Source organism: Triturus cristatus, chromosome 7 (assembly GCF_964204655.1).
Source record: "Triturus cristatus chromosome 7, aTriCri1.1, whole genome shotgun sequence".
Taxonomy (NCBI): domain Eukaryota; kingdom Metazoa; phylum Chordata; class Amphibia; order Caudata; family Salamandridae; genus Triturus; species Triturus cristatus.
The window spans coordinates 93,555,311-93,627,399 of NC_140590.1; positions in this window are offsets into that span (position 1 = coordinate 93,555,311).

Genomic DNA, 72,089 nt, shown 5'->3' on the forward strand with positions numbered 1-72,089 from the left:
TCCTGGGGCCACCATGTCTTCCAGCCCGGATCAGGGGCACAGCCGAAAAAGAGCAGCTCAGATTTGTCTGAGTTGCATTTCAGGCTGTGCTGCTGAAACCACGCAAAGACTGCGCTCAGACAGTCCTTGATTCTGCTACCGTTAAAGGCCTCTCCTTCCTGCAGGTGAACAAGAGCTGGGTGTCATCAGCGTATGAGATGACCCGGGCCCCAAACGCCTCCGCTACCTCCGCTAGAGGGGCCATGTATATGTTGAAGATGGTGGGACTCAGGATGGAACCTTGAGGCACCCCCACCTCCAGCGAAAGCATTTCGGCCGAGAACGGCGGAGCCCAGATCACCTGTCGGCGGTCGGCAAGAAAGGATTGAAACCAGTCCAGCACCGTCCCTCGCAGACCAATCTCCCTGAGTCTTGAGAGGAGACCTGCGTGTGAGACGGTGTCGAACGCCGCCGATAGGTCCAACATGACTAGCATAGCCTTTCCCCCATGATCGAGCGTCTCCCTGATGGCGTCGGTAACCTCTACCAGAGCCGTCTCCGTGCTGTAATTCGCACGAAAGCCGGACTGGGAGTCATGCAGCAGTTTGTTGTTCTCAATAAAGGTGGTCAGAGTATGCTGAACATGTTTCTCCAACACCTTCGCCAGAGCAGGGAGGAGGGAGATTGGTCTATAGTTAGAGCATTGCAGGGGGTCGAGCAGAGGCTTCTTAACCAGCGGCAGAATGAGTGCGTGTTTCCATTGTCGTGGAACCACCCCTGAACTCAATGATAGATTAAGCAGGGGGTTCAGCAAGCTGTTCAACGCTGAGGCCACCTTGCCCAAGCATTTCGCCGGACAAGCATCCAGAGGCGAGCCAGATTGCAGCCGGGATAACAGCTCAAGCGATGTCTCACAGGACAGCTGGGGAAAGACAGATAGTAAAGGCCCAGATTCAGCCTGTGAGGGAGCTAAATAGGTCGACTTATCCCCTAACACAGCGTCAGCCGTTCGTGAATCCACAGATGGAAAAGTGTCCTGAATCTTTAAGATTTTAGTCACAAAAAAGTCGGCGAACTGTTTGATCCATTCTTCCGTGTGTGAATGGACCGGGGTCCCTACTACAGGGTTGACAAACTCCTTCACAATCCTAAAGAGTTCCCGGCTCGTATTATCGGCTTTGTCAATTCTCTGCTCAAGATAGTTCTTTTTGGCTGCGGCAATCTGTTTATAGTAAGACTTTATCGCGTCGCGGTATTTCGTTAGCTCCACAAGATCGTACTTGCGCCGCCACCGCCTTTCCAACTTTTTGCAGTCTTGTCGCATTGTACGTAAAGTGGAAGAGAACCAAGGAGCAGAATTAAGATGAGGTGCTGTTCTAGCAGGCTTCAATGGGGCCAGCTCCTCGAATCTTGCCTGCATCCAGTTCTGGACCAGGATTAGGTCGGTTTCCAGAACCCCTGTCAGTTGACACGGGTATTGGCAGAGAGCATCGGAGAGCATATCTGCTGTCACTAGGTGGTAGGCTCTAGATTGCCGGGACCCTTCCTTCCGAGCCCTTTGGCTAAGCTTAGATTCAAACACTAAGGCAAAGTTTATCAGATAATGATCTGACCAGAGGACCGGGAGTGGAGGGGACACCTCAATAGGCTTGGAGGAAAAGATCACATCTAATGTGTGGCCTTTCACGTGAGTGGGGCTGTGGATAATAGGGGCTAGCCCTAACATCGCCGTGATATCACGGAGTTTGGTAGCTTCAGCATCGGTTAGACAGTCCATGTGCAAATTTAAGTCGCCTAATAACAAGCAGTGCGCAGAACGCATGCAAGGTACTGATAAGGCCGACTGTAGGTCCTCGAAAAAGGACCCGATGGGTCCAGGGGGTCTATAGAGGAGAATTCCGGTACAGGTCTGGGACACCGATAGATGGAGTGTAAAACCTAAGGCTTCACATCCGGCAATGTTGTCCACCGCAAAGGAGGAGCAATCAAAGACCTTGTCCACTATCAGAGCCACCCCACCGCCTCTTCCCTCAGTTCTATCCCTCCGTAAGATGGAATAGTTAGGCGGGACAGCACAGGCAATGTCGGGTTCAGAGCCCACTCCCAGCCAAGTCTCAGTTAGAAATAAGCAAGAGATCTTGGAGTGCGCGAGAAGATCCCATATATCCGAGGTATGACGAGGAAGGGACCTAGTGTTAAGCAACGCGCAGTGACAGTACTGAGGAGGGGTAGATGGACCATGAGTAGATGATAATGTGGGGAGCCAGTTACACATGGGGCAACCCTTGCCTAAACGGCGACCGCCGGGGAAAAGAGACAGACAGGCCGAGCGAGGGGGGCGCAAAGCAAACAAGGAAGCAGCGCTATACGTAATCATCCTAGAGCTGCGGGTAGTCAACCTCTAACCCGGCAGACAACAGGAGCCGAGGACCAGAGTCCGACCTCGTCCGCCTCCGAGACGCGGACGAGCGCAGACGGGCAGGACTCTGGCACGACTCAGGCGCAGGGAAAGGCGCTCCGCTGCGCGTTACCGCTGCGCGAGACCAGCGAGCATTAAATAGCGTCGTCTCGGCGTCCCAGGTGACCTGGACGCTCAAAGATGGCGCTCGCGCTTCCTCCCAAAGCAAGCTGGCGCTGAAACCCACAGAAACCCACAACCTCCCGGTAACCCGGACCCGCCAAACAGCGGTGGTGATTCCTGAATTACAGTGCAAGGTAGGGGCCAGGAGCGCTAGCACATTGACTAATGTATGACCTGATCTCAGTGTGGTTTCCACAAATATGTAAGGCATGGTGTTATTATATCAAACAAGTGTGAGTAGGCCATGCTATGCATCTCTGCAGCAGATGACATAAAGATTGAGGCCTTTTTGAATTGTGCTTGCTCATTGTGCCACTGTTAGGTCCCAGCCATGGTGTTCATCGTTAGTAAATGTATCCCATGGGCCGCCAATTACAGCTATGCTAATGGTCTCCTGTCACACTGGCCTGTCACATGATTGTGTGGAAGGTTCCATTAACTCCATTCACAGGAGTCTGATGTGTGTCCTGACTGTTGACTGTCTAATTTCTGGACAAATGTTATCTGTGTGACATGACCCATGCAATGAGTATATAAGGTTTAAGTTGGACAAGAATGTAATTTTACCTGTGGCAATGGAGCTAATGTTCCCCAATTTGTTGACTAGGGAGTGCAGAATGGATAGCATGTCTCACTTAAATTGTGTGAATCCTATTCCCATTGTCAGCTCTATACTCCCTTGCAGGAGAGGAGACAGGTATGTCTGGTCACAAGACCGTCAGGTGCCCAAAAATAAAAACATCACCTGCTACATAGTTAAGTATTTGCTAAGGTGGTTGTGTCAATTGATGTCGATGAAACCAATGTTGCGGATTACCACATGTTTGAGGGAGCAATGGTTAACTTGCAGGTTGACAAGTGCCATTTATGTAAATATATGTCAAGTTGATAGGACAAATGAGAATGATGTAGTTGGTTGAATTGTGAGGTTTCCCAAAGTTACCTATGTGTCAAGTACACACAGATTTCTTATGTTATGTTATGTTATGTTATGTTATGTTACCTTCGGTTTATATAGCGCCAACTCACCTACAGGTCTCTAGGCGCTTTGAACCTCTAGCCAACAACTATAGTTCAAGCATAAAAAGCGAGAAAGGTACCCTGCAAGAAACTATTTAAGTAGGCCAAAAGCCTCTTTAAAAAGGAGCGTTTCTAGCTGCTTCCTAAAACATAAGAGGTTTCCTTCTCTCCGGAGTGATTCAGGTAGTCTGTTCCATAATTGTGGGACCAGCACCGAGAAGGATCTGCCTCCTTTAGTTGACAGCTTGTATCGAGGACAGACCAACAACTGAGAATTCCCAGATCTGAGAGCTCGTTTAGGCCTGTAGAGCTCCAAACGTTCCTTGATATATACAGGAGCCTGTCCATAAATCGCCTTATGAGCCGTGCAAAGGCTCTTAAACTCCACTCTCTGCACGATGGGAGGCCAATGTAATTTGTGCAATAAGGATGAGGCTTGAGTTCTTCTAGGGAGTCTAAAGATCAGTCGTGCAGCATCGTTCAACACAACCGGCAGTCTGTTGGTCAAAGACTTTGGTAGGCCTAAATAAAGGGCGTTCCCATAATCCAGCCTTGATATTATTGTAGCAGAGACAACTGTACAAAGCATAGAAAAAGAAAAGAAAGGGACAAGTTTGCGCAGCTGTCTAATCATGCCAGTGCAAGTCCCTACAACAGCGGAGATCTGACTGGCCATTGACAGCTCATTGTCAATCTTAATCCCAAGGCTTTTTACTTTGTTGCTTGGTGTCGGCGTAGGACCCAAATCCTGGGGCCAATATAGATCACACCAAGGTGAGGCTGTGGTCGAGACCACCAATATCTCTGTCTTATCTGGGTTTATTTTCAACTGATTTGCCGTCATCCAACTGACCGTGTGTCTGAGAATATTTTGGGCATTGGATTGTGCTGTCGCCGTATTATCAATACTTAATTGTAACTGGGTGTCATCGGCGTAGTTAAACACATGAAAACCCATGTTAGCTAAGGAATTAATCAGAGGTTGCAAGTAAAGATTAATTAGTAATGGAGAGAGGGCTGAGCCCTGCGGAACACCGCACTCCAACCTCCGAAACACAGTCCCCCAATTGGATCCTCTGTGTCCTTCCTTTCAAAAAAGACTGTAACCATTTATAGGCCAGGTCTTTTATCCCAAAACAGGCCAATCTGTCCAGTAGCAGGGAGTGGCTGACAGTATCAAACGCCGCTGATAGATCTAAAAGTATCAGGGCGCTTGGTTTCTTACTGTCAGCCATACCTCTGAGCTCATCCAGCACAGCAAGCATCACCAACTGGGTGCTGTGATGTGCACGAAAGCCTGCCTGACGCTCCTGGAGTATATGGTGTCACTCCAGGAATAAGGAAAGAGACTTCAGCACATGTTGCTCCAAAACCTTGGACAAGAAAGGCAGTTGAGAGATCGGCCTATAGTTTTTCAGAATGGTCGCATCGGCTCCAGGCTTCTTTAACAGTGGTCTAACTCGGGCTTCCTTAAAACTTGATGGTAAAAGGCCGGTCTCCAACGAGCTATTGAGGAGGGGGATAATATGATCTCCTAAAATGGGGCATGCCAAACGAAAGACCCTAGGGGGACATGGGTCCGCCGGGGATCCAGACTTAATTCTATTCATAAGCTGTTCAAGGCTTTGATAATCTATTTCCGGAAACCTTGAAAGAGAAACTTCCAGGGGAGTTTGAGCTTCCTGTGGTGGAGGTGGGCTATTCAAAATACCATTCTTAATCTCCAAGAGAATGGTCCCCACCTTCTCCAGGAAGAAGCATTGAAACGTTTCCACATTTATTGTAGTTTCCAACGTTTCTGATTTTTTACTCAGCTCTGTCAGGATGTTAAATGTTTCCTTCTGGGTATTTTCAGCCTGATTGATACGAGTTTCATAAAAGGCTACTTTTGTAGCCATAATCAACTTTTTGTATCTATTAAGAGAGATTTTATATCGTTCCCTATCAGTGCCATCCTTTATTCTCCTCCAATTCCTTTCTAGAGAACAAAGCTTTTTTTTTATGGTCCCTCAAAGCCGAGGTAAACCACTGGGCCCCCTTTCCTGCTCTTTTTTTTTTTTTTGATTATCCAAATTCTTAATATTTTTCTTTTTCATTACAAGTATATCCAGGGCATTTCATACAAGAAAGGAAGGTGCACCAGAAAAAGTCTATAGGCGTCAAATCAATTCAAAATTATATCCTCCACTGCTCCGCAGCAGAGAACCACCACCAGCCAACGCGCCCCGCACACAAAGAACCCCGCCAGGGCCCAAACGCTCAAACAAATCCAGTTGACACATGCGTACAAACCAACACACTCCAATCAACAAACGACACAGGTTGAGAACACAGCCCCTCCCCGACACCCAAAGAAGGCAAACTACCATCATACAGTGTTTAAACACTTTGGACGAGGGATTCTGCTTGTCGATATCGCTATTTTTCAGGTTCACTGACATTCATATTGACTTTGTATGCTGGGCAAAGTTGCGAGGGACTGTATGATGATAACTTGACCTCCCCCAACATCGAAGAGAAACTGTGCTCCCAACCTACACCACCTGGTAACCGGAACACATTGATCCATATGCACATGTCAACCGGATCCACCCGAACACCCGAGCCCCGACGAAGCCCCCCGCGAACGAAACGCGCTGGCAGACGACGACCCTCCACGACAGAGCAACAAAGGACACAATTATTATATATTTTTTTTTTTTTGTAAAAACCTTTATTTTTCAAGTCAGGGACACAGCTATTCAGCCGACAACCCGGAGGTACGGCAGCTTTAAAACACAACACAGGCAAGCGTCCACATTTCACTGATAGGAGAATCAAAAGTATCTGTTTTAAATAAACACAAACCCAAACCTAAACACAAGCAAGGCGATAAGTACTGAAAGCACAAAAAGGGTTCCCAGCAGGGGGAGCGAGCCCCATTTCGTCCATCAGACACAGGTCTATAGTAAGGGAAGGAGGGGAAGGCAGAGACTCAAGAAAGCAAACACATACCAGCAAAGAATATAAAGCCGGAGAGAATGCTAAGGGGAGAGCTGCTCCTCAGGCGGGTCCGGGTCTGGGGGCAGGCATATGCCCCCTCTGTACTGGTTCCATCGCCCCCATACGGTGTACCATTTCCGGGGGCGCCCTCGAGCACAATACACTGTCTTCTCCCTAAACATGCTCTAATCCATGTTTTCCATCCACGCTGCCAATGTAGGAGGCCTAGTAGAGCCCCACAGGCGAGCGATGTCGCGCTTAGCTACCATGTTCCCTAGGGTCACCCACTGAGTCTGTGCCGCGTCGTGGTCGGTAGGACCCCAAACATTCAGGAGACAACACCGCTCCTCCGGCTGCATGGCGATGCCCGTCACCTCCCCCATCACATTGTGGATACGCTTCCATAACTCCATGATCGCACCGCATTCCCAAATAATATGTAGGAAGGTGCCCATCATACCACAGCCTCTCTTACATAAGCCCTCCTCAGAGAAACCCATATGAACCAGCCTAGGCCCTGTCACGTAAACTCTATGGAGTATTTTAAGCTGCACCAGCCGCAGGCGCGCAGGGATCGCAACCTCTTTGGGCGAAGAAACTGCAGACTGCCAATCCTCATCATCTAATTCGAGGCCATCCCTAGTCCATTGATCGCGCAACCCTAGAAGAAGATCTGCCCGTACATTAATTAGTTTCTTATAAATGAGAGAGATCGTACTCTCTGGCATATGGCCATCCAGGATCCGGTCCTCCAACGGAGAGGACTCAGGCACCGTCTCCCCCTCTACAAGGACTGACCGCAAGGCGTGACACACTTGAGCGTAGCGGAAGAACTCCGTGCCCCCTAGCTCATATTCCTTCTGCAGCTCCTCGAATGACTTCACCCTACCCTTAATCAAAAGGTCTCCAACCCTGGATATACCGATCAGGTCCCATTTCTCAAACCCTTTTGTATGCCAAAGCTTCCCCAGAATATCGGAGTCAAACAACGGGGTGGCAAGGGTAAGCTTACCCCTCCAGCCCAGTGAATCGGTCGCCACCTTCCACACGTGCACGGCCACCCTGGTGGGCCCCGTAAGGGTTAAGTCCAACGACTTCGAGTACAACGCTCTATGGTAATTACCCCCGCGCAGCAACCACCGGTCCATGGCGTAGCCGGGGCTCAGCGCCGGACCATAGACACCATGGTTACTCGCGCTCAACTGAGTGGCCCAATAATAACGTCGAATGTCTGGAAGCGCGATACCCCCGTCATACCACGGAAGCGTCAACTTAGCGAGCGCTATGCGCGGTCGCCCATCCCACAATAGCGCACGCTGGAGGCTTTCGACCTCTCTGAAATAACTGGCCGGGACCAATTCAAGGGTATTCTGCAAGGCATAAAGGAAACGGGGAAGAGACATCATTTTAAACAGGGCGGCGCGGCCAAGGAGGGAAAGCGGCAACCGCCACCAGCTCGCCACGTCCCGCCGCAAACGTGCCAAGGGAGGGAGCAAGTTTTTCTCGTATCGTAAAGTGGGGTCAGTGGAAATATAGATCCCTAAATACAAAAAGCCCTGCCGGGCGATCTGGATCGAGCAGTTTCGCGGGATAGGCGGGACATCACCACACAGGACATACAAATATGACTTTCCCCAATTAATAACAAGACCAGAGTTCCTACCGAAAGAGGTCAAGACGTCACAAACCACTATGAGAGATTTCTTAGGCGAGGTATAACAGAATATCGTCGGCGTAAAGCGAGATACGGTCCTCGTGGTCAGGCGACCAACGAATCCCACGTATATCCGGGTGCCATCGTATCCACGCCGCCAGCGGTTCAAGAGCAAGGGCAAACAACAACGGCGACAGGGGACAGCCCTGCCGGGTGCCCCTCCCGAGCTCGAACGGTGCCGACGCCCGCCCGTTCACCACGACGCTAGCAAGGGGCTCCTCATAAAGCAACCTCACCCAGCCTACAAAGCCAGGCCCGAAGCCGAACTTGGCTAGCACAGCCCACAGGTATGCCCACTCCACCGTATCGAAAGCCATCGTGGCATCGAGGGCCGCCACTATGGCCGGCTCTCGCATCGTGCCCGTCCTAGCAATCACTCCATGAAGGCGTCTAAGATTCAGTGCAGTGTTACGGTGCGGGATAAAGCCCGACTGGTCCAGGTGGATCAAATCTCCAAGCACCCGGACCAGGCGGTTAGCAAGGATCTTGGCAAGGATTTTCGGCTCGGCGTTGAGAAGTGATATCAGCCGATAGGAACCACACTTATCCCGGGGCTTACCGTCTTTGTGTATTACCACAATCGTCGCCAGTCGTTGATCAAGCGGAAGAAACCCATTCACCCGCGCCTCCACGAACATGGCGCGCAGGTGAGGAGCCAACTTATCCGGACGAAGCTTATACAACTCAATCGGCAAACCATTTGGGCCCGAGGCCTTACCCGAGCGCAACGCACGGATAGCACACGCCACTTCGTCATCAGTTATATCTCCATCAAGGTCATCCCTATCTATGACAGAAAGGCAGGGCAGAGCAATATCACGCAAAAGGTTGCACGAGTCCTCAGTCGGCCTGTCCGAAACCGAGGTGTATACCGTACGAAAATAGTCCGAGAAACACTGGACTATACCGTCGGGGTCAGTGACAACCTCTCCCCCATCCATCGACAACTCCGGCACCACTCGATTAACACGCTCTTTTTTATCCAACCACGCCAACAGCTTCCCGGCCTTATCACCGACATCGTACAATCAACCCTGCTGCTCCCTATTGAGGGTCTTGGCAGCGTTCGTCACCAGATCCCTGTATTCCAATTGTTTCAAGCTCAAATTATGCAGTGTGGCCGCTGCAACCTCCTCCTCCAAGGCCACGTCTAAAGCCGCAATCTCGTCCTCAACTTGTGTCACCTCGGCGTCTCTCCGCCGCTTGGCTGCCACTACCAAGGAAAGGGCCTCCCCTCTCAATACGGTCTTGAACGCTTCCCACAAGGACACCGCAGATTCAACTGAACCCTGATTATCCTGAAAATAGTGATCAACTGCCTTCAGCAACGCACTGCGCAGCTTAGGGTCACGAAAGTACCAGGGGTTAATGGGAGCCACCCTGCCCCCCACTACTCGGCCAATATCCAGACGAGCCCACACCGGCGAGTGATCGGATATACCCCGCGCCATGTGCCTGGCCTCAGATACCAATGAGGCGTGCGCAGCCAGAGTGAGCAAGTAATCAATCCGAGAGAGACTACCGTGGGCCCCAGAGTGAAAGGTATATTGTCTCTGAGTGGGGTGTCGTAGCCTCCAACAATCTACCAGGCCAAAAGTATCGAGAAAGTCAGGAAGCCACTTCTGAGCCCCCCCGGTGTCCCTGGGCGGGCACCTGTCGAGCAATCCAGATCCAACCGCATTGAAATCTCCTCCCACCACCAGCATCCCTTCAGGGAGTTCCAACAAGGCCTTGCCCAGATCAGCAAACGTGGAGGCCTGCAGGGCAGGAGGGACATAAACAGAAACCAATACCAACGTTCTGCCCTCCCACCGCCCCACCACAGCCACAAAGCGCCCCCTATCATCAGCAATGGTGGAGTCAACCTCAAATGGTAGGGAAGCTCTAACAAGTATGCCCGCACCCCTGGAGCCTGAGGAGAACCCCGAGTGAGCAATGAATTTATAACCCTTTCTATTAAGTGCATAACACGTATTCCCTATAAGGTGGGTCTCCTGCAAGAGGACCACATCTGGTGAGGTCCATTTCAAGAATTGTAGGACTATCCCCCGTTTAATACGATCCCCTAAGCCATTAACATTCCAGCTAATTATGTTTAAGCCCCTACCCCCCATCCCCAAACACAAAGAGACCTCCACCCCCCCCGGGGAACCACAATCGGACAATACTGACAACAATTACTACGCCTTGCAAGAAAAAAAAACCCCAACAACAACCCCAACATCCCAAATCCCCCCCCCCCTCCCTGCACCCCTGCGTCAGCTTGCAAAGCCCCCCCAACTTGCAGTGTGCCTGTCGCCCTATCAAAAACAAATCTACAAAAAGTACCCCAAGGGAGGAAAGAGCTCCTGTCTTCCCCCCGCCGCCCTCCCATTACTGCAGTATGGTGCTAGTCACTGTCCGGGTCTGAGTCAAATCAGACCGACACCGGAGGTATCACTCCTGTCCATCCCGGTCGCCTTCCGCTCCAACCACGTGGTCCCCGCCGGGCTGTCGCCGAGGGAGCGCATCCAACCAGTCCCTTGCCATGTCCGGCGATTCAAAGAAGAAAGTCCGATCCTCATACACCACACGTAGCCTGGCGGGGAAAAGCATGGCATATTTCAGGTCCATCTCCCTAAGCCGCCTCTTCACCCCCAGGAAGCTCTGCCTTTGCTTCTGCACCATCTGGGTGAAGTCAGGATAAAAGCTCACAGAGGCATTCTGAAAAGGCACCGGACCTGTCACCCTCGATGCTTGCAGGATAGCGTCTCGGTCTCGAAAATTAAAGATCCGGGCGACAATCGGTCTCGGGGGGGCTCCCACCTTAGGCCTTCCGCCAGGCACTCGGTGAGCCCGCTCAACCATAAAAAACCTGCTGAGGCCCTTAGGCCCAAGATGGTTCACCACCAAGTCCTCAACGAGTAAATCCACGGAGAGCTCCTCCGAAGTTTCCGGGACCCCAATAAGGCGCACATTGTTGTGCCGGGCCCGACCTTCAAAATCCTCGAGCCGGCGGGCGGAGAGGTCATTCGCGGTCCGTAACTTGCGAACCTCAACCTGGAGTTCCGAGACATCATCCGCGAGGCCAGTGGTCTTGAGATCCAGGGACTTGACCCGCTCATTGGTTTTGCCCAGGCCCGCGCGAATCAAGTTGACATCAACCAATATCATGTCCACCTTGTGCGCCAGGGTCTCGAACTGTCGCCCAATCGATGATTGCATCCCCTTAATCGCCCCCTTGATATCCTGCAATGATAACTCCGAGGCTGGGGATGGATTGGCCTTCTGTGCTTCCAGCGACTGTCCCAATCCACCAGGCGACCCCTTCTGCTGGGCATAGCGATCCATATTGTTGGACTGGGTATAGCCTCCCCGCCTGGTAGCCTTAGACTTCGGCTTGTCTACCTCCGATTTGGCCGACATCTCGAACAGCAGGGCGGTCACTTACAAAAAGACGTCCCTCGCTCAGCCAGAGGAAACAGGGCCAACCAGAACTTCAACAGCCAGCCCGGGTCGAGTGCAGGTCTTCCAGATATCAGGGGATCGGCATGAAGCACTCCCGGGCCAGAGCAAGCAAAGGGCGAGAAAGCGAAAGTGAAAGTGCAGCGGCACCCGTCCGCCAGTTCACACCTCCCAAGGCCGCTGTTATTCAATTAGTGGCCGGGCATCCTGCCAGCGCGAGCCCCTGGCATCCTTCGGAGGTAGGCCGCAATCTTCCGCCATGCACAACTTCGGTTCCCGGTGGGCGATCTTAGCCCGGACAACGTCAATCGCCCCAGCTGTGACTCATCTGCAGGATTCCGTGCATGAAAAACAGGATTTAGGACAGGATAATTGCAGGAGGGCGCGAGGGTCGCGGGAGCTCAAGGCTCACGCGGCCATCTTGATCAAGCGCTAGGCTCCTCCCTTTCCTGCTCTTTTTACTTTTTGTGATTTCTCAGGTGGTATCTGATCTATCGCCAGACTCAAATTCCGAGTTATGTTCTTGTAGTCTTGGTCTAGATCTCCGCTAGATGCCAGTAGTTGAGCGAACCCAGGAAGGGTATTGGTCAGTGATTGTGAATCAACTCTTTTCCACTGACGAACTACTTTCGTTTTTAGAGGTTTTTGAACTGGGTACCCTATAATGGGGATCTCACAGTTCACCATATAATGGTCTGACCAGATACATGGAGAAATATCCACAACATGTACCTCGGGGTCTGAGGTCCAAATAAGATCAAGGATATTCCCCTTAATATGCGTGGGGGCATTTACAAGCTGTCTAATACCAAAAAAGGACATGATGTTCTCTAAATGGCGAGGTGCCGGGTCGTTATGACTTTTATCCCAGTGCATATTAAAGTCCCCGGTTACCACAATTTTTTGGTATCTTGTACAAAGGTCAGATATCAAGAAGGCAAATAAGTCATTAAACACTGACGTCGAATTAGGAGGACGATAAACAGTAAAAATCGCAAGACATGAATTATTCAAAATAATCTTCACTCCCAAGACGTCAGATATGTCCAATGTTTCAGCCGCTATTTTGACAACCTTTAGATGTTTTTTGTACAGGATTGCTACCCCCCCCCCTAGTATTATGGGCACGATTATGCCAAACCGCATCGTATCCAAGGGGGAGGGCGGCTATGATATCAGGTAGGGAGTCATCACCCAACCATGTCTCCGTGAGGGTTAGGACATCGATATCCTCATCCTGCAGGAGTGTAAAGATTTCTAAATGGTGCTTATGGAGCGACCTAGTATTCAAACACGTTAGCTTTAAAGTAGGTGATTTGGCCCCAGACCTCCCGCTAGGGACTCGAAGTAGGTTCATGTCCCCAAGCCTAGCCACAGTGGTAGGATCTAGCCTCTGCATACCGCTGTCTAGGTGACGTAAATCACTGACAGAATATACATAGCGGAAAGTAATAGTCTGCTGACCTGAGCCCGGTCGAGCGCGGACGGGCGCAGACCGGCTGAACTCAGGCGTAACTCCGGCAGAAATCCGGCGAACCCGCTGCGCGTGCCCGCTACGCGTCAGCATGGCCGCCTTAAGTACAGTTCTAGCGTCCTTGTGACGACTAGAGCATAAACAAAGATGGCACCGCCAGGCGTCCTTCTCACCCACCCAATATGTCCCCCAAGTAGTGGAGTGTAATCAAGGACCCGCTAAAATAGCGGTGAATATTACCGATTATAGTGCGAGTATGAGGCCTGCCGATTAAAACCAGGGGAAAACAAAGCAATATCAAATTAAATAGCAAACCGGGAAATATTTTTTAAAAAGATTCTTACAGGCGCACTGACGCCGCTTCCAGCGAGACGCGCAATGCACTGCTAGTGTCCGTTCAAGGTCCAGAGCCCCAGTAGGATTTTCCCGCCTTAAGTACAGTTCTAGCGTCCTTGTGACGACTAGAGCATAAACAAAGATGGCGCCGCCAGGCGTCCTTCTCACCCACCCAATATGTCCCCCAAGTAGTGGAGTGTAATCAAGGACCCGCTAAAAGAGCGGTGAATATTACCGATTATAGTGCGAGTATGAGGCCTGCCGATTAAAACCAGGGGAAAACAAAGCAAAATCAAATTAAATAGCAAACCGGGAAATATTTTTTAAAAAGATTCTTACAGGCGCACTGACACTGCTTCCAGCGGGACGCGCAATGCGCTGCTAGTGTCCGTTCAAGGTGAATCTTTTGCAGCGGCCAGTGGAGGAGAGCAAGTCATTGGTGTAAAGGAAGCAGTTCACCAGTCCGCAAACAGTGCCGACTCGGACGGGGAGGATGAGGAGCGCCAACAAAGAGTGAGAGCACCAAGCACCTACCAAGCAGATCCCCCTCTTCTCACAAGACAAAACCCACTCTACCAACACATACTTCCCCAGTCCACACCAGTACCTTCCATACCAAGAAACACCCTACCAAAGAGTCAGAATCAATCCCCATCCCTGTTTATTGGATCCACCAGTACACCATCCCCAAGAAGCTCAAGCTCAGCCACACCTACCCTCCATTGAGCACTCCCACTACAACTGCTCCCCTCAGTCTGTTACTAACACCCCTCCAACTGTTCCATCCACTGCAGTGGACCCAACAACCCCTCAATCTGGCCAATCCACTGCAAGTGGACCCAACAATCCATCCATCTTACCCATCCACTGCAGTGAACCCAACAACCCCCCCTGATCACATCCCTCCCAAATCCCAAACCAATACTCCATAGTTGTGTCCCTTTGGTGCCTGGCATGCCCCCTATATGCCCCCTCCCAGGAGAGGTGACCCCTTGCGGTCACAGTGCAGGCAAGAGTTGATGGGTATGTTTTTTAACCCCATCAAAATTTGAACTTTTATGGACAGGCCATTGGCCTTGCGTTTGTTCTAATGAAATTGGTTAATACAGTCCAAATAAAGCATGTTTTAAGTTTTTGAATGCTGATTTATGTGTCCCACAAATTGATCATAAGTCAACTGTCATTCAGGTTCAATTATTGGTGTGAGTGCACAACGATGTTGGTATGTCATGGATTGCATGTGGTCCATGGGTATCTGAGCTTTTACAGTATGTATTCCAGGTTTACTTGTCTACATTTGCTGGATGTTATCACACATATCAACTTTGGCTATGAGGGTGACATGCATTCACCATCCTTTCATTTGTATTCACAATTGCACATAGGTCATGCTACCATATGTCAACATAGTGCAAGAGTTGCAAAGTGCTACACGCTGAATATATTTGTGATGTGCAGAGAGTCACCTGTCTCATCAGTACATCTGGGTACATATGGAGTTCGACTACATGGTGGTGACTTTGGACACACCAATGTACACAAGGGGAGGGTGCAATACTTGTATGTGACTTGATAGTGGTTGAACCTTGTCTGTGTCCCCTTTTGGTCTGGTAGACCAGTGACAATGACAAGCTTGACACAGGTGGCATTACACTGTAAGCAATTTCTAATCGTGGCTGTGGGTTCATCGGATACATTTCCTGAGCCCATGGTGCGTGTCAGCTGAGCTGTATTTTCACTGTATTCACACCCTGCTGCCTCCAAAGAGTTAAGTCTCTGCAGATGGTCCTGTTTGGCAAAAAACTCTACAGAACCGTAAAACAACCTACTATTCATCTAAAGTCCTCAACTCTACCAACAAGTCAAAAGAAATTTTCAGGATTGTGAACGACCTTTGCAACGACGATAGAACTTCCCCCCCGGTAGTTCCCTCACAAGCGTTATGCAACTCCCTGAACGACTTTTTCCGTGATAAGATCTTAACGATTAAGCAGAACATCTCCACACTCCCATCATCCGCCCCAGTGGATGACATCTATTTCAATCCCTCAACTTTACATTCCTATCCCCTTATTGATTTGAAAACTTTCTTGACATTATTGTCTAGAGTCAAATCAGGATCCCCTATGGATGTCTGCCCCCCCCATATCATGAAAAAAATTGGTCGAGCTATGCCCAACAGCATGATATCCCTACTCAACGACTCTCTCACGTCAGGGACAGTACCTAGCAGCTTCAAACAGGCCTTACTGATTCCCCTCACCAAGAAGCCTGGCATCGACCCGCTCGACCTTACGAACTATCGGCCCATATCTTTGCTACCTTTTCTATCGAAAATGCTGGAGGCGCACGTCACCAACTGCCTCTCTAACTTCGTGGAGGAAACAGAATATCTCCTACCCAACCAAGCAGGCTTTCGACCTGGTCACTCCACTGAGGCAGTAATATTGGCAGTCCAGAACACCTTGAGGTCCAACGCTGATAACAACCTTCATCAAGCCTTAGTACTTCTCGACTTGTCCGCGGCATTCGACACGGTTGACTATTCCATTCTGGTCAACCGTGTCGAACAGGCGGGTCTCAGAGACTCTGCCCTAGCCTGGTTAAAATCGTTCATCTCCGAACGCACCCAATCGGTTCGCTTAGGCTCCTTTTCTGCCGCCAAGGTCAAGTCTTTCTGTGGGGTGCCCCAGGGCTCCTCACTATCCCCCTTGTTGTTCAACCTGTACATGCGGCCCCTCCTCTTTGCCCTGAGTAAGCACAAAGTCACTGTATATAACTATGCAGATGACTTACAGCTTATCTTTGTTCTCAATTCCCCTAACGCGGTGGAGGACTTCCAAGCCACCATGACCCTAATCCAGAGCTGGATGTCCTCAAATCACCTCAAGTTAAACCCAGGGAAAACTGAGTTGATTCTGCCCGGCAAGAGCGAAATCAGTTGGAGCCCTAACTTCTGGCCGTCGGACATGGGTCTTCCCCCTAAGAAATCTTCCACTGTAAAAAGCCTGGGGATAACCATCAACGGGGACCTCTCGCTAAAATCCCAAATTGGTACCGTGGTCTCCTCTGGATTTTTCCAACTAAGGAAAATCAGGAAAATCGCCCATTTCCTCACTCCCTCCGCCTTAATCCAGGTAGTCATGGCCTTAGTCCTCTCCCACATTGACTTTTCTAATAGCCTATACCTAGGCCTACCCGCAGGACAACTCAAAAGACTACAGTACCTGCAGAATCAGGCCGCTAGGCTGATCTGCAAAGTACCCAAATGGGAACCTATCAAACCAGGCCTGGAGAGTTTGCACTGGCTACCCGTGGCTCAAAGAGCCGAATTCAAAGCCGGGTGCATTATCTTTAAGGCTCTGCAAGGCAAGGGACCCCTATTTATCAGACAGCTGATCGGTAGATATGTCCCCTCACGGAACCTAAGATCTGCCCACAAAGACCTTTTAGAAGTTCCTCGTTTCAAGAAAAAACGACAAGGCGGCAGCAGCTTCCACTTCCTGGCAGCCACCCTATGGAACTCTTTACCACTAGCCCTCAGACAGAGTACAGACCTCCTTGCCTTTAGAAAGGCTTTTAAAACTCTCCTCTTCACAAAAGCTTACCCGAAATAACTCTTCCGGCAGACTCACCTCTTGTTATGTTTTTTATCTTACCAGCGCCAAGAAGCCCTTGGGCGTACGCGCGCTTTATAAACTTTTAATAAAAAAAAAAAAAAAAAAAAAAAGGTGTCTGTGGTCTTAAAAGTCCATGGATTTCTAATTCTCATGCGTGTCGTGCCAGCCTGTTTCTGTCTCGCTACATCATGTTGATGTTGTGTTTGGTCTGTCCAAGATGGAATTTCATGTTTACAGCCACACATCATTCATAGTTGAGCATAAGATTCGTGGTGTGTAGGTAATCATTTATGCATGACTGGTAATAAGGTCCTTTTGAGCTATGAGTGATGCTGTGTCAGGTCACACAGAGCTGACCTAAGTGTGCTGTGATGTCTGTTGGATTGCCCTTTGCAACAAGTGGTAAGATGAGTGGAAAGTGGGTGCACAGAAGTGTGGTGTGTCTGTCTGCCGAGCAGATGCCACTGGAGCCAGTGTCACATCCATGCTCTTAGTTGCCACACAGTGCAGTAAGTGTATTTTTGATTGTGAGGCCTAACTGCAGGTGTGTTTAGCAAGATTAATACTGCATGTGAAGAGATAGCACACACAAGGGTAGAGGTGAGAGAGACTGGTGTTTCAAACTTTGTTACGTAGTGGAGACTTTTGCGCGATGGGGGCTGAACAAATATGGAGGATTTCTGAGAGTGTGAGGTATGACTTTGGTTCATAGGCACTTCTTGCGTATGAGACATGGAGTGTCCACATTGTCCAATGTGAGTGCTTTAAATGCACGGGTAATTTAGAGTATGCAAGCTTGTTAAACTGCTGTATATAAGTGTATGTGAAGGTATTTACACTACTTGTGTAATTTAGAGTGCTGAATGGTGAAGTGTAAGGTGTTGTATAGTTAATGTTGTGTTTGGATCTGTGGATGCATCTTTTTATGAGTGACAAGCTGTAGAACTTGAGCTGAGTTGGGTGGGAGTATGGTGATGTGTGAATGACTAAGTACATATACATTGAGCTATGTAAGAGTCTTGTTGTGAGATGTGGTGATGTGTTCAGTGTGCATATTAGAGTGGGCTGTGATGATGAGTACAGTACATTGTGTGTATGTCTTGTATGTGAGAGCTGTTGTGCACATAGTGATAAATAGTGGTGCTGCAAGTGTAGGTGCAGATGTGGTAAGGGCAGCGCAAAAGTGATTTATTATGACTCAGCTTAATAAAGTTTGAGAACATGTCTGGAGCTTGTGGGGCAGAAGTGAATTTCTGTCTATCTGCACCAGAGTGATATTCTTAGGTGCTTGTGTATATGGTAGTTTTGAGAGATGAGCATGTACTTTGAAGTGTATGTGCGAGGCGTCTTACCTGCACAAGTTGAGTTCATGCAGACCTTGTAGTTATGTTGAAATGTACATATATGTGGATTATGTGTATGTGAGTATGCAGAAACATTAGCCAGAGTGAATATGTAGATGTGTGATGTATTTGCTGCATCTTGCTGTCTGCCAATGTATCTTTTCGATTGATTGTTGTGATAACCACTTGTGGTACCCTGGCATGTGCAAAACCTATTGACATCACAGGACAGGTGACCTCCACCTAGACTTGCCTTGTCAGAATTGTGTCTCTGCATAATTGGTGAGTTGCCCTTCATAGGTACTTGTGGTCACTTATTGTTCATTATTGCCCTTGAATGAAGCACTGGAATTGAGGTGGTGGTTGCTTCTGATGTTATGTCATTGATGCAGGAACGTTGGATAGAAGTCCATTGCTTAGGGGGCTATTGCCCACTCTAGTGAATAGTCATGGATGTGTGTTGTTGTGTCACCTGGCGGCAGACAACTCCAGAAACGCATCACCACACTTCCCAGTAGACTACACACGCATGTGTATACATGCCATTCTAACTTTGAATGGCTAAGGTGTGGGGGCACCAGGGGAGTGGACTCATTGTGATGATTTTTCTGGTTGTGCTGCGGCTAACACTTTGCACTGTGAGCAAACTCACATGTGACACTGGAACTGTACACCCAGTTCCATAGGTGTTGGCAATTTCAATATTTGGGAAGGGGCTGTGTGTACCCACTTGATGATGACATTCCCTCATTTGTCATACACGCCATGCCATGGACACATGTTTGGATTGGGATCACAATGATGCATCGGCACTCTGAACGTAATTGCCACACAATACGTGATCCTCGGTTTCATAGTAGCCTCTGCGATTTCACCTAATGACGCACATTGCTGCTGATCAAGGGCCGGGGGCGTATTTTGAAATGGCCAAATGTGACTTGCCTCCCTGCAATGACCCTACATCCAATGCAAACTCACTGCAACTGCCATACCCAGATACTCATAGGTGGGTGGGGAAGATGACACTGGTTCTTGCAAAGAACGCAGGGCGCCAAGGTGAGTACGCTCCAAAGCCTGGCCCTCATCCTGAATTTGCAGCACAGCAGGTCAGCGGTCAAAATACTAGCACCATATTGCTGTGGCCTGGTGGGGACTGGGGAAGTGAGTCATGATATTGACGTGGTTTACAAAGTCCCCAAAACAGTGACCTACAGGTGTCTCTGGTGCACCAGCCCATCAAACCATGCCAAATTGCCAGCAGGGCCAATCCACGGATATGCTGCACACTTTCGGATTGGATTTAACACCCAGAGGGCTTTATGGCCTTTGTCTGCCCATCATGTGTGCCAGCCCAGACTGAGACAGCTTTAACGCACACACATACAGTCCTTGAGCTGCTGTAGGTGGCTGATCTGTCTTGTTTGCACACCACACCCACAGTATTTCACAGGTTTTTAAGGGACTAATTATAAGATGATGAGACTTTTTTTGTTTGTTATAAGTTCCTATAGCACTTGCATCTACGCACAGTCCATCCCTCAAATTGCCCTGTTAAATTTGCTGCAAAAGTATGGGAATGCATATAATGGTAAATTACGTTTGTGTTTGTTCATTTACACATTCCTGCAGCATGTACTCTATATGCGGGTATTAGTGCACTTTGCATGTGCCCAAGTCACATTGTTCATGTACACATTGCTGGGGGTATTTCTTCCCCCAAACCTCATATTTGCAATAACTTTTAAGGGGATATTTGCCCCTCAAACCCCAGATATGCATCTACTTGTAAGGGGTTATTTGCACCCACACCCCAGATTTGCATCTACTTTTAAGGGGGTATTTGCCCCCAAACCCCAGGTTATCTGAACATATCTGTGACTATTTTCCCCACAATATATATATTGCCTATGCAGTGCTGGGGGTATTTGTCCCCCAACCCCCAGATTGACACATATTGCCTCTACTTTGCTGGGGGTATTTGGCCCCCAAGCCCCAGATTGGCTGAACATCTCTGTGACTATTTGCCCCACAACACACATATTGCCTATGCATTGCTGGGGGTACTTGCCCCAACCCCCAGATTGACACATATGGCCTATGCATTGCTGGGGGTTTTTGCCCCCCAATCCCAAGATTGGCTGAGCATATCATTAACTATTTGCCCCACAACCCACATATTGCCTATGCATTGCTGGGGATATTTGCCGCCAACCCCCAGATTAGCTGAACATATCTGTGACTATTTGCCCCACAACACACATGTTGCCTATGCATTACTGGGGATATTTGCCCCCCAACCCCCAAATTGGCTGAACATATCTATAACTATTTGCCCCCCAACCCACAAATTGCCTATGCATTGCTGGGCGTATTTGCCCCCTAGGTACCCCTTTGTGTCTGATTTGCTGTGACTAATGCCCCCACCGCCCCTTGCCCCCACCCCCCAACCCCATATGTAACTGTAGTTTCACCCCTGCTTTTTTTTATGCTGGCTTTTGCGGTGTCGTGTTTTTTTGTGTGGGGGTTGGTGCCGGACTTATATTCTGCCGCGACCGCATCGGTTGGGGTTATAGTAGTGTTCGTAGAAGTAGAGTATAGCCAGCTCTAAGGTGGTGAGATCAGTGCCACCGCACGGGGCGCTGACTCAGGGGTGCGCTGTGTTTTCAAGTACAGAATGGTTGTAAAAGCAACTACTACAACGTTCCATGCCTCCAGTAATTTTCAGGCAACCATCAAAATGTCAAGACAACTCTGGTGATTAAGGGGTCTGCTGCAGAGAGGTGGAAGTTTTTACTCATCATAAAGTAGCGCAGGAGGTTAAAATGCTTGATGGAAAGCATGTGTACCAGGAAGATCTCAAAATGCATATATTGTAAATAGGTCAGTGAGTTACTGCTTCTGTCAGAGAGACATTTTTGTTACTTCCAGTTTATAAGTTTAAAATCCTAATATAGAACAATGAACTATTAACTATCATCAAAGAGCTGCATGCAAACGGCAAGGTACAGATAGAGCATTTTGTTTTTTCTCCTATACTCTCATTATCCTAATGTTGCAAAAAGGGTTTTCTTGGGTAGAAATCACATTTTATCAGTAAAGCCAACTCCCTGTTATGTTTTAAATTCTGAGTTTGTGCTTCTCTAGACCAAGCACTCTTAAATTATACTGCCTGCCAGTATTCAAGATTTGTGACTCCTACACCTTGTAGTCCTCTGTCTGATGAAACATTTCCTATACACTGATTTACACACTTACGATTCATTGTCTCTGTGTAATGTGTGTGTGAAGTAAAGTGTTCTGATACCTAACACTGGCATGAGTGGTGCTATAAAATAAAAGAAAATTGCATGAAAGAGAGGTTGTGGATACTTGAGCGGCACTGTTAAAGGGTTGTAGTGGGGGAATCCGTGGTGGAGGTTTTTTGGGGGGCAACAACAAACCGGCCCTATCTGCACCGTCTCGTTCACAGGAATAGTGTTGTAGCGCGATTCAAATTCTCCCCTTCCTGATGCTCGGATGCGTTGGTTTTGGCGGCCGACTCGGCGCACAGGAAGTACGCACGGTACTTGGACGTTCTGAATCAGACTTGGAAGTGTCTACGGATGACTCCATTCTGTGTTTCCAGACACGTCTTGTTTGGGAAATGCGGACGGATTCTTAGCGAATGAGTTGTTCAGTAAGTAAAGGGATTTTGGCATCGTACTTCACCGTTTGTAGGAGCCGGCTCCCAATACGAGTTGGTTGGAAGGTCCGACTCGGGACGGTTCTAGGAAGGGCTTCCTGATGACATCGGAATCGGGCCCTAAATTGGAGACCTACGAGCCTTAACTTTTGATTTAGGTATTTACGGGATTTAGAAACACAATAGCAAATAACAGTTGCCCCCTATGAAAATAGTATGTTTTGCTGAGCTAGCAATTTACAATAATAACGAATGCTGTCTGTCGAGCAAGCCTTGCATCACTGTGTTTCAAGCTTGTTGATTTGAACATAACAAGGTTATCAAAGTTCATAAATCTTCTTTGTGCAGACCCCGAATGAATTGCATAGGCCTCATCCTTCATTGAGCATCACAAAACTTGAGCAAGACAAGATGAATGCCATACATGACAGAAAAACACAAGTCCACATTAGCACCACTGCAGTGTTACATAGCACTCAACACAATCACTGCCTTTCCATGGGGCTGGAGAAAAATTCAGTTTTTAGATATTTAGATACGGGGGCTGAAGGGGGCAACAACTAAAGAGGCAATACCCTGGCGCCGTAATAATAGAGGAACCGTCTCTATCACGACTCACCTGATGTTTCCGCAGGGGCGAGAGGAAGGAGACAGTGGCACAGTTCCCACAGTCCCACTACCACCAAGCCTACCTAATCAATAGCAAAGGCGCAGCTGGTGTATAGGGGGGAAACAAAGGGATGAGATAAGAAACAGTCGACCCTCGACTCAATCAGGATAGCCTGACCACTGGAAGGAACCCCTTGGCACGACCTGGACAGATGTCACCAGAGACGTCTCTCTTCTGTTAAACAGAGAATAAACCAATGAACTACATGTACAATAACATATGACCAACACTATCCTAGTGCTGTATCAGTCTATGAATCTTGGCTTCCCCTCTTCCACTGGAATCCAGTAAGAATAAACCAAAGTATATTGCTGAAGCACCTCCTAAAATGAGCAAAGAAGCATTCACAGAAACATAACCAATACATATATAATGGAGGGATGAAAAGGCAGCTTACCAATGTTGGTGTGTACTCTGAATGCAAAGAATAGCCCAAAATCAAAGATCACTGAGAAGAAAAGTAAAATAAGAAATATGCAAAAAAATGGTGCGGGCTAACTTGTCTCGTACCCGTAGTGTCCTCTAATGGGAGGAGACTCATAGATATGCCATCGGACTGGTAGCTATTGTGATACAAAAATACCCCCCTATACTTTAGGAGAGCTTCTTTATGAATGAAGGAAGGAATTCTTTATGTGTGTGGTTAATAAAAACCAATACAAAAACAACCAATATATAAATATAATAAAGAATTAAAATGGATAAATATATGTTCACGACATATTCATAAAACCTCCTTTGCTATTATTAATTTAAAACAATGGAAATAATACCAGTATTTTAGGTGCAACACGGAGGATTGCCACGGACAACCAATATAGACTTATCCAAGAGAGCTGTGCGGGTGTGATAAATAAACTTAGCAAAATTGGCCATGTGCTTCGCAGTGTCCAATAAATATAACTGTTGGACTGCCTCGTTTGCTGTGCCCGTGCCCGGTTGAAGGAGAATGGGCGTTAGGTGGATTCGGCAAACAACCGAAAGGCGGGACAGCAAAGTAGGATGTGAGCCAGCGACTCTCGTTTACAATTGCAGAGGCGACACTCCGTGATCACCGTTCTTCCTTTTATCATTGGGTACAGCTATTTTAGGGGGAGGGGATGCAATCTGACTGCAAGAATCCTATGTAGGGCTTGTCTCCCCACTGGCTGTGTAAGGTATAGTTTAAGGCTAGGTGATGTGTGGGGGGAACTTTGCGTATCATGAAAGCCTCTGGCTGCCAGAGCTTCAATATCCAACATACGAGAGCATGACCGTACTTGCTTCTTTATTGCTATTTTGATGGTAGTATACTTAAATATGTTGGAGTCCCAATTCTCTGTGGCTAATTTCAAGAGATCTTTGACTGAGGCGAGGCCAGTTGACCAGGGATTGCCAGGTTGCTGTAATATATAATTTATAACAGCCTTCATTGAGTGCTCTGGTGCAGCAGTTGTTAAATAAAAGTATTTCACTAGGGCCGCTAATTTTTCCAAATTTTGTTGGTTGAGATTGAATCCCAGACAAATGTAATTATTCCTGGTGCAGGCTGGTAGACAAAATAACTTTTTGCAAGCTGCACAATCTATCTTTTCCAGGTCCAGTGCGAATTTACCTGGAAATGCCTGTAGCGCATAGTTGAGGGAAGGTAGTAGTTTTGCCCTCAAGACTCTTTGAATAGCTGTTGTTGATGGGCTTTCTAAGACAGCATAGAGTTTGCAGATGGCATAGGTAACCATTTCCCCTTTCTGCTGGAACTTGTGGTGGTAAACCTGTGAGCGGCCAGTTTCACTGATCCAGACCCCAAGATAGTTATACAATTGTGCACAATTCAGGATTATTGGGCCCAGACTCCACTTTGCCACCTTTTTTTTCGGATAGTGGCCAAATATCACTATCTTGGAATTAGTTGGATTGGCGACCAGCTTGTTTTTGGCATTGTACTCCGAGAGTGCTGTCAATGCTTTTTGGAGACCAATCTTGGTATGATCCAAAAGGACCAGGTCATCAGCATATTGCATCATCTGGATCTTAATTTGCCCGATCCTGGGGGTCGTTAGAGTGGCTCCGTGCAGAGCACTGCCCATATCCACTATGTATAAATTAAAGAGTAACGGGGTAAGGACGCAACCCTGCTTTAGTCCGTGATCCGTGGTGATTTTTTCTGTAGCGGAGTCACATGAGAGTTTAGCTCTCACCCAGATTTGCGAATACAGGGATCTAATGGCTTGTAGCAGCGATGGGCTGATGTTCCAATGTGCCAATTTCTGCCATAGGATGTTGCGGTCTACCCCATCGAATGCTGCTGTATAATCAATGAAACAGGCAAAAAGCGTCAGGGTGCCGTGAGCCACCGCTTGGTGTACTAGGTATGATAGGGCAATGACATTATCTATGGTGGAACCTCCTGATCAGAACCTGGTCTGATAGAAGGGGAGGTGACCTTCCACGGTGACCAAATCCTCTAGTTCCACTATATGAGTGCTGGCATAAGCCTTGCCCGCAATGTCCAATAAGGCAATAATACGATAATTCCTGGGGTCAGTGCTTGGCCCTTTTTTGTATATTGGATGCAGCAGTGACCCCCTCCAGGAGTCTGGTATGTCCTCCAGAAACCTGCACTCGGCATACAGCTGAGCCAAATAGTTTGAATAACTTGTTTGTCTGGGAGGTAGAATTAGCCAGAGGTTCCGTAGGATTTGTTGCGACGTTATCAGATTTCCCCCCTAGTATTGTGGTTCTATCTGATGGATTTACATTCGGGACATCGGTATAAAGGGTTTTTACGTGAGCTATCCAGGTGCTTGCGTCTAGTGGGTTCTCTATATTAGAGGTCCCATTAATTACCTTGTTTAGCTATTGCCAAAATTCTTGGTGCCAGTAGCTTGAAATTCTTCAGCCATTTTGCCTCTGTAAGTTCACGTTTTGTCTGCCAAACCAGTAATGAGTGGCTCTTGGCCGCTAGTTTGAGTTCCTTTTTGGCAGACTTGGTCCTGGTTGCCCGATGGGCCCTACGTTTGGAGTTTAGTTTTTTGGAGCATTCCTTAATTGCTGGTTGATATCCCACTGTGTGTGCGGGGTTTACGTTGGTTCTGTGTATAGTGCTCCCTGGAGCAGATATGCTAAAGCAAGTGTACCACATTCCCCTATGAGGCTCTTGTTGTTGAGACTGGTCTGCCAGCCTTTCCATGTTAATTTCCATGAAACAAATTTATGACTTGGGAGCGGCCCCCATTCGATTCTTCTAAGGAGTCTGTGAACTTCTTACCCCTTTGTTGCCCCGACGCAGCGAAGAGTGTAGCGGATTTTCCCTGTGATGGATAATTGCAGGGTTAGGGCGGCATGTTCACTTTCATTCCATGGTTGAACTGCATAATTTGACATATGTTTTTGTAGTCACTCACTCAGTAAGATATAGTCTGTTGTGGTCAGGTTGTTGTAAGTGGGTGCTATGAATGCCCAACTTAACTTTTAAGGTTAGAGAGTGTGCTGTTGCCAGATTATAGGCCCGCATAAGGGCATGTAAACTTCCAGTGCTCCCATTGGGGTGTCTTTCAAAAACGTTCTGCCCTATGTTGTGAGTGTTAATGTCCCCAAGGATGATGGAGTCCATTCCTGCAAAGTGCAACAGCAGGATTTTGATCTTGTTTATTTACTGAATAAGTTTGTTCTTCGGACCCGCCCCATGGGGGTTATAATAAACATTGATTAAAAGTATTGATATTGGTCCGTCTGTCTTATTCAAACCTATCAGAGTGCCAGCCAAAAACATATCTGAGGGCTTCTTTATCACTGTGAAAATACTTTCAGAGCATGTTTGATGTATATAGAGATACCCCCCGAGGGTCTTCCGAAAATATTGCATTTTATTGCGGGTTTGAAATATTACGCGTATTGGTGTAGATGAAGTTGCCCATGTTTCTTGGGCACAGATTATATCTGTGTCTGCAAGGAGTGTAATTGCAGATGGACTTTGCAGAACCTTGTTAATCCCTGCGACGTTCCAAGTCATGATGTTGATCGTTTGGTTGTTATCTGAGGGGCTTCTATGCTGGATGAGGCCATTGTTTGAAACGGATCTAACCTTTGGCGTCATTGACTGATTGCTTGATGAGGGCCTGATGTTAGGAGCTAGAATTTAAGGCCAGTGGGAGCCAGGACCAATCTTTAATAGTGTTCCCCTTAGTTGAACAGGAGCGGTTGCCCCCTTCTACGCGTGCGATGATTTTGATTGGACTATTACTCCAAGAAATTCATTTTGGGCCGCCTATGGAGCCATGTAAAATAGCTTCAGTAGCTGGTTGGGTTGAATGTTTGCTGTTCATCCTTTTCTGGCCAATCAATTCTTGTGCTACCTGCTTTGCACTTAACACGTTATTTTTCAGGATCATTGGATATTTAGTAGCGAGCGGGGGCTTGATTTTTATGCCCCGATTGTCCAGTTGCATTTTGTATCCTCTCAGGGCGTCCGCCATGGCCGTGTTGGAGAAAGTTATCTCTGTTGTTTTGTTTACTTCATTTGGCCCTGCGCCATAGAAAGCCACTGTCTCGATATCAGTTGTTTTTATGTTTTCTAAACCCGGGATGTTTTAAGCTTCAGAAGGTTTCCTCTGTTGAGGATGTCCCAATTCCCCTGCAAGGCATATTCGGGGTATAGCAATACTTTGAGATTTTCTAGATCTATGGCGTGGTCTTTGATGGGCTGAATGTGTTTAAAAATTGCCTTTGGTGCATCCAAGGGCTCTGTAGGGTTCCAAGTTGAATTCCACTGGGGACAGAGCCTTCCCCGGTCAAGTTTGTACTTGGGGTACGTAGTTGCGAGTCACTCCTGGGGGTGGGTAGGCGAACAAGGGGGGGGGGGTAGATGGTCATTGGTGCTCGCTTGAATAGTTTTCGTCTCCCTTTGATTGTTAGCTCTGTTTGCAAATTGGGGCTCCTTTTGGACTATTGACTGGGCAAGGCCTGATTTATTTGTATTATGAGGGTTGGGTGTTCCTTATTGGGTGCTGCTGGTGATGGCGTTATCTACTTTAATTGCTTGGGACCGCACTGTTTTAAGGTTCAGGTGATCCTTTTGTTCTTGGCGCGGCTCTTCAGTCTGTGGGCCTTGTGTACTGATTTGCTAGATCTATGGCGTGGTCTTTGATGGGCTGAATGTGTTTAAAAATTGCCTTTGGTGCATCCAAGGGCTCTGTAGGGTTCCAAGTTGAATTCGCACAGGGGACAGAGCCTTCCTCAGGCCAGTTTGTACTTGAAGCCCGTAGTTGCGAGTCACTCCTGGGGGTAGGTGTGCGAACAAGGGGGGGTAGATGGTCATTGGTGCTCGCTTGAATAGTTTCTATCTCCCTTTGATTGTTAGCTCTGTTTGCAAATTGGGGCTCCTTTTGGGCTATTGACTGTGCAAGGCCTGATTTATTTGTATTATGAGGTTTGGGCTCCTTATTGGGTTATCTACTTTAATTGCACTGTTTTAAGGTCCGGGTGATCATTTTGTTCTTGGCACGGCTCTTCAGCCTGTGGGCCTTGTGTACTGATGAAATGGCTGCTAAGATCTGGGGTTGTTATGCTCAGGCTTCTACTCGGTTTCTCCGTTAAGTTTCCTGGGGGGCACTGAGCGGGTATGTCGTTAGTAATCGTGCCATCCATTTGTGTATCTGTGTTTTGATCATTACCAGTTGGTTTTTGGAGGAAACCTAAGTCATCATGGTTCGCCTTGTTGTTCTCTCTGTTTTCCTGTTTTTCCGATGCAAGCCAATGCGTTATTGTACCTTTATGATAACTTTTACTATTTTTTGTTTTGTTTAACTTTTTCTTGTTTTTCCTGGACAGGTGTTGACATTCTATAATTGGCGGTTTTAGGTCATCTGACTTTCCAGAGCCTTTATCAGAATTAAAGCCGAGTTGTGGTTCAGACTTCAAATTGAATTTAAAGGTCAAGTCATTGTCACTAGAAGCACTTTTGAAGCTGTTACTATCATGCCTGGGGGTTTCCTGCATTTTTTCTGGTCTAACCTGGTTGATCTGTGGCCTTAGCTGTGAGGCAGATGTTGGCCGCATGTCTTCTGTCCTTATTATGTTTATTTGACCTCCCATGGGCCCTGATGACTTGTGTAAGACTTTGGTCACGTTTGTTTGTGAGGCCTTCTAACTTGCGCTCTCAGTTGGATTTGGTTGGGGAGAGCAGGATATGTTGTTCGTCCGCCTGTTGACCTCACACTTAAGGCCTGTGACTAGAGTGCCTACCAATAGGTTTGCCCAGACAAGTCTTCTGGTCATTCCACATATTGTTTTGTGTTGTTCTAGAAAACCTTACTAAGCTTTAGACCCGTGGATATTGTTGTTCTTTAGACTATTGATTTTGGGGAATATATCCATGCTTGGTCTCAAAAAGTTCCCTAAGACCCCTTTTCTCTCCGTTTGTATTATTGTTCTAGTGCTGCTAAGGCAGCGGGTCTGATTATTTGGTCTGTATTTGAATTAACAGTCCTTTGTTAGGAACACAGAAAAGTGTTTCTGTAGTGTCCTTCTTTGTCGTCTTCTGTTCTAGTTATCTTATTGTCACATTGGTTTATTTTTATTAGGCTCCCGATGAAGTCTCACATTTGAGAGGGGGCGAGATGGCTGAGCTTTGTGGCTTAGCCTATGACGATGATGTGTTGCAATCTATACTCACTAACAACCCGAGCATTCTTGACACTGTACCTAACACCTTGATAAGTAATGAAGATGAGTGGGGTAAACTATTAGGGCTCAAGAAATCTCATTCATGCACATTCATCCATGGAGCAATCATGACTGAATACCTTCGGGGCAATTGTGACCCGACTGGATTAATAGTCACTAAAGCTCCTCGATTGTTTCTCCAGTACAAAACATTCATGAAGGATTGGTCTTTGATAGCTTGGGGCTGCACACGCGACTGGCTGATCTTAATTATTAGGACTGCAAAGAGTGTGGCAGATACCATCCTAATTGAGATACAACTATTGGAATCACAACGACCATTATGACTACCCTTTACAAAAAGAATTTGGAGGAATTAAATAAGTCTAATAAAGAATTCAAAGATTTAATCTTGATGACTAAAATAGAAAAATTCAAGAAGGACGGTTCACACATGAAAGGGTATATCCCTACATTAGTGAGGATTACGTGCCACCTGAATTCAATCATAGAGGACAATGACTTGGGTCCTCCTATGGGACCTTAAGCTCTGATGAAGGTTCTAGTGATTCAGACTCTTCCACTAAGAATGGTCAACAAAGAAGAGGTCGTGGAAGAAACAATCGGCTCTGGAGATACGGACCGGCACCTCAGCAGGTTCAACAATGGTGACCCCCAAATCCCTGGGGGATGCCCACTCCGCCATTTCAACCACTAGGTGGCCCACCAATGGGCCCCTATCCACCACCTCAGTACCAGCAAAATTTTAACAATCAACCTTTTTTAGGGTTTGGCCGCGTGCGCTCCAGGGGAAGAAGAAGAACTCAACAGGCCCAAGTACACTGGAGCCACCTACCATCCCCAATAGGAACTCGGAGCAACAAGAACAAAACCTTTCAGCAGCCGTTGACCAGCTCAGAGACAACCTAATTGTAAATCTGAGTTCACGCATTATGACCCCAGATGAACAATCAGTGCTAAACAGGGGTTTGGGATTTGTCAGCACCAACACTGGAGATCCTTTCTTGACACACTGTGAACTTGCCAAGTTTTTTCGCAAAATACGCCTTCACTTCATGTTTAAAGAAAACAATTCAGATGAAAATCGAGATTGTGAGGATACCAACACTGGTTTGAAAAAGAGATCCACATTTAACCCTCCAACACACTTGGCTCCAGTTCAGGTTCAAACCTTTGAGAAAGCTGTAGAGGCGGATGTTGAAGCATTGCTTTTGAAAGAGAAGAGGTCTTTTTGCAATCTTCCCAAGAATGAACAACAAGCCCTCAGGACACTTATGGCAAATGATCAAGTGATCATTAAACCGGCAGACAAGGGCGGTGCCATTGTCATACTAGACATCGATGTATATCGAACAGAATGTCTCCGGCAACTTGGGGATACAAGATCATATCGTCCTCTTAAAACAGATCCCACAGAGAAATTAAAGAAACAGATTGCAACTATGGTTGAGGAAGCCAGCAATGAGGGCTGAATTACCAACAAAGAGGCGGCCTTCTTACAGACGGAACATCCTACTATGCCGTATTTCTATGTACTTCCCAAAGTACATAAACTGCAACGAGCAGCACCAGGACGGCCTAGTATTTCAGGATTAGGTTCTATTTTTGAACCTTTATCCACGTTTGTGGACTTCTTTTTGCAACCGTTGGTCAAAGAGATGCCGACATATTTACAAGATACTAAAGACGTTTTACGTCTTTTACCCGATGTTGAATTCGATCTACACAGTGATTATCTAGTGTCATTCGACGTGGAGTCTCTTTATACTTCCATCCCACAGGATGAGACACTTGATGCTATTCATAGCTTGCTAGACAGTAGAAATTTAGACTCCATAAAACCAGTACAATATATAATGTACTGTGCACAATTAGCAATGAAAGAGAATTTCTTTTGCTATGAAGACACAATCTATTTACAGACTTCCGGGACTAGTATGGGAAGCATTTTTGCTCCCAGTCTATCCAATCTGTATGTTCATGGATTCGAACAACAACATGTACTATCAGAGACCAATCCCTTCCGTCAGTCTATTCGCTTATGGAAGTGTTAAATAGATGACATCTTGGTTGTCTGGCGGGGAGATCAAGAATCGATTCTGACATTTCTTAGTTGGTTGAACACGAGGAATGATTACTTGAGGTTTACGGTGGAAAACAAAAAAAACTAATTGGCTTTCTTAGACCTTTTGATCTGTTCCACTTCTACGGGCCTTGTAAGTGAACTGTATAAGAAACCTATCGCCAGAAATTCCCTATTGAGCTATGAGAGCCATCATCCCAGGTCGCTTCGCGATAATCTACCAAACGGCCAGTTTCTTCGGATACGCCGCAATTGCTCTAATAGAGATGCATTTGAGTACCATGCTACTTCTTTTTCAATACAATTGCATCCCAGAAAATATCCCAAGAAACTAATACGCCGTGCATTCAAACGGGCTGCCAATAATAACAGAGAGGCTCTGCTAGATCCTTCAGTATTGAAACCACCTATGAATCGGATCACGTGTGTTAACACCTTCAGTGTTCTGTCCAATAAAATCCAAAAGGGTGTTCATAAACACTGGCATATATTGAATGTGGGGAGAGAACATATTCAATCACCACTTTTTGCATTCAAGAGAGGCACAAGTCTAAGATCAACTTGTGCACACGAGACCGAGAACCAGACCTTGCCAATAAGAGAGTACCCTGTGGAATCTACCTGCTATCCAGGGTCATTTCCCATGCGGTAACTGTGTGGCTTGTCCCCAGACAAAACCTTCAAAATCAATTGATATAGGGACCGCCAGACCGTGGATTCAAAATAGATTCACCAACTGTAACAGTGACAGACTGATATATCTAATTACATGTCCATATAATTACCAATATGTTGGCATGACTACTTGTTAAATCAAATTCAGGATCTCTGAACATAAAAGCACCATTAGGTGTAAGAAACAGACTACAAAACTTATGAAACACTTTTTGGAAGCAAATCATCGACATGATGATTTTAATTGGACAATACTTGAGAAACAATTTATACCATCACCTATCACAGACATCACCAAGTACCTATTCCTCAGAGAACAGAAGTGGGTGTTTAGGTTACAAATTGATAACAAAGGGCTGAACGATGATACACCTTGGGCTTCCCTTTAATGCATGTACAACCTTTCTATGCACACTCAGTATTAAGTTGTTGTCTAACGAATCATTTCTAGAACTTCGGTTGGTGATCAATATCCTTTCATTAATTGATGATATCCATTATTGGTCTTTGTAATCTATAACATGCTATGCTTAATGTTCTTCAACTTGAATGTTGTGTAGGTAAAGGATATGCCTCATTGGGGATAAACAGACACTCAATGGGTATGTGATGTATAAGAACTACTTTGCCCATCATGCCTGATATTTGAAGCACTGACTGTTTTTGGTCGGTTGTCCTGATAACATTTCAGATCTTTAAAAGTACACCCTTAGATCTGGTGTCGCTTTATTATACAACTTTACTATACAACTTTGCCTTGTGCATTACATTGATTTCATCACAAAAGTTTCACAGATTTTCAAAAACGTGTCTTGATCGTATGACGAACTACATTTCCCAACATGCCTGTTATTGGAAGCATTGATTGTTGCTGATTTTTCTTGATTTTTCTTGTATCATACATTACCCTTCAAAGAGTGCATGGATAGGAATTACCACGATTCATGCATAATGCATTTTTCGCCAAGTAATAGTTATCGTCATCAACACGTGACTTGATCATGTGATGGACGCAATATGCGGAAGTACTGGAGTTTCCTCTTTAAGACCAACACAAGTACGGGGCCGATACCTTCCCTTCGGCTCTTAACAAACCCGGGGTACCAACGGATAGGTAAGCGGGACCTCAGGTTACTCGAGAAATATTTTGAAATATTTTGTATTGTTTTGACTTTGAACATCGAGTGCGATTTTGTTCTGTCACATAACGCTGGTTTTTACATGTAGACTAGCTTACTTCGATGCTGGTTTTGCTTGAACATAGCAGTCTGAACGATAATTTACTTTTACGCAACATAGGGTAGTGTGACTTTTTTTATGTTAATTAACTACACGCTGCCTTTCATACTGGGTCTTTATCTTTATAGGAGTTACCCATGTGGTTTGACACTGGCAAGCTTCTTGTTGCTTTTAATCCAGTGCATTTCAGTCCAGGCGGAACGTTAGTTGGGAAACAACATGACCCACGATGGAGTTTAGGCATTTGTCGAATAACGGGCTTGGATTGCACTATGGTTAACAATGAACAAGCCTTTTGTTTTATTGAAGACAACTTTGTTCGTTGATATCTCAATCACGGATGTCACAAGCAAATATTTGGATGAATGAGCCTTGAGAACGTATGGAGCACCGGAATGCGCTTGGTCTTTCTAAATTACTGTTGACTTTTTCTACCTAGTAGTATAGGCAATTGTTGAATTAACGGGCTTGGATTGCACTTTGGTTAACAATGAGCAATCCTTTTGTCTTATCTAAGACAACATTTTCTGTTGATCGCTCAGCCACTGTTAGCACGAGTAAATATCTGGATGTGTGAGCCTCGATATCGGACTGAGTACTGGATGGCGCTTGGTCTTTTTAATCACTTTTCTATCACTGCTGACATTCTCTAACCAGAACAGTTTTAAAATACAATACTCTGAGCACTTTCTTGCTCTTTGTATCCCCTACTGAGCGGGGCCTCAATATCCTGAGCCGTTGCCAGGTGAGGTGAGGTGCTTTCCTCACAGTACACGGGTAAGGCTTTGTTAGCCATTGTAGCAACTGGATGATAATTGATATTTCAATAGGATTTGATCTAACATTGAATTAAAAATGAATGTAAGGTTTACCAGACACATGAAAGGTGATTTTCCTCTCTGTGTTTATTTATTTTTTGCAGATACCTACAGTATTCGTGACACAGCTGAAGATTTGAATACCTACAAATACAGGTTACATGGTTGAGTCTGTTCCAACTGTGTTTTGATTGTTACTTAATATTATATTTTTGCACTTGATTTGGGCACATTTTTTCGCAGTAGTTATCTATACAGCATTTGGTCCTGAAGAAAGCCGTGGACTGAAATAGTCCGCTAGGCTGAAACATGTCGACCTTCTGACACAGTCAGTTAATATGTTAAAACTGTCACTGCACCATTTTTAACCTGACCCTTAAGGGACATCAAATAAAATTTATCCCGCAGGGGTCATTTTATATTTCACTTTCACTCTGTTCACACACCGCGTCCATCACTCCCCTAATAATATTCCTTCACATCAAGTGGATCAGTTTACTCTCAAAAAAACAGCTGTGAGCTCCCCCTCATAGGTGAGGGGTTGTAGCCCTTGGCGTCACTAGTGTGGCGCTAGGAGGAGACCCAGATGATGAAGCATGGGAATCCGTCCTACCAATAGGCATGCCCAGACAAGTCTTATGGTCATTCCACATATTGTTTTGTGTTGTTATAGAAAACCTTACTAAGCTTTAGACACGTAGATATCGTTGTTGTTTAGACTATGTTTATAAGGCCATGAAAAAGGCCATGTTGGGTGGCTTTACGTGGTCTTGTAAATATGGGCAGGCACACTGTGCCTCAGGTGCGTTGAAAAAGTGATGCACCGACGGTGTATTGGGCTTGTAAATAAGCCCCATTGAGTTCAACTATGCCGCTAATATATTTTGTTATATTATTATATGTCACCTAATAACATTTGTGGCAGTCTTCTTCCAGGTACTGAGGATACTGAGCAGGACGATGATGCAGAACCATCTACAAGCTGAGAATGGCGTGCAATCCCAAGATGGAATATAACCCTTCTTCAAGCAACAAGATCTGCAGCCAACACTGCCAGCAGCAGTTTATTTGCTCGGGCAGGGGAGCGCCACCCCCGCCCACTGTAAACCTCACAGGCAAAAATAAAATGCAATACAAAGATATAATTCCCATTTTATTTTTCTGATGTGCGCATTCACCACACTGTACCAGCCCAAGCCCGAGCCCAGAGATATGGGGGCGTCTCCTCTGCTGCCAAATGGAAGCAGGAGGAGTGGCTGCCTGGATGCCTCAAAGTGACATGAGCTGTCTTAGATGGGTGGAAACCAAGCACAGGCTTACAGGGTCTGAAGGAGCATCCAGCCAGCCCAATCAATCCAATCCAATCCCAGTGCTGCTCTCATAGCAGCACCGGGATTGGTTAAAGGAGTTGGCTATGGAGTGGAGAAGAAGATCGAGCAGAGTGAGGAAATACAAGCCAGGTAAGTGTTTTTTTTTCCTGCCCTCTACTTCTTCCCCTCTTCACTCTGTGGTTTACCTGCCCTCCCCTGAGTCCTCATAGCTGGTAGCTGTGACTGAGCTCTGCTAAAGAAGAGGAGGAGAAGAAGAGGAGGAGGAGAAGGATGATGAACAGAAGCTGTTCTATTGTTTACTCCACGATGTACTAATGCAAATATGTGCACTTTTTACAGATCCAACCTGTGTTCAGTTTGTAATGTTTGTTTGTTATTTTTTGTTGTCCCACACATATTTCCATATGTTTTCAGCTTTGTCAATTTAGAAAGCCAGAGAATCAACATATGGTAACGAGTTGGCAAATATTTGGCAAATAGTTAAACTTTTCTCTGCACACAACACACATTCTCATAAAATGATAAATGTTTCTTACACAATGACATAAAAACAGATATATTAATACAAAGTTAAAGGCTAGCCTTTAGAATGGGAGAAAGGGAAAAAAGCAATCTCGACCAAGAATGAGGAAGCTAACTTAGAGGGCATTCAGCAAAAAAAAGTTAGGAATGATCAAGGAAACCAGTCTGTACAAATGGAATAACTAAAATGGCCGTAGTTAAAAAACAGAAGTGAACTGTCAATGTAAGCAAGGAAGTATGATGCCCACAGAACATGAAGAGTCTAAATCCATGGAGAATTCACTGGCCAACCTCAATGTCTCTTTTTACCATGATATTTAAATCCTCCTTTGACATGGCCGTTATGCCGCTGGCACGACCAGACACTCAATGGAAAGAAAGAACATGAGTGGTAGCAGGGGAAACAGTGAGCACAGACAAAATGGGAGATGGTACAACAGGAGCTGGGGTGAGTTGGGGGTAGACAAGACAGAATGGCTGCAGTCAAGGTGGGGATGGTTCCTCCATTAAGTACCAGAAGTCAAAGGGATCGCTCCCTGAGGTCCTAAAATGGATGTCATCACATTCTTGAGAGCAGCTACTGTGACAAACTCACTCTGTACAGATTGTTGAGCACAAGATGGGTGTAGGGTTTTGGGGGCCAACTGGTCCCTTAACTCCTAGTCTTCCCGACTGAGCATGGAAGGAGAAGGAGATGCAGGGGATACAGCTGGAGGCCCTGATGGAATAGGGGCATCAGGAGCTAAGAAAGAGATTGGGGCAGGCACTAATGGTGTTAGGGCCTCCTTTTGCGACACCACTTCAATATTTTCATGTTGGCCAAGAGGAAAATCTACAACTTCCTCCCTCTGGCTGGTAGTATCCACTTCCATTGCCCTGGAGACTCTTACTGTTGGAATGCATTATTCTCTGGGCGAAAGCACTACCCCTGCTGGTGTTCGGTTCCTCCTCTCCTTTGGTGGTCTCAAGACAATGTGCCTGCCCCTGAGTCAAGGTTCTTCTTTCCTACAGCTGGTCCTGCTGAGCTTTCGATTGGCCAGACCTGTCTCCTGAAATGGAATAAAAACATCAAATAATGTGATTACTTCATTAATGGCAAATTAATATTGCTGTCATTGTGGTAACTTGACTAAACGGTTCCCAAATCTTATGCTTTCAAATGCCAATGATGTGAATTAGAAGTTATTTGTTTAACTAATTCACAGGGGGAGGGCAGGATACAAAGGAAGAGAAAGAGGGAGAGAAAGAAAACAAAGAGGAGGCGCAAAAAGGAAAATGGGGAATAGGTAGAAGATAGGGGAGAAAGGGAGGGAATTGGAGATTGGAGGCCGGCAGGGTAGCATAATCAGGTGCTGTTCGCAGACAGCATGGCAAGGAAGGGGGTAGGGAGAGGGCAGAGGCTAGCCGGGAAGAATGATCAATGTGGGTCCTTTCACAGGAATGGAGACTCTAAGAAAGTGCCCCTTTATGACATGGTTACCCTCATTTTTGCCTGGTATATGATGTGATTTCGACTGAAAGTGCACTGGATTCCTGCTAACCAGGTCCCCAGTGCCAGAGCTCTTTCCCAAAGCAGTGGTATGTTGTTCCCCCAGTTGGCAAAAGCTATAGAACCATCTTTAAGTATTTAGTAAATGGTACCCTGGTACCTAGGGTCTGAGGTACTAAAGAGGGTCCATATGGGCTGCAGCACAAATTGTGCCCCCCTAAAAGACACCTGACCAAGTACATGCAATGCTGCCATTGCAGGCTGCATGTCTGTGTGCAGACAAAAGTGAAAATACAACACGTCACACATCCCTGTGTGGTAAATATTTAAATTACCTGTACTATTTTTTATGCGGTAAAGTCTAGTAAGAATAACTCAGTAAAAATAAGAGGCAGAATCCGTGGTATTAGAGGTTCTGAAAAGGACTTTATTCCTTACAAAGGAATTATGGTTAGAACCAGGCAATCGTATTCCATCACCACGAAGGTTCAGGAAGGGATAGGCAATACATTATTGACAAGTAATGATATATATATGAAATGCATTACATTAAGACAGATGCAGGAGGCGTAACAGCTGATAATACAGATAAGAATACACATACGTAATGAAATAGGCGTTATAATAGGCGTATACTAGAAACGTCATTTAAAATGATGTCACAAGTGGGTGGATCCATAAGAGAATCCTGCAGTGTCAGCAGAAATATTTGGCAGAGATGCGCGCGCAGCCGCATGACGTGTGATTGACGTGCAACTAGAGGGTGAAGGGGAATTGACATTTAGCTCTACATGTGGAGACAGAAGTCTGGGGGGTCAGGTCAACCTAATCCCAAATCGTATCTAATATCTTTGTTTAAGGAACTGTTTTATCCAAAAGGAAAGGTCTCTCGGACGGAATCTATTCTATACTGACTGTTAGTGCATGTACAAGCGTCTAAGTGTCTACATGAGATGCGAGGGAGCAGGAATCTTCCATGGTAACAGGGGCTATGAATTACTTGCATGAAGACAGTGAGGCCGGGCCCTTTTCTCGGTAGCTGGAAGGATGTTTACCTAAACTACTAGACAGGAATGCATTGGATGAGGAGCGGAGCAGATAACTTGAGGGTGAAATACAGTTTTTTGGCAGGCAACAGGCCGCGTCAAGCACCTTTAGCCGCGCAGGGAGTAGGACAAAGTTCATGGATACAGATGCAGGTCCAGGCTGGAGCATTTCAGAGGCAGAAGCAAGAAAAAGCTCGATGGCAGAATTCAGGGCCTACCTTGCCAGAGCTGGAAAACGTGAAAAGTATACCATATAAAGACGGTGGCAAGGCATACTTAGGAACGGAATATCTGACCCATTCATGGCGGGTCTGAAAGAGTACATATTAACGTTGGACACAATTGTGTTTGCGTCTTCATAGCTTGAAGTGGAGGGAACATACATGTACTTGTAGCATGTACATGGAGCCGTTGGGGTCTAAGATAGGGGACATAACTGATCATAAAATTCATATTTCCTCATTCCCTCCTTGTCCCCTACTGACCCTTCATGAAATATTGATCTTCATCAATCCATCGATCTGTTCATATAACATCATTTGTTCTTCTTTCTTCTTCCGGGATCTTGAACGAAAACTTGAACGTGGAATACACGATGTGGCACACAGGCCGCAAATCGCTGGTCCACATTGTAGACATAGGCAGCAACTGAATACTATGAGAAGGCCAATACCTAGGAAGGATAGGACTTTCCATCCCCAGGCTGACAACACGCTCCAGAACCAACCGGAACATGTCCAGGTGCCTGCATTCTGATGTATCTGGCTTACAATCTTATGAAGGCGAGTTATGGCTTTATATACTGACGGCGCGTTTTCTGGTATGAAAACACAGCAACTTGATCCGATGACCCTACAAGCTCCGCCCCTATCGGCCAGGATGACGTCAAGGACAAGGCGATTTTGAAGAACAACAATCCGCATCGCAGACTGCTCCTCTGTTAAGTTGCCTAAGGCGGAAGAAGTTTCATTCACTACTGCTTCAAGGGTTCTAGTTAATCTACGTATTAGTTTACTGTTTGAGACAACACCTATGTAAGGAAAGAGACCTTTATTGAAGTCGGTATATTGTTCCCATGCTGTTTCGGTGTAGTCAACAATCGGGGTATCTCTCTGGGGTCTATGGTGTACTAGATTGCTATTTCTATGATAATCAGGAGGGGCTAGGAAAACAGGTGGCAGAAGGAATGCAATGTAACAGGTACAATCCCAATCTAGGGGTAGGCGTATATATGCGGTGTGACCACAGATGAAGTAGGAGTGACGAGAAGCTCTAAATGTAGACTTGCCTTTATCACTGAATTCGATCACAGTACTACATTTACTATGACCCAGGTGTACTGAACCATTCTTTCTTACACAGAATTCACCTTTGACTGGTAATACGGACATAGCAGGCAAGACTAGTGTAGCTTCGGATTCAACATTTAGAATCATGAGGTTAAGTGTAAAATTACCTAATCCATATACTTCATTTTCTAGGTCAGTTCCTGTTCTTCTGGGAAGTCCCTCCTTGTTAGGATAACAGACTTTAAGTAAAACTAGGTTCAGGTTTCCCCATACCCAGTTGTCTTGGTAAACTACTGAATTTGAATCTAGGGAATTAATCAAACTAAACCATGCTCCACAGGAGCCGTTGTGTGTGAATGGATACGGAAAGAGAGGCAGAACTCCCTTGTAGTTCTGATAGGGAGGGAGTCGGCCACATATCCAACAATTTGTAGCATTGCTGGTCTGATGGGAATGATGTAACATACTAATGAATGTGTTGTTGCGCAGCGCAAATCTATAGGACAACTCATGCGGAGGTAATTCGCTAAAAGAATGTTCGGCAGTAGCATTGAAAGCATGCTTGGAAATAGGGTAATACATGTGTAATAGTATACTTGCAGCGATGATCAGAAGACTTAGGAAAAACATAATTAATAATGTCACTATACAGTGACTACGAAGTGATTTACAGTACGCATGTTTCTTGAGCTGTTTCTGTCTATTTCTCTCTCTATTTCAGTCTAGAGGATACATGTCAGAGACAAATTCAACCGATTCACCTTGGAGAGGACTTAAACAATCAAATTGTCTGACTTGCTAGACCTTAGTTTCAGTTTATAATTCTCGCTCTCAGTCTTTTCAACCAGGGGAAGTTTTGAGTCAGTCTGTGAGGGAATGCAGGGCTGAAAGTTCAAGTCTGACGGTAGTCCATGAAATTTTTTTATATGGCTCGAGTGCAACCACCCTTTGCGTCCCTCAATCTTCACGGCTGTCCTTGTGGTCAGTAAAACGAGCTTGGGCGACTGCCAACGAGGTTCCAGCGGGCTCCTCCTGTCGAAGTTCCTCACAAGCACAAGGTCGCCCGGAACCACGTCATGGGGCTTCACCTCAGTGTTATCGGGAAAAGCTGCAGCTACCTGTGAACGACAAGATTGTAGTGCAGACATCAAGGAAGCCAGGTAATCTGTCAGCATATTACAATCAACATCAGTGATGTTACGAGGTATAGGTGTCCCCCACATATTTGGTGGTCTACCGAAGATCACCTCATACGGGGATAGCCCTGTTCGAGAGTGTGCTACCATTCTCATGTAAAAGAGCGCAACTGGTAAAGCTACTATCCAGTCGACACCTTTTTCTCTACATACTTTGGACAGTCTAATTTTCAGAGTTTGATTATGCCGCTCCACGAGACCTGCTGCCTCGGGATGTCGGACACAGTGGAATTTCCATTGATAGCCTAACAGAAGTGAAACGTGTTTCATTAGCTCGGATGAGAACGGCTGGCCGTTATCTGAGTACACGACACGGGGCAAACCATACCGTGGGAAGAATTCTCGAACTAACTGTTTGGCAGTAGTCGGGGCAGTGTAATCTGAGACCGGGTAGGCTTCTGTCCAACGAGAAAGAGCACATACAACTACGAGAACATATTTGAATCCTCGACATCGTTCCATCTGGATATAATCCATCTGGAGGACTTCAAAAGGGTGATCGGGAGGTTGAAATCCACCTTGCTCTACAGGAATGCTCTTACCGGGATTGAACTGACAACAAATCATGCAGGTACGTACTTTCTGTTTAGCTGCTGCTCGCAAGTGTTTATTGAACCAAATGTGCTGAATACTGTCTAACATGGCTTTTTCTCCTAGATGTGCTGGACTTTGTATTGTGTTAATGATAACTTGAACCATTGAGTCGGGGAGAAACCATATAGATTTTCCCTTCGTCATCCATCCCTGATCTGTCTGGATCCCTCCTAATTCGGTCCATTTCTTTATTTCCTCTGGTGTAGCATGGGTCTGTATGTCAATTACATCAAGGGCGGGATCCTTAACTGTCATGCAGTGTGTTGGTGTCAGAACTATTGTCTTTGTCGTGTCAGTTGTATGAGTATGATTCTGAGCAGTCTGTTTAGCTGTTCTGTCAGCTAGGTCGTTACCCTGAGAAATAATGTCAGTCACTTTCGTATGGGCCTTGCACTTCATAATCGATATTGCAGTAGGCAGATGTATTGCATCTAACAGAGCTTGAATAAGGGGACCATGTTGGATGTGGGCACCGTGAGAAGTTAAATAACCTCTTTCGCGCCAAAGAACGCCGAAGTCATGGACGACTCCGAATGCATAACGTGAATCTGTGTATATGTTGACTTTCTTATTTTTGGCTTGAATACAGGCTTGTGTCAGAGCGATAAGCTCTGCTGCTTGAGCTGATAATGTGTCGATGCAATTTGTTTCAATGACTTCGGTGTCTGTCGTGACTGCATAAGCGGCCACTAACTTTCCTGTACTTGTTCTCATACATGAACCATCTACATAAAGTGTCAGGTCGGGGTCTGGTAATGGGACATCTGTCAAGTCTTGTCTGGGTTTCGTCGTGATAGTAATGACTTCAATACAATCATGTGCCAGTGGGTCTGTTCCACTTAATGGCAAAAGTGTGGCAGGATTTAATGTACTACAACGTCTGATTTCTATGTGTGGCTGGAACAATGTCAATTCATAACCCGTCAGTCTTGCTATAGTCAAGTGTTGTGTTTGGGTCCGGTTCAAGAGAACCTCTACTGCGTGTGGTACTTGTACTGTCAATTGATGTCCTAACACTATGGCATCGCTTTGTCTGATTGCTAAAGCTGTTGCTGCGACTGATTTCAGGCACGCAGGAAGAGCCTGAGCCACGGGATCTAATGTACTAGAAAAATAAGCACATGGTTTGTGTGATCCTGCCTGTTCCTGAGTGAGTACTGACAAAGCAGTACCTTCGCGTTCTGTAACAAAAAGTGTAAAACGTTTGCTGTAACATGGTGTTGCTAAAACAGGTGCTTGACATAAAGCTTTCTTTAAGCTTTCAAAAGCTTGTGTATGTTCCTGAGTCCAAGGGAGGACAGTCGATGTCGCTGCCTCCTGTGTTGTTAACTGAATGAGTGGTTTTGCTAGAAATGCATATTGAGGGATCCACTGCCTACAGTACGAAGTGAGGCCTATGAATGCCCGCACCTCCTTTTGCGTCTTGGGTGGCGGCATGTTAACAATTAACTGGATGCGGTCGGGTGTAAGCTGTCTTCCCCCCTTGGACAGCAAGTGCCCAAGGTACACAACTTGCTGGACACAGAATTGCAGCTTTGAAGGGGACACTTTGTGCCCCTTGTCGGCTAGGAATTGTAAAACCGTCAGTGATGCTTTTTCACATTCAGGTTCGCTTCGGGCGGTGATCAGCAGATCATCGACATATTGAAGCAGGGCAGTATTAACAGGCATGTGGATACTGTCAAGTTGTCTTTTCAGTGCTTGGCTGTAGATGCTAGGACTTTCTGTAAATCCTTGAGGTGCGCGTGCGAATTTAAAACTTCGTCCATTTAAACTGAATCCGAACAAATATTGGCTTTCCGGATCGATTGGGACGCTGAAGAAGGCGTTCTTGAGGTCAATTACAGTAAAGAACGTTGCCTCTGAATCAATAGCTGTCAGTAATGAAGAGATATCTGGGACCACGGGGTATTGTGGTACAATGCATTTATTTAATTCTCGCAGATCAATAACTAATCGGTATACTGGGGGTGCTTTTGGATCAGTTCGTTTAAGAATCGGAATAATCGGAGAATTACATATATTGGAGTCGGTTTCTACAACCACTCCTTGTGCAATGAGCTCGTCAATGATTTGCAGTAAAGCCACTACAGCATCTGGCGGTAATTTGTATTGTCGCATTCGTGGTAGTACCACTCCTGTTTTGAGTGTGACTCGATATGGTGTAATGTGCATACAACCTACATCAGTGGGGCCTTGCGCCCATAAATGTGCAGGTAGATTCTGTAACCGGTGATCCATGTCTCTAGACACGTAGTGACCTTTAAAGTCACGCAAAAATAATCGTACTCCTTCCGGAGAACAACATATTATAGCTCCTAGAGCTTTCAATGTTTTTATACCTAACAAGTTTTCTGGACATGATTTAGTAAGCAATAAATCTGTAGTTCGTGTCAATGGACCAACCGTAAGTGGAAGAGGTAGTGATACTTCATTAATAATAGGCTTTCCTGAGAATCCAAGGGAAATATTATGTGAGCCTGAGAGGGGTGCCCCTGGAACTTCGCTGTGACTTATAGTTGTTCTGCTTGCCCCTGTATCAACTAGAAATTTTCTGTCTTTCCCTAATACTTTACTATGTACATAAGGTCCCTCTTGGTCTACAGGAACCTCAATAAGGGGTAAGCCAACTTCCTTCTCTAGGCTATTTCATGTGTATCGCTGGTAATCGGGATAGTCAGCTTGTGCATACTGGTACATCTGTTGTGTCGTTGTTTGTGTTGCAGCAATAGGCTGCGGCTGTGCTGTTGCTACGGTCTGTTGTGGAACTGGCATGGATTGCACATGCTGAGGTACTTGTTGTTGGATCTGATCCTGTCTAGGTGGACGTGGTCTCTCCTTCGTTTTACCCGTAGAGATATTATGTTTCAGAACTGCGCAATCGTGTATATAATGACCTGGCTGTTTACAATAGTTGCATGTCCCTTTAACAGGACCCGCTGAATCATTGGACTGCGTCGTACCCTTTTTATGACCGTCAGCTGGAACTGACTGAGCAACAAGCATTTTCATTTTCGTGTCTTTCATACGTCTTTGTTCATGTTCTTGTTCTTCTCTAATTCTATTGTGATGATATTGTAACATTTGTAACATCTGTGACGGTGTGTTACCTTGCCAAGTACTCTCGAATTTCAATACTCTATTCTTAACTTGGGGCAGGGAATTTTCAACTAATTTTGTCACAAACAGATGTGGATACGACTCACTATTTGCTTTTATGCCACTATTAATACCAAAACATTTTTCAAATCGGGAATAGAAATCACTAGTGTCTTCATCTTGTTTTTGTTTACAGGCTGAAATTGCACCCCAGTCTTCCTTTTTCGTAGTTAATAAACGTGGTAGTACCTGCACTAATAATCCTGGTAATGCTGTAGTCTTTTCCCTAAGCCCTGAACCTGCAGTTCGGGCCTTTTCTTCGTTTTCTAATGCTGTCCAATCTATCTTTTGGTCTCCCACCTCCCATTCCTTTTCTTTGAGTTTCTCGTAAATACCGGCAGGCAATAAGACTTTTAATATTTTCATAATGTCAGGGTAAGTATACTCTCCCATGAGTAACATGTCTTTTATCTCACGGTGGAAACCTGCTGGATCTTTGTCATGGCTAGGTACTACTTTTTTCATTTCCAATAATTCAATTTTAGTTATGGGCGTGTACACAAACACGCGTTTAAAAATATTGTCATCACCTTTGATTGGGTGCACTTCGCGTAAGGGATTCTGTCTGTCTATGTGATACGTTTTTCTTTCCTTGATGGGAACTGAAACATGTTCTGGGCATACGAAGACAATGTACTGGTTTCGATATTCTAGAATTTCTTTAATTAGATCAGTACCTGAACCTCTCCATTTGTTCGTGAGTAATTCTATCAGTATATCAGGTAGGGGACCAGGATCGGAATGTTGGCTTCTATATAATATAAGGAGGTGTTGAATCATGTATATACCAGCTAAACGCTGTTCGTCTGGGGTAAGATTCAAGAACGTGTGTGCTAGCGCATCATCACTGTATTTTCCAGGACTGTCAGCCCATTGTACTGCTGACCTGGCTAATTCTTGTTCATCCATGGAATCGAGCATATGATACCCCCTTCGGTCTCTGAGTAATTTATCAGCAGCCTGGAATAAGTGTTCAGGGGACCTTGCATTTAACATAGGGGCTTGAAAATGTCTGTTACATTCTGGACGTATTGGACGTATTGGATCATTAAAGCATCTGGTATTATTAGAAGCTCTTCCCCTACCTACATAAGCTATCGTTTCTACTTGTCCTGTGGGCATTTCTGATTCTTCCTCCTCCTCTCCCTCTGATTCAGTTTTGTCTGCCTCCAATCTGGCTTTATGTATTCGTTCTACTTCTTTGCGGATCTTTCGGCACATAGCTACTATACACGTCTGTTTATCATGTTTTCCCTCTGATATATTCTGACCCCATCTGGTAAGTACTTGCATTTCATCCTGATCTACCTCAGGCCTATCTCTGTCTCTGATCAAGCAGTTTATGAAGAAGCGTAACAGTAGTCTCTGTATATCCACTTTCTGGTATTCCATGGCTTCGTCAATACTTTCAGGGCCTTGCCCTGTTTGGACAAAGCGATATATACTGTCTAGATGATCAACCATTCCTGGTAGTGTCGTTAAATATATTGAAGCTCGTCGTATACGTAGTGATGATAGCAGCATTCTGTCATTTTTACCGGGCACTGGATCATATCTACAATCTACAAGATGTTCCTTAAACATGTCGGACGTTGCTATTTGGGGTGTACGTTGGTATGCTAAATCTCTAAGAGACAATTTACTTCGTGGCGGTGGCGTGGCAAAAATTGCTGTCGCACCTCCTGTCGCACCTTCTGAGGTGCTAGGCACGAAAGGATTTGTTGGATGTAAGGTAGAAACTGTAGATGCAGGAAAAGCGGTAGAAACAGATGGACCTATTGGAATGTGCGGAAGAGTTTGTTGTTGCGGAGGTGGGGGCGGATGATCTCGGCGTTGAGCACCATCGACAGGCGGTGCGTGTGGTGGAACATTAACATATTCGGGAGCTACATCGTCTAAATAGGAAGAAAGGAAAATATCTTTTGCGGTCTTGGGATGTGCTTTAATCGGGAGTAATGGGGGTGGCAGATCTTTCGGTATTTCCGGGGTGGCCTTAGGTAAACCTTCGGCCAAAAGAGGATACATACCATTCATAAGAGTGTTTCGTTGTCTGTCTACTTGTTCTGTTTTTACTCGGATACCTTCCTCAATTAATATTTTTTCTCGGGCTTTATTTGAGTTCTCCCTACTTTTCTCTTCTTTTCTGAGCTCTTTCTCTGTGCGTCTATGCGATTCTTTACGCCATAACTCAATGGCATCTTTCTGTGACTGTCTGGCTTTCTTTTTCCATAATTCTTCTTCTACTCTCATGATGCAATCTGCATCCCATGTCCCAGCTGCGGGCCACCTCTGACTTTCTGCTAGATCCTTGGTGTAGTCCACCCATAAATCAAGATATAATACGGCATCTAGGCCATGTTTATGGTACATAAAGTACCCTGGAGTGTCCCTAGGTGGAATGGGAACAGCTTCTTCGAGTACTCCTTTTCTAGTTTTGATCTGTCTTAATTTTGAAAAGAACGGCATCTTTAAACCTTGCTACTTGATTCTTACTCAAACTGGACTTGAACACAATTAATACAATAAACACAATAATGAACACTCATTCATACCCCAATTTTTAAACATATTAAAACATTTAACATTTAACATTTAACGAACAATGATAATTAGAAGAAAACTAGTTACTGACATAATACTAATACTAGATAATACTGGATTATATACAAGACATACTAGATATACTGCTAAACAGTACAGATACACTGCTGAAACAGTGCAGACCGGATCTGTGTACCCAAACCCGTCTTGACCGGCACAAACTAATGTGCACGTCTAAATGCCTCCCCAGCAACGGTACTCACCGGGTAGCACGGAGCGGAAGTCCTCGGAACTGAACTGGACTGGACCGGACTGGACTCGACTCGGAACTTCGGAACCTGGTGGGCCTCTGTATACCTCGGATCTTGCTCTCTCAGCTAGGCTCTGGTCGGGACACTTCGCACTTCTCACCGCCTCGTCTGGGTGTTGATCGCAGCCTCAGGCACCCCCGCTTGGCCGGAGGGAGATACAGGAAATCCTGTGGGTACGCGTAGTTGTCCGTCCAGCTGTGGCAGGAGACCGGGCCTGCAACGCACCTCCGGCGCGTGAGATGGGAAAGTGTCCCTGTTCGGGCGCCAATTTATGTGGTAAATATTTAAATTACCTGTACTATTTTTTATGCGGTAAAGTCTAGTAAGAATAACTCAGTAAAAATAAGAGGCAGAATCCGTGGTATTAGAGGTTCTGAAAAGGACTTTATTCCTTACAAAGGAATTATGGTTCGAACCAGGCAATCGTATTCCATCACCACGAAGGTTCAGGAAGGGATAGGCAATACATTATTGACAAGTAATGATATATATATGAAATGCATTACATTAAGACAGATGCAGGAGGCGTAACAGCTGATAATACAGATAAGAATACACATACGTAATCAAATAGGCGTTATAATAGGCGTATACTAGAAACGTCATTTAAAATGATGTCACAAGTGGGTGGATCCATAAGAGAATCCTGCAGTGTCAGCAGAAATATTTGGCAGAGATGCGTGCGCAGCCGCATGACGTGTGATTGACGTGCAACTAGAGGGTGAAGGGGAATTGACATTTAGCTCTACATGTGGAGACAGAAGTCTGGGGGGTCAGGTCAACCTAATCCCAAATCGTATCTAATATCTTTGTTTAAGGAACTGTTTTATCCAAAAGGAAAGGTCTCTCGGACGGAATCTATTCTATACTGACTGTTAGTGCATGTACAAGCGTCTAAGTGTCTACATGAGATGCGAGGGAGCAGGAATCTTCCATGGTAACAGGGGCTATGAATTACTTGCATGAAGACAGTGAGGCCGGGCCCTTTTCTCGGTAGCTGGAAGGATGTTTACCTAAACTACTAGACAGGAATGCATTGGATGAGGAGCGGAGCAGATAACTTGAGGGTGAAATACAGTTTTTTGGCAGGCAACAGGCCGCGTCAAGCACCGTTAGCCGCGCAGGGAGTAGGACAAAGTTCATGGATACAGATGCAGGTCCAGGCTGGAGCATTTCAGAGGCAGAAGCAAGAAAAAGCTCGATGGCAGAATTCAGGGCCTACCTTGCCAGAGCTGGAAAACGTGAAAAGTATACCATATAAAGACGGTGGCAAGGCATACTTAGGAACGGAATATCTGACCCATTCATGGCGGGTCTGAAAGAGTACATATTAACGTTGGACACAATTGTGTTTGCGTCTTCATAGCTTGAAGTGGAGGGAACATACATGTACTTGTAGCATGTACATGGAGCCGTTGGGGTCTAAGATAGGGGACATAACTGATCATAAAATTCATATTTCCTCACCTGTGTGCCATGTCCCTTACCACTGCATAACATATTTGTAAGTCATCCCTATAGCAGGCCTGACAACCCTAAGACAGGGTGCTTAATATCATATGTGTGCGCATCCTTGCATGATCTGATATACCCCTGTGCTGTTCAGTCCTATTGCTGCCTGTACAAGTGACCATGGGAGCTATTTTAACACATGTGCTGTCCACTGGAGAAAATAGATTCCCCATATACATGATGACTTCACTGTAAATAGGGACGTTGGGTACCAAACATCTTGAATTGGTAAACCCACACTGAAGACAGTGGTGGATTTATCAATACATGCACACAGAGGGCACCATAGAGGTGGTCCAGAAAACCTACCAGCCTCTGGTGTGTTTGCTGACTGGATTCAGCCAGCCTGCCACCCGTGACATCTCTTAGGGTGGGGGTTGTTGCTCTGAGGAGGCCCAGAACAATGGCCTGTCCGGGAAGAAGGTGTGCCACCTCCTTGCACAGCATGACCTGCTGATTAGCCTCCTTGGGCGGGCAACCTTCAAAAGAAGGGCTGCCTTTGGAATGAAAATTTGGTTCCCCTCACAGCAGAGAAAGCCACCCAAACTTTCCAGAGCCCACTTGGCTTCTGAGTAGGCAGGAAAAGGGCTACTGTGAGGTGAACACTAATTTTCAGAGGTAGCCATCTTTGTGATGGCTTACCTAGGAATTCTGGGTCATGGTTATGCCCACTTCCCACAGCAAGAGGTCATTTAGTGGGTGTAGTGACCCAAATGGTCAGTAGCCCATTGTCTACTACACTACACTAAATTCAGTATTTAGGGGAGACCTTGCACCAGAGAAGCCCCTCCTGATGACCTATGCAGAAGAAAGACATGGAGAGCTGTGAAAGCAGAAAACTGAAGAGATCAACTGCCATGGTCACAGCCCTGCCGTCCTGCCCAATTCTCCTTGTTGAAACTGCATGAAAGACATATCTTCCTGCAGCTATTGTGCCTCCAAATCTTGGGAGGACTGCCTGCCTTCAAGAAAGACTCAAGTCCTCCCATGAACAGCAGACCTGTTCAAGAAGAAATACCAAAGAAAAGGCTCCGAGGCCTAAGGAACCTCTAAAATCCGACAACTAAAGCAACTACTGCACCCGTCACCTGCGGCCTGAGCTGAATTGGGCCAACAGTGCCAATAAAGTTTCCCAGCTCTCCAGAGCCCGAATCCATCGTTATTTCACCCCTCCTGTACTCTTGGGTGATGACTGCAGCCTCTTAGCGCATCCCCTCTCAACCGTAACGTCTGCACTAAGAAAAACCCGATGTCTACGGTCACCTCTGCACCGAATCCCTTGGGCCTTGGAGAAGATGACCAAAGGTGTCCACCTACTTGAGCATCGCAAGGCCTGAGCCCACTCGGTGGTTCAGCCTGACTGGCTTCTTAGCCAGAACCTGTAGCCTCCTTTTATAAAGACCGATCCCCATTGAAAAGCACTGAGCTCCCGACGGGGATTTACACCCTGCACCCAGCCGCCCTCATGCCACTCGTAGTGTACTGTTGGTGCTGTCTTAGACCTTGCCCACCACTCACCATGACTCATGGACATTGATCCTATTAAGTTGATGTACTGAACCTGTTTGCCCACCTTGTTCCTCCTTCGGTAGAATAACATTGTAGAACTCTGTTGCACTGTGTCAACTTTTTAAAATGAAAAGAATTTATATTAAAAAACATACTTACCTGAAAAAGATTTCTCTGATGCCTAAACATATAAAAATATACTTGCCATTTTTATAAATTGGTGTGGATTTCCTTCTTGAGTTAATAATCATTGTGTGTACTTCGCTAATGTCGTGCACTCTTCTCTGTTAAGCCTATTTCTGCTCGACCACACTACCCCATAAAAGAGCACTTTGGGATTGCATAGTAAGCCCTGTCCACTAGTAAGGGAACCCTTGAACTATTTACACGGTATATCAGATTATTGATATATCACATAAAGAGTCAGCTTCCTACAAGGACCATGTAAGAAGAAACAGGAAGGCTATCTGCATCAGGTTATGGATGACGTTATAATGGGATGCAGTTTTGTACATGGCCATAAGCTAATCCTCGTGTGTTAGTAGTCTTGTGGAGATCCAGTGTCAAAAGATACAAATCTTGGCAAGTGAGAGGGCAGTGGTGAGTAATTGGTGGGCATTGTGTGTCAGCTGGGGCATGTCCTCCAGATCATGGTGAAGAGCCAATGGTCCCGGGAGTGACGTAGGTACATCCATGGTTTTCTGTAGTGTGGACCCAATTGCGAGGTCCAAAAGGGGTGGAGAGTAGGCCATTCCACTAAGATATGAAAAATATCACAGGGTGTGCAATTGCACTGCCAGCAGGTAGAATGAAGCACCATCCCGGCGCACTGAAGCTGCGTCGGAGTCCAATGTCACCTCTAGAGGATATTAAAAAGGCTGAACTTCTTCTGGACTTCCCTGTCCCTACAGCCCAGGCCCTCTAGGAGCTCTGACCAGTCCTCCTCATCATACTCCACATGTAGACAAGCTTTATAGGTAGCCCTGAGGCTTGCCATATGTGGTTGAGAGTAGAGGTGGTGGATCAGGAGATTGTAGAATCTGGATATCACGCCCTTAAAATGACCCCAGGTGTTAAGCTATGCGAGCATTGGAGAGTGGGGTATGGTTCAGGGTTGTAGGCTAAGCTTGCTCATCAAGCACGGATGTAATAGTGTGTAGAGCCACTGCTTGTTAAGTGGTAGGCCGAATTTTTCCTGCAGTGCCACAAAGGGTTTGAGTTCACTGTGGGAGAGCAGATGTGCGAGGGTTTGATCCCCGCTGTGCGCCAGGGGCCCCAGTCAAGCATGCCCCCCATATGTGGATATCATTGTTGTTCCTAATGAGTTCAGGCAGGTGTGCTTCCACCGGCAGGAGCTTGTGGGCTAACATCCAGGTTGCATACATGGCCCACAGCATGTGGTTTGGATTCTCATTGTAGGAAGTGCTGGGAAGGTAGAGGGTTCAAAAGGGAGTGGTGATGGACGGAGCATCAGAACCAATCAAACACTCACACCCAGTCAACAGATCTGGGTTTGATCCATCACCGTTCTTTAGCCCACTCTGCCACCCCAGTTCAGACATGGCCATATGCAAATCAGTCTGACCCTGTGCCTCATGGGAACAGTCCAGCCCGAACTGCCAAGCCATGCCTTCCCTGGACCGGAAACAAGCTTCCTAGGACCGGTTTCTGGCATTTCAGCCGTCTTCAGCCAGGCTTGCTTGAATCCAGTGGCAAAGTGAGCAAGGGACTCACGTCTGAGCATACCCTGCCAACTTATGGCGAACAAAGCGGTACAAAAGGGAGTGGTGATGGACGGAGCATCAGAACCAATCAAACACTCACACCCAGTCAACAGATCTGGGTTTGATCCATCACCGTTCTTTAGCCCACTCTGCCACCCCAGTTCAGACATGGCCATATGCAAATCAGTCTGACCCTGTGCCTCATGGGAACAGTCCAGCCCGAACTGCCAAGCCATGCCTTCCCTGGACCGGAAACAAGCTTCCTAGGACCGGTTTCTGGCATTTCAGCCGTCTTCAGCCAGGCTTGCTTGAATCCAGTGGCAAAGTGAGCAAGGGACTCACGTCTGAGCATACCCTGCCAACTTATGGCGAACAAAGCGGTACAAAAGGGAGTGGTGATGGACGGAGCATCAGAACCAATCAAACACTCACACCCAGTCAACAGATCTGGGTTTGATCCATCACCGTTCTTTAGCCCACTCTGCCACCCCAGTTCAGACATGGCCATATGCAAATCAGTCTGACCCTGTGCCTCATGGGAACAGTCCAGCCCGAACTGCCAAGCCATGCCTTCCCTGGACCGGAAACAAGCTTCCTAGGACCGGTTTCTGGCATTTCAGCCGTCTTCAGCCAGGCTTGCTTGAATCCAGTGGCAAAGTTAGCAGCCCTGACGGGCCCTCCATGAGTCTCTTCTCAATCATTACCCAGAGCAGAGGGAAATGGACCCAGGTATGTACATATGCCAATTGCGCTAGATGTGGGGCCATGCTGTAATGCTCAGTGGAAGGTAGGTCTCAGCCCCCAGAGGATCTATGGGTGATACGTTTTTAGACTGCCAGACATGGCCTCGCTGGTCCCCAGATGAAGGCCTTGTCTACTTGACGGAGTGTCAAGAGGGGTATCGGTTGGGGAAGCAAAGACAGCCCATATCTGAATCGTGGGAGGGTAACCATTTTCACAACTTGAGTTCGGCCCCATAGAGAGAGGTTTAGTTGGGAACACTTTGCAAAGTCCAACCGCATACGCTCTATGAGCAGATCTAGATTTTCCCCCACCATGCGCTCCAGTCCTCTATTAAACCAAGACGCCCAGATAACTAAGACGGTCATTCTTCCACTGGTGGTGCATGTGGCAATTCTCGATAGCAGAAGGGCCTTCCTCTTTCCCCAACTGACTCAATAGTTATCGCCGTAAAGGTGCCGATGACCTCCAGCACCACAGAGATGGTGGTGGACAGTGCAAATAGGGTGAGGAAGATGTCATCCGCATACAAATACAGCATCGAAGGACCACAGGTCGTGGGTATACCCATGATCCAACTGGTGCAGAGATGCCACCAGAGGCCCTAGAGCAAGAAGAAATAGCAGGGGGGAGAGCATACATCCTTGGCGGGTACTCCTTTGAACCCATAAGGTGTCAGAAAGAATGCCCACTCTAAAGATAAAATCTTTACCAAGGCCACATTTTCAGAGTGTGGCATCAGAAAGTCCCATTTTATCCAGTCAAAGGCCTTGTCAGCATCCAACAACAGCACCACAGCCTCTTCCAGAAGGTCGGTCACCATCCAGACCACGTGAGCCAGCGTACAAAGGAGGTTACATGACGAGCGACAGGGGATGAACCCCACCTCTGAGTAGTGGATAAGTGAGGATAGAACCCGTTTGAGCTGGTCAGCCAATATGCTAGACAATATTGTAACATCCATGTTGAGCAGGGTGATGGGACAGTAGCTGCTGCAGAGAGGGCGGTCCTTCCGTGATTTGGTGACAACCAATATCAGCACCCTGTTGGATAGCAGACCCAAGGAGCCTGATTGGTCAGCCTCAGCGAAGGCCTTATGGAGGAGGTCTATCACCTCTGGTTTGGGCCACTCCCGGGGCCTAGTGATAGGGCGGGTTTAAAATGGCCTGCACAAACTCCTCCTTGGTGATGTTATTTTTTTTTGCAGAGATTTATATAGCACGAACTTGACTCAAATCCAATCAGGTATCAGAACGCTTTACATAGCATCCGTTACGTTACATGAGGACACACATTCATTTTTTTTGTTAGGCACAGGGAGATTAAGTGATTTGCCGGGAATAACAGGATGTTCAGCATCATTACCGAGACTCAAACCCAGTTCCCCAGGTCCGAGGTCGAGCGCCCTAGTCCTTAGGCCAACTCCTCTTCCTCCTTGGTGATTGCACTGCTGAGCAGCTCCCTGCTATAATCTGTAAGGCAGGGTTATCAGACCCTGTCCAGAAAGGCAGACATCTGTGTCACACCTAGGGTCATTTCTGGTAAGTAGAGGACCTTATAACTGGAAGGTAATGTTTATGCCCTTTCCTGCGGTTTGGTGACCAGGGTCCCTGTGTCGATGGTGATTGCAGGTATAGACATCTCTGTTTCCCTTTGAGCTGCACAGCCAGAAGCTTTCCCACTTTCTCCCCTCGTTCATAGTGCCAGTACCTTCGTTTCTGGAGTGCATATTCAGCTTTCGAGCAAAAGAGGGTATTGAAGTCCTTGTGCTCTCTCTCAAGGCTGTGCCTGGTGGAATCGGAACAGTGGGATGTGTAGGCACGTTTGGGGCAGGCTGTATCCTCTTCCAGTATTCTCTGCTGCTCTTCTCTCTGTCTGTTGACCGGGGCAACATCCTTTGTAAGCTCGCCCATGATGGACGCCTTTGCCACCACCCAGAGGGTCAGGGCTGAGCAGAATGAACCTGTGACAGGTCGGCCTGTAAGGTAATCGAGGAGTGGTCCGAGATTGTGCCCTCCAGTATTCATGAGCACTGTGTGGGGCATATGATGTAACATATCAGAATATCACTCCAAACCCACATAATCCTATGGCACAAATGATAATGTACCTATCTCTACTGCTCAAACTCTTCCAGCTGAGCATGGAAAGTTGGACAGGCAGCTTTCAGTACTCTCTGGCACAGTGGCTTCATGCAGGGGTGCTGTTTATGCGGTTGGGAGGAAAAGCTCATTAAGCGCTTGCAAATAATATGCACCCGGAGACACATGTCCTCCCAGCACTTCCAGCACAGCTTTGCCGGCTGATTGTGGACACCCACTGCACTGCACGGTGTGCAAGAGTGGCTGTCAATAGATCAGGGGTGGCAGGGCTTTAGGTGCGGTGTGGGGGTGGTAAGGGAGTGTAAAAAAAGAAAAAACCATAAACCCTCAACGGGCCTCTCCTCTGTCCCCCACCATCATCTCTGCCGGCCGGTGTTCCAGAAATATGAAGCACCTAGGCTAAGGCTCATCTGAGCCAATCACAACGCTGCAATGTAGCATTTTGATTTATTTGAGCGCCGTGGTCAGGGAATGGGAGCCTGGTTATGTTCTCCACTCAGACTGTAATGCATGACTGTTTGGCCGGCCCAACCACTCCTCCCATGCTCTCTCAGCAGATCAGGTCCTCCCCACCTGCATAGCTGCCACAGCAGGGAAAACATAAAAAGGTAATAACCTTGAGTTATTTTCATTTTAATTTTTCGTTATTTCACTGATCGAAAGCAGTGGGGCGACACACCTCCTCCTTAGCGGAGGTGTCACTGGTGCAGATCAGAGCTTCCGAATCCCTTCTACTTCCACGGACGGAATGATTTCACAGTCATACACGCATACACACATCATACGCTGGTGGGGCCCATTACACCAACATTCACCCTAAATCACTCTATCCGTGCCCTGTAAAGGAGAAACACCTTTCACATATGCTCTTATCTAATCTGCCTTTACTTTGAGGTCAATGCGACCAGCTAGTTGCTTGTAGATCTAACGTGAACATTTCATAAAATACACCAATAAATTCAATAAACATGACCAGAAACAGGAATTCAAACAGATTGTCCATTTATCTAAAATTCCAAGAAATGCCAATTAAATGCAAATTTCATTTCTCTCATATTTACTTATTCTGTCTAACTGTCAGATCCTAAGTCAGAACCGGTCCTCTGGAGAAAAATTAGAGTTTTCTGCCGTCATGTAGAGTCTTCGTTCTCTCCGTCAGCATAGGGACCTCGCATCATCAGCTCGGGAAGAAGTGGCGCTAGACCTCTCTAGTCTACTATTATTTATACTGAAATTTACATTCTAAAAAGTAACATTTCTTTATTCAGAACGGATGAATGGCGGAAATAATGTCATCTTTGTACTTTTTCGTTATTATACGGGAGGTTCTCACACATAGATTGTCCCAAATAATGAATAGCAGAATTGAACGTCCATGACTAATTCGCTACATCTACGGATGTCTCTACAAGGTGAATTTGTATCAAAAATGGGGTCACACTAAGTTCGTATCAACTTTTTCGTCTTTCAGGGGCTTTTGGCAGATGTCCCAGACTTGTCATCATGCTTATGGCTTTTCAGTTCATCGGAGATGCAAGGTCACAGGCAGAGCGAAGCCTTTCTGTAAATTTCCAGCAACTCCAATGCAGGCTGCGGGTGGTGGCCATTTTGTGGCAGGCCACAATGGACAACTTAAGCAAAAATAAATATAAAACAGAATTACTGCACGGAAATGATTATACAGTGTTATTCCCCTGCTAATACCCTTATGTGTGTGTATTTATCTAGACATTTGCGACATCAAAAGCCATTAATGCATATTAATTATAAGCGCAAACACAATAACATCACATAAGCAATATCGATTACTGTCAATTTGCTCACCAACTTAGTTCACTTATTATTGTAGCCATGCAATAGCATTCCCACGTGTAATTCTCTTGTTAATAAGGTTGATTTAGACAACATTTGACAAACTCTTAATACTTAATAATTAATCAGTAGTACTTTTAGTCATAACATGCGAAAATGAAACAGATATTCAGTTTTAAAGTAAAAACCCTGCTCCATCATCACCACTGAGGGTGTGGCAGTCTCCCTACATATTCAGGCATGTGCTGGAACTGGGCACTCACAAAGCTGAGGGTATGACCCTCACTGATGATATTTCTATTGGATTCTGTGAAAGCGTCGGCCTTCTCCTCAAGTCCTTCACCCATTTTAGGGGAAAGATTAGTGCAAGAAACAACAGGATGGAGGAGGATTCTTCTCTGGGCTAAGGATAGCACAGAATGATTTCCAAATAGCTGACTAAATCTTTCTTGACGTTATTACTTGCTTAATAACTGTAGGTGAAATTTCCCCACAAAGGGTGGAATCTCCACCCAAGTGCAGAGGATAAAAAGTGGACAGAGTTAACTCAGGATTTTATTCATGGACAATTTGTCATATGTTCAACATTGTTTTTCATCTGCCTCTGCTTCTGAGAGAGAAACTGTTGTATCCTTTTTTTTTTGTGTGGAAAATTACAGTTTGAATGTGAGCCTTTATCCGGACTACATGGAGGTGAAAAGGGCCGGACTTTGTAGAGGGTTTAGAGGTGCATTCTGGGTATTGGAGTCCAGCTGAGATTGGGTCAGCTCTATGACGATAAGCTGTATAAGGAATCTCCAAGGCATTGAGAGGAAAGCCCTCAGACATAACCTTGTCGGCTTTTTGGGTAAAAGACTCAAAATCAGTCTGACCCTGTGCCTCATGGGAACAGTCCAGCCCGAACTGCCAAGCCATGCCTTCCCTGGACCGGAAACAAGCTTCCTAGGACCGGTTTCTGGCATTTCAGCCGTCTTCAGCCAGGCTTGCTTGAATCCAGTGGCAAAGTGAGCAAGGGACTCACGTCTGAGCATACCCTGCCAACTTATGGCGAACAAAGCGGTACAAAAGGGAGTGGTGATGGACGGAGCATCAGAACCAATCAAACACTCACACCCAGTCAACAGATCTGGGTTTGATCCATCACCGTTCTTTAGCCCACTCTGCCACCCCAGTTCAGACATGGCCATATGCAAATCAGTCTGACCCTGTGCCTCATGGGAACAGTCCAGCCCGAACTGCCAAGCCATGCCTTCCCTGGACCGGAAACAAGCTTCCTAGGACCGGTTTCTGGCATTTCAGCCGTCTTCAGCCAGGCTTGCTTGAATCCAGTGGCAAAGTTAGCAGCCCTGACGGGCCCTCCATGAGTCTCTTCTCAATCATTACCCAGAGCAGAGGGAAATGGACCCAGGTATGTACATATGCCAATTGCGCTAGATGTGGGGCCATGCTGTAATGCTCAGTGGAAGGTAGGTCTCAGCCCCCAGAGGATCTATGGGTGATACGTTTTTAGACTGCCAGACATGGCCTCGCTGGTCCCCAGATGAAGGCCTTGTCTACTTGACGGAGTGTCAAGAGGGGTATCGGTTGGGGAAGCAAAGACAGCCCATATCTGAATCGTGGGAGGGTAACCATTTTCACAACTTGAGTTCGGCCCCATAGAGAGAGGTTTAGTTGGGAACACTTTGCAAAGTCCAACCGCATACGCTCTATGAGCAGATCTAGATTTTCCCCCACCATGCGCTCCAGTCCTCTATTAAACCAAGACGCCCAGATAACTAAGACGGTCATTCTTCCACTGGTGGTGCATGTGGCAATTCTCGATAGCAGAAGGGCCTTCCTCTTTCCCCAACTGACTCAATAGTTATCGCCGTAAAGGTGCCGATGACCTCCAGCACCACAGAGATGGTGGTGGACAGTGCAAATAGGGTGAGGAAGATGTCATCCGCATACAAATACAGCATCGAAGGACCACAGGTCGTGGGTATACCCATGATCCAACTGGTGCAGAGATGCCACCAGAGGCCCTAGAGCAAGAAGAAATAGCAGGGGGGAGAGCATACATCCTTGGCGGGTACTCCTTTGAACCCATAAGGTGTCAGAAAGAATGCCCACTCTAAAGATAAAATCTTTACCAAGGCCACATTTTCAGAGTGTGGCATCAGAAAGTCCCATTTTATCCAGTCAAAGGCCTTGTCAGCATCCAACAACAGCACCACAGCCTCTTCCAGAAGGTCGGTCACCATCCAGACCACGTGAGCCAGCGTACAAAGGAGGTTACATGACGAGCGACAGTGGATGAACCCCACCTCTGAGTAGTGGATAAGTGAGGATAGAACCCGTTTGAGCTGGTCAGCCAATATGCTAGACAATATTGTAACATCCATGTTGAGCAGGGTGATGGGACAGTAGCTGCTGCAGAGAGGGCGGTCCTTCCGTGATTTGGTGACAACCAATATCAGCACCCTGTTGGATAGCAGACCCAAGGAGCCTGATTGGTCAGCCTCAGCGAAGGCCTTATGGAGGAGGTCTATCACCTCTGGTTTGGGCCACTCCCGGGGCCTAGTGATAGGGCGGGTTTAAAATGGCCTGCACAAACTCCTCCTTGGTGATGTTATTTTTTTTTGCAGAGATTTATATAGCACGAACTTGACTCAAATCCAATCAGGTATCAGAACGCTTTACATAGCATCCGTTACGTTACATGAGGACACACATTCATTTTTTTTGTTAGGCACAGGGAGATTAAGTGATTTGCCGGGAATAACAGGATGTTCAGCATCATTACCGAGACTCAAACCCAGTTCCCCAGGTCCGAGGTCGAGCGCCCTAGTCCTTAGGCCAACTCCTCTTCCTCCTTGGTGATTGCACTGCTGAGCAGCTCCCTGCTATAATCTGTAAGGCAGGGTTATCAGACCCTGTCCAGAAAGGCAGACATCTGTGTCACACCTAGGGTCATTTCTGGTAAGTAGAGGACCTTATAACTGGAAGGTAATGTTTATGCCCTTTCCTGCGGTTTGGTGACCAGGGTCCCTGTGTCGATGGTGATTGCAGGTATAGACATCTCTGTTTCCCTTTGAGCTGCACAGCCAGAAGCTTTCCCACTTTCTCCCCTCGTTCATAGTGCCAGTACCTTCGTTTCTGGAGTGCATATTCAGCTTTCGAGCAAAAGAGGGTATTGAAGTCCTTGTGCTCTCTCTCAAGGCTGTGCCTGGTGGAATCGGAACAGTGGGATGTGTAGGCACGTTTGGGGCAGGCTGTATCCTCTTCCAGTATTCTCTGCTGCTCTTCTCTCTGTCTGTTGACCGGGGCAACATCCTTTGTAAGCTCGCCCATGATGGACGCCTTTGCCACCACCCAGAGGGTCAGGGCTGAGCAGAATGAACCTGTGACAGGTCGGCCTGTAAGGTAATCGAGGAGTGGTCCGAGATTGTGCCCTCCAGTATTCATGAGCACTGTGTGGGGCATATGATGTAACATATCAGAATATCACTCCAAACCCACATAATCCTATGGCACAAATGATAATGTACCTATCTCTACTGCTCAAACTCTTCCAGCTGAGCATGGAAAGTTGGACAGGCAGCTTTCAGTACTCTCTGGCACAGTGGCTTCATGCAGGGGTGCTGTTTATGCGGTTGGGAGGAAAAGCTCATTAAGCGCTTGCAAATAATATGCACCCGGAGACACATGTCCTCCCAGCACTTCCAGCACAGCTTTGCCGGCTGATTGTGGACACCCACTGCACTGCACGGTGTGCAAGAGTGGCTGTCAATAGATCAGGGGTGGCAGGGCTTTAGGTGCGGTGTGGGGGTGGTAAGGGAGTGTAAAAAAAGAAAAAACCATAAACCCTCAACGGGCCTCTCCTCTGTCCCCCACCATCATCTCTGCCGGCCGGTGTTCCAGAAATATGAAGCACCTAGGCTAAGGCTCATCTGAGCCAATCACAACGCTGCAATGTAGCATTTTGATTTATTTGAGCGCCGTGGTCAGGGAATGGGAGCCTGGTTATGTTCTCCACTCAGACTGTAATGCATGACTGTTTGGCCGGCCCAACCACTCCTCCCATGCTCTCTCAGCAGATCAGGTCCTCCCCACCTGCATAGCTGCCACAGCAGGGAAAACATAAAAAGGTAATAACCTTGAGTTATTTTCATTTTAATTTTTCGTTATTTCACTGATCGAAAGCAGTGGGGCGACACACCTCCTCCTTAGCGGAGGTGTCACTGGTGCAGATCAGAGCTTCCGAATCCCTTCTACTTCCACGGACGGAATGATTTCACAGTCATACACGCATACACACATCATACGCTGGTGGGGCCCATTACACCAACATTCACCCTAAATCACTCTATCCGTGCCCTGTAAAGGAGAAACACCTTTCACATATGCTCTTATCTAATCTGCCTTTACTTTGAGGTCAATGCGACCAGCTAGTTGCTTGTAGATCTAACGTGAACATTTCATAAAATACACCAATAAATTCAATAAACATGACCAGAAACAGGAATTCAAACAGATTGTCCATTTATCTAAAATTCCAAGAAATGCCAATTAAATGCAAATTTCATTTCTCTCATATTTACTTATTCTGTCTAACTGTCAGATCCTAAGTCAGAACCGGTCCTCTGGAGAAAAATTAGAGTTTTCTGCCGTCATGTAGAGTCTTCGTTCTCTCCGTCAGCATAGGGACCTCGCATCATCAGCTCGGGAAGAAGTGGCGCTAGACCTCTCTAGTCTACTATTATTTATACTGAAATTTACATTCTAAAAAGTAACATTTCTTTATTCAGAACGGATGAATGGCGGAAATAATGTCATCTTTGTACTTTTTCGTTATTATACGGGAGGTTCTCACACATAGATTGTCCCAAATAATGAATAGCAGAATTGAACGTCCATGACTAATTCGCTACATCTACGGATGTCTCTACAAGGTGAATTTGTATCAAAAATGGGGTCACACTAAGTTCGTATCAACTTTTTCGTCTTTCAGGGGCTTTTGGCAGATGTCCCAGACTTGTCATCATGCTTATGGCTTTTCAGTTCATCGGAGATGCAAGGTCACAGGCAGAGCGAAGCCTTTCTGTAAATTTCCAGCAACTCCAATGCAGGCTGCGGGTGGTGGCCATTTTGTGGCAGGCCACAATGGACAACTTAAGCAAAAATAAATATAAAACAGAATTACTGCACGGAAATGATTATACAGTGTTATTCCCCTGCTAATACCCTTATGTGTGTGTATTTATCTAGACATTTGCGACATCAAAAGCCATTAATGCATATTAATTATAAGCGCAAACACAATAACATCACATAAGCAATATCGATTACTGTCAATTTGCTCACCAACTTAGTTCACTTATTATTGTAGCCATGCAATAGCATTCCCACGTGTAATTCTCTTGTTAATAAGGTTGATTTAGACAACATTTGACAAACTCTTAATACTTAATAATTAATCAGTAGTACTTTTAGTCATAACATGCGAAAATGAAACAGATATTCAGTTTTAAAGTAAAAACCCTGCTCCATCATCACCACTGAGGGTGTGGCAGTCTCCCTACATATTCAGGCATGTGCTGGAACTGGGCACTCACAAAGCTGAGGGTATGACCCTCACTGATGATATTTCTATTGGATTCTGTGAAAGCGTCGGCCTTCTCCTCAAGTCCTTCACCCATTTTAGGGGAAAGATTAGTGCAAGAAACAACAGGATGGAGGAGGATTCTTCTCTGGGCTAAGGATAGCACAGAATGATTTCCAAATAGCTGACTAAATCTTTCTTGACGTTATTACTTGCTTAATAACTGTAGGTGAAATTTCCCCACAAAGGGTGGAATCTCCACCCAAGTGCAGAGGATAAAAAGTGGACAGAGTTAACTCAGGATTTTATTCATGGACAATTTGTCATATGTTCAACATTGTTTTTCATCTGCCTCTGCTTCTGAGAGAGAAACTGTTGTATCCTTTTTTTTTTGTGTGGAAAATTACAGTTTGAATGTGAGCCTTTATCCGGACTACATGGAGGTGAAAAGGGCCGGACTTTGTAGAGGGTTTAGAGGTGCATTCTGGGTATTGGAGTCCAGCTGAGATTGGGTCAGCTCTATGACGATAAGCTGTATAAGGAATCTCCAAGGCATTGAGAGGAAAGCCCTCAGACATAACCTTGTCGGCTTTTTGGGTAAAAGACTCAAAATCAGTCTGACCCTGTGCCTCATGGGAACAGTCCAGCCCGAACTGCCAAGCCATGCCTTCCCTGGACCGGAAACAAGCTTCCTAGGACCGGTTTCTGGCATTTCAGCCGTCTTCAGCCAGGCTTGCTTGAATCCAGTGGCAAAGTGAGCAAGGGACTCACGTCTGAGCATACCCTGCCAACTTATGGCGAACAAAGCGGTACAAAAGGGAGTGGTGATGGACGGAGCATCAGAACCAATCAAACACTCACACCCAGTCAACAGATCTGGGTTTGATCCATCACCGTTCTTTAGCCCACTCTGCCACCCCAGTTCAGACATGGCCATATGCAAATCAGTCTGACCCTGTGCCTCATGGGAACAGTCCAGCCCGAACTGCCAAGCCATGCCTTCCCTGGACCGGAAACAAGCTTCCTAGGACCGGTTTCTGGCATTTCAGCCGTCTTCAGCCAGGCTTGCTTGAATCCAGTGGCAAAGTTAGCAGCCCTGACGGGCCCTCCATGAGTCTCTTCTCAATCATTACCCAGAGCAGAGGGAAATGGACCCAGGTATGTACATATGCCAATTGCGCTAGATGTGGGGCCATGCTGTAATGCTCAGTGGAAGGTAGGTCTCAGCCCCCAGAGGATCTATGGGTGATACGTTTTTAGACTGCCAGACATGGCCTCGCTGGTCCCCAGATGAAGGCCTTGTCTACTTGACGGAGTGTCAAGAGGGGTATCGGTTGGGGAAGCAAAGACAGCCCATATCTGAATCGTGGGAGGGTAACCATTTTCACAACTTGAGTTCGGCCCCATAGAGAGAGGTTTAGTTGGGAACACTTTGCAAAGTCCAACCGCATACGCTCTATGAGCAGATCTAGATTTTCCCCCACCATGCGCTCCAGTCCTCTATTAAACCAAGACGCCCAGATAACTAAGACGGTCATTCTTCCACTGGTGGTGCATGTGGCAATTCTCGATAGCAGAAGGGCCTTCCTCTTTCCCCAACTGACTCAATAGTTATCGCCGTAAAGGTGCCGATGACCTCCAGCACCACAGAGATGGTGGTGGACAGTGCAAATAGGGTGAGGAAGATGTCATCCGCATACAAATACAGCATCGAAGGACCACAGGTCGTGGGTATACCCATGATCCAACTGGTGCAGAGATGCCACCAGAGGCCCTAGAGCAAGAAGAAATAGCAGGGGGGAGAGCATACATCCTTGGCGGGTACTCCTTTGAACCCATAAGGTGTCAGAAAGAATGCCCACTCTAAAGATAAAATCTTTACCAAGGCCACATTTTCAGAGTGTGGCATCAGAAAGTCCCATTTTATCCAGTCAAAGGCCTTGTCAGCATCCAACAACAGCACCACAGCCTCTTCCAGAAGGTCGGTCACCATCCAGACCACGTGAGCCAGCGTACAAAGGAGGTTACATGACGAGCGACAGTGGATGAACCCCACCTCTGAGTAGTGGATAAGTGAGGATAGAACCCGTTTGAGCTGGTCAGCCAATATGCTAGACAATATTGTAACATCCATGTTGAGCAGGGTGATGGGACAGTAGCTGCTGCAGAGAGGGCGGTCCTTCCGTGATTTGGTGACAACCAATATCAGCACCCTGTTGGATAGCAGACCCAAGGAGCCTGATTGGTCAGCCTCAGCGAAGGCCTTATGGAGGAGGTCTATCACCTCTGGTTTGGGCCACTCCCGGGGCCTAGTGATAGGGCGGGTTTAAAATGGCCTGCACAAACTCCTCCTTGGTGATGTTATTTTTTTTTGCAGAGATTTATATAGCACGAACTTGACTCAAATCCAATCAGGTATCAGAACGCTTTACATAGCATCCGTTACGTTACATGAGGACACACATTCATTTTTTTTGTTAGGCACAGGGAGATTAAGTGATTTGCCGGGAATAACAGGATGTTCAGCATCATTACCGAGACTCAAACCCAGTTCCCCAGGTCCGAGGTCGAGCGCCCTAGTCCTTAGGCCAACTCCTCTTCCTCCTTGGTGATTGCACTGCTGAGCAGCTCCCTGCTATAATCTGTAAGGCAGGGTTATCAGACCCTGTCCAGAAAGGCAGACATCTGTGTCACACCTAGGGTCATTTCTGGTAAGTAGAGGACCTTATAACTGGAAGGTAATGTTTATGCCCTTTCCTGCGGTTTGGTGACCAGGGTCCCTGTGTCGATGGTGATTGCAGGTATAGACATCTCTGTTTCCCTTTGAGCTGCACAGCCAGAAGCTTTCCCACTTTCTCCCCTCGTTCATAGTGCCAGTACCTTCGTTTCTGGAGTGCATATTCAGCTTTCGAGCAAAAGAGGGTATTGAAGTCCTTGTGCTCTCTCTCAAGGCTGTGCCTGGTGGAATCGGAACAGTGGGATGTGTAGGCACGTTTGGGGCAGGCTGTATCCTCTTCCAGTATTCTCTGCTGCTCTTCTCTCTGTCTGTTGACCGGGGCAACATCCTTTGTAAGCTCGCCCATGATGGACGCCTTTGCCACCACCCAGAGGGTCAGGGCTGAGCAGAATGAACCTGTGACAGGTCGGCCTGTAAGGTAATCGAGGAGTGGTCCGAGATTGTGCCCTCCAGTATTCATGAGCACTGTGTGGGGCATATGATGTAACATATCAGAATATCACTCCAAACCCACATAATCCTATGGCACAAATGATAATGTACCTATCTCTACTGCTCAAACTCTTCCAGCTGAGCATGGAAAGTTGGACAGGCAGCTTTCAGTACTCTCTGGCACAGTGGCTTCATGCAGGGGTGCTGTTTATGCGGTTGGGAGGAAAAGCTCATTAAGCGCTTGCAAATAATATGCACCCGGAGACACATGTCCTCCCAGCACTTCCAGCACAGCTTTGCCGGCTGATTGTGGACACCCACTGCACTGCACGGTGTGCAAGAGTGGCTGTCAATAGATCAGGGGTGGCAGGGCTTTAGGTGCGGTGTGGGGGTGGTAAGGGAGTGTAAAAAAAGAAAAAACCATAAACCCTCAACGGGCCTCTCCTCTGTCCCCCACCATCATCTCTGCCGGCCGGTGTTCCAGAAATATGAAGCACCTAGGCTAAGGCTCATCTGAGCCAATCACAACGCTGCAATGTAGCATTTTGATTTATTTGAGCGCCGTGGTCAGGGAATGGGAGCCTGGTTATGTTCTCCACTCAGACTGTAATGCATGACTGTTTGGCCGGCCCAACCACTCCTCCCATGCTCTCTCAGCAGATCAGGTCCTCCCCACCTGCATAGCTGCCACAGCAGGGAAAACATAAAAAGGTAATAACCTTGAGTTATTTTCATTTTAATTTTTCGTTATTTCACTGATCGAAAGCAGTGGGGCGACACACCTCCTCCTTAGCGGAGGTGTCACTGGTGCAGATCAGAGCTTCCGAATCCCTTCTACTTCCACGGACGGAATGATTTCACAGTCATACACGCATACACACATCATACGCTGGTGGGGCCCATTACACCAACATTCACCCTAAATCACTCTATCCGTGCCCTGTAAAGGAGAAACACCTTTCACATATGCTCTTATCTAATCTGCCTTTACTTTGAGGTCAATGCGACCAGCTAGTTGCTTGTAGATCTAACGTGAACATTTCATAAAATACACCAATAAATTCAATAAACATGACCAGAAACAGGAATTCAAACAGATTGTCCATTTATCTAAAATTCCAAGAAATGCCAATTAAATGCAAATTTCATTTCTCTCATATTTACTTATTCTGTCTAACTGTCAGATCCTAAGTCAGAACCGGTCCTCTGGAGAAAAATTAGAGTTTTCTGCCGTCATGTAGAGTCTTCGTTCTCTCCGTCAGCATAGGGACCTCGCATCATCAGCTCGGGAAGAAGTGGCGCTAGACCTCTCTAGTCTACTATTATTTATACTGAAATTTACATTCTAAAAAGTAACATTTCTTTATTCAGAACGGATGAATGGCGGAAATAATGTCATCTTTGTACTTTTTCGTTATTATACGGGAGGTTCTCACACATAGATTGTCCCAAATAATGAATAGCAGAATTGAACGTCCATGACTAATTCGCTACATCTACGGATGTCTCTACAAGGTGAATTTGTATCAAAAATGGGGTCACACTAAGTTCGTATCAACTTTTTCGTCTTTCAGGGGCTTTTGGCAGATGTCCCAGACTTGTCATCATGCTTATGGCTTTTCAGTTCATCGGAGATGCAAGGTCACAGGCAGAGCGAAGCCTTTCTGTAAATTTCCAGCAACTCCAATGCAGGCTGCGGGTGGTGGCCATTTTGTGGCAGGCCACAATGGACAACTTAAGCAAAAATAAATATAAAACAGAATTACTGCACGGAAATGATTATACAGTGTTATTCCCCTGCTAATACCCTTATGTGTGTGTATTTATCTAGACATTGGCGACATCAAAAGCCATTAATGCATATTAATTATAAGCGCAAACACAATAACATCACATAAGCAATATCGATTACTGTCAATTTGCTCACCAACTTAGTTCACTTATTATTGTAGCCATGCAATAGCATTCCCACGTGTAATTCTCTTGTTAATAAGGTTGATTTAGACAACATTTGACAAACTCTTAATACTTAATAATTAATCAGTAGTACTTTTAGTCATAACATGCGAAAATGAAACAGATATTCAGTTTTAAAGTAAAAACCCTGCTCCATCATCACCACTGAGGGTGTGGCAGTCTCCCTACATATTCAGGCATGTGCTGGAACTGGGCACTCACAAAGCTGAGGGTATGACCCTCACTGATGATATTTCTATTGGATTCTGTGAAAGCGTCGGCCTTCTCCTCAAGTCCTTCACCCATTTTAGGGGAAAGATTAGTGCAAGAAACAGCAGGATGGAGGAGGATTCTTCTCTGGGCTAAGGATAGCACAGAATGATTTCCAAATAGCTGACTAAATCTTTCTTGACGTTATTACTTGCTTAATAACTGTAGGTGAAATTTCCCCACAAAGGGTGGAATCTCCACCCAAGTGCAGAGGATAAAAAGTGGACAGAGTTAACTCAGGATTTTATTCATGGACAATTTGTCATATGTTCAACATTGTTTTTCATCTGCCTCTGCTTCTAAGAGAGAAACTGTTGTATCCTTTTTTTTTTGTGGAAAATTACAGTTTGAATGTGAGCCTTTATCCGGACTACATGGAGGTGAAAAGGGCCGGACTTTGTAGAGGGTTTAGAGGTGCATTCTGGGTATTGGAGTCCAGCTGAGATTGGGTCAGCTGTATGACGATAAGCTGTATAAGGAATCTCCAAGGCATTGAGAGGAAAGCCCTCAGACATAACCTTGTCGGCTTTTTGGGTAAAAGACTCAAAATCAGTCTGACCCTGTGCCTCATGGGAACAGTCCAGCCCGAACTGCCAAGCCATGCCTTCCCTGGACCGGAAACAAGTTTCCTAGGACCGGTTTCTGGCATTTCAGCCGTCTTCAGCCAGGCTTGCTTGAATCCAGTGGCAAAGTGAGCAAGGGACTCACGTCTGAGCATACCCTGCCAACTTATGGCGAACAAAGCGGTACAAAAGGGAGTGGTGATGGACCGAGCATCAGAACCAATCAAACACTCACACCCAGTCAACAGATCTGGGTTTGATCCATCACCGTTCTTTAGCCCACTCTGCCACCCCAGTTCAGACATGGCCATATGCAAATCAGTCTGACCCTGTGCCTCATGGGAACAGTCCAGCCCGAACTGCCAAGCCATGCCTTCCCTGGACCGGAAACAAGCTTCCTAGGACCGGTTTCTGGCATTTCAGCCGTCTTCAGCCAGGCTTGCTTGAATCCAGTGGCAAAGTTAGCAGCCCTGACGGGCCCTCCATGAGTCTCTTCTCAATCATTACCCAGAGCAGAGGGAAATGGACCCAGGTATGTACATATGCCAATTGCGCTAGATGTAGGGCCATGCTGTAATGCTCAGTGGAAGGTAGGTCTCAGCCCCCTGAGGATCTATGGGTGATACGTTTTTAGACTGCCAGGCATGGCCTCGCTGGTCCCCAGATGAAGGCCTTGTCTACTTGACGTAGTGTCAAGAGGGGTATCGGTTGGGGAAGCAAAGTCAGCCCATATCTGAAACGTGGGAGGGTAACCATTTTCACAACTTGAGTTCGGCCCCATAGAGAGAGGTTTAGTTGGGAACACTTTGCAAAGTCCAACCGCATACGCTCTATGAGCAGATCTAGATTTTCCCCCACCATGCGCTCCAGTCCTCTATTAAACCAAGACGCCCAGATAACTAAGACGGTCATTCTTCCACTGGTGGTGCATGTGGCAATTCTCGATAGCAGAAGGGCCTTCCTCTTTCTCCAACTGACTCAATAGTTATCGCCGTAAAGGTGCCGATGACCTCCAGCACCACAGAGATGGTGGTGGACAGTGCAAATAGGGTGAGGAAGATGTCATCCGCATACAAATACAGCATCGAAGGACCACAGGTCGTGGGTATACCCATGATCCAACTGGTGCAGAGATGCCACCAGAGGCCCTAGAGCAAGAAGAAATAGCAGGGGGGAGAGCATACATCCTTGGCGGGTACTCCTTTGAACCCATAAGGTGTCAGAAAGAATGCCCACTCTAAAGATAAAATCTTTACCAAGGCCACATTTTCAGAGTGTGGCATCAGAAAGTCCCATTTTATCCAGTCAAAGGCCTTGTCAGCATCCAACAACAGCACCACAGCCTCTTCCATTTTGTGGCAGGCCACAATGGACAACTTAAGCAAAAATAAATATAAAACAGAATTACTGCACGGAAATGATTATACAGTGTTATTCCCCTGCTAATACCCTTATGTGTGTGTATTTATCTAGACATTTGCGACATCAAAAGCCATTAATGCATATTAATTATAAGCGCAAACACAATAACATCACATAAGCAATATCGATTACTGTCAATTTGCTCACCAACTTAGTTCACTTATTATTGTAGCCATGCAATAGCATTCCCACGTGTAATTCTCTTGTTAATAAGGTTGATTTAGACAACATTTGACAAACTCTTAATACTTAATAATTAATCAGTAGTACTTTTAGTCATAACATGCGAAAATGAAACAGATATTCAGTTTTAAAGTAAAAACCCTGCTCCATCATCACCACTGAGGGTGTGGCAGTCTCCCTACATATTCAGGCATGTGCTGGAACTGGGCACTCACAAAGCTGAGGGTATGACCCTCACTGATGATATTTCTATTGGATTCTGTGAAAGCGTCGGCCTTCTCCTCAAGTCCTTCACCCATTTTAGGGGAAAGATTAGTGCAAGAAACAGCAGGATGGAGGAGGATTCTTCTCTGGGCTAAGGATAGCACAGAATGATTTCCAAATAGCTGACTAAATCTTTCTTGACGTTATTACTTGCTTAATAACTGTAGGTGAAATTTCCCCACAAAGGGTGGAATCTCCACCCAAGTGCAGAGGATAAAAAGTGGACAGAGTTAACTCAGGATTTTATTCATGGACAATTTGTCATATGTTCAACATTGTTTTTCATCTGCCTCTGCTTCTAAGAGAGAAACTGTTGTATCCTTTTTTTTTTGTGGAAAATTACAGTTTGAATGTGAGCCTTTATCCGGACTACATGGAGGTGAAAAGGGCCGGACTTTGTAGAGGGTTTAGAGGTGCATTCTGGGTATTGGAGTCCAGCTGAGATTGGGTCAGCTGTATGACGATAAGCTGTATAAGGAATCTCCAAGGCATTGAGAGGAAAGCCCTCAGACATAACCTTGTCGGCTTTTTGGGTAAAAGACTCAAAATCAGTCTGACCCTGTGCCTCATGGGAACAGTCCAGCCCGAACTGCCAAGCCATGCCTTCCCTGGACCGGAAACAAGTTTCCTAGGACCGGTTTCTGGCATTTCAGCCGTCTTCAGCCAGGCTTGCTTGAATCCAGTGGCAAAGTGAGCAAGGGACTCACGTCTGAGCATACCCTGCCAACTTATGGCGAACAAAGCGGTACAAAAGGGAGTGGTGATGGACCGAGCATCAGAACCAATCAAACACTCACACCCAGTCAACAGATCTGGGTTTGATCCATCACCGTTCTTTAGCCCACTCTGCCACCCCAGTTCAGACATGGCCATATGCAAATCAGTCTGACCCTGTGCCTCATGGGAACAGTCCAGCCCGAACTGCCAAGCCATGCCTTCCCTGGACCGGAAACAAGCTTCCTAGGACCGGTTTCTGGCATTTCAGCCGTCTTCAGCCAGGCTTGCTTGAATCCAGTGGCAAAGTTAGCAGCCCTGACGGGCCCTCCATGAGTCTCTTCTCAATCATTACCCAGAGCAGAGGGAAATGGACCCAGGTATGTACATATGCCAATTGCGCTAGATGTAGGGCCATGCTGTAATGCTCAGTGGAAGGTAGGTCTCAGCCCTCAGAGGATCTATGGGTGATACGTTTTTAGACTGCCAGGCATGGCCTCGCTGGTCCCCAGATGAAGGCCTTGTCTACTTGACGGAGTGTCAAGAGGGGTATCGGTTGGGGAAGCAAAGTCAGCCCATATCTGAATCGTGGGAGGGTAACCATTTTCACAACTTGAGTTCGGCCCCATAGAGAGAGGTTTAGTTGGGAACACTTTGCAAAGTCCAACCGCATACGCTCTATGAGCAGATCTAGATTTTCCCCCACCATGCGCTCCAGTCCTCTATTAAACCAAGACGCCCAGATAACTAAGACGGTCATTCT